General features: G+C 42.2%; 2 protein-coding genes and 1 pseudogene across 2 annotated transcripts in view; all 3 read right to left on the minus strand.

Annotated features, from left to right (window-relative positions):
• Positions 1 to 1982: 1982 nt before the first annotated feature.
• LOC117490606 (solute carrier family 22 member 4-like) lies at positions 1983 to 23778 on the minus strand. Its single transcript, XM_034140366.1, has 10 exons — positions 23371 to 23778; positions 18861 to 18964; positions 18617 to 18771; positions 17067 to 17238; positions 16067 to 16193; positions 15220 to 15320; positions 14875 to 15089; positions 14029 to 14211; positions 10652 to 10787; positions 1983 to 2106 (listed from the first exon to the last, which is right to left on the minus strand). Exons 1-10 carry the CDS (start codon positions 23776 to 23778, stop codon positions 2028 to 2030), a joined length of 1680 nt encoding a protein of 559 aa, XP_033996257.1. The 3' UTR covers positions 1983 to 2027.
• A 5954-nt stretch (positions 23779 to 29732) lies between these two features.
• On the minus strand, positions 29733 to 51339 carry LOC117490637 (annotated as a pseudogene).
• A 14418-nt stretch (positions 51340 to 65757) lies between these two features.
• LOC117490672 (solute carrier family 22 member 5-like) overlaps positions 65758 to 72089 on the minus strand; it is an 8833-nt gene continuing 2501 nt past the window's right edge. Inside the window, exons 5-11 of the mRNA XM_034140447.1 lie at positions 71997 to 72089; positions 71725 to 71857; positions 71396 to 71490; positions 70437 to 70651; positions 67140 to 67322; positions 66820 to 66955; positions 65758 to 66422 (exon numbers count right to left, since the gene is read on the minus strand). The exon at positions 71997 to 72089 is cut by the window's right edge and continues 79 nt beyond it. Of these exons, the coding sequence (XP_033996338.1) occupies positions 66353 to 66422; positions 66820 to 66955; positions 67140 to 67322; positions 70437 to 70651; positions 71396 to 71490; positions 71725 to 71857; positions 71997 to 72089 (925 nt within the window). The 3' untranslated portion in view covers positions 65758 to 66352. The remainder of the gene's footprint in view (positions 66423 to 66819; positions 66956 to 67139; positions 67323 to 70436; positions 70652 to 71395; positions 71491 to 71724; positions 71858 to 71996) is intronic.

The raw sequence follows: 72089 nt of genomic DNA on the forward strand, positions 1-72089 counted from the left end.
GCTAAACTAGAGAGAGCGTCGCTGGCAACGGGGCTACAACTACAACAAGATGGACATATTTGACCGTGATTTAATTGTAATACACGTTTCAAAATGATGCCGAAGTAACAACATACTGATACCGGTTAGTAAAAACCATGAATTAATGCTTTGTCAAGTCTGCAGACAGACGGCAGGGGAAAAACCTTTTAAAATGCTTGTTTTCTAAATGGAGATTGGCTAAGCTAACGCAGTATATGCTCCGACCGTCCACACTCACAACAACGGCCTATACAGACATAAATAAAGCAGCGACTGTATTCACCATGACACAGGCAGTCTGTGGTTTGTACTTGTTTAACTTTTGTCTAGTTTCTGAACATATATGAGGAGCTGTGAGCTCTGAGTGCTAACAGCTAACGGCTGTGTTGTTTTTCTGGGGTCCTCTGAAGATCACGTCACGGCTCCGCCTACACTGCGTTACTATAGATACTGCCCCAGTTCCTAAACTGTAATGGAAATGCGCCATAAAGTGAGCCAGTCCTAACGAGGCCCAGCCATACCGAGCGGGGCCGAGCGAGGCCGTGTAGTGGAAACGCGCCATAATTGCTCGTTTCCACTACACGGCCTCGCTCGGCCTCGCTCGACCCCTAGTGTCAAGTTCTTCTGGGTTTTGGCCTGTTTTCAGTGTTATGCCCAAACTTGAGAGGCTGGAGGGCAACAGAGGACGCTTGGACAACTCGGATTCTTTCTTTTTGTCTTTATTTTCTGCTCAGCAGTTATTTTTATATGACACTTTTCGTCAGAATCTCATCAGCTTTGCATCAGGTTGAAAACCTTCAAACAGTGAGGACAAACAAATGTTAGCACACATGCAAACAAAATCACAAACATTTGTATGCCTCATTGCATCATTTCTAATAATAATAATCCAGTAACATTCTATTTTCAGGGTATTATAATTCAAATGATAAATTGTGAGTTATTCTACAAAACATCATTAAAGGTAGGGTAGGTAAGTTTGAGAAACCGGCTCGAGATCGCTAGAATTTGAAAATTCACAACCGGAGAAAATCTGCCACTTCCTTATAGAGCCCCTCCTCCAACACACACGAACGCGCACATGACCAATGAGGGCACGAGATAAGTTTGTGCCCCGATGGAAGGCTGACAGGCAGGTAGGCCATCCAGTTATTTTAGCCGGGCCGGCTAAAATGATTAGTCGTACTTTTTACAGTATTACGGCTTCCACAGATGACATTTTATGGATTTTTTGTCAAAGCACTGAAGATATTCATTGCTATCGGGATGTTAAGAGCATTCCATGGAATATAACAAAAAGTGTATCTCGAGCCGGTTTCTCAAACTTACCTACCCCACCTTTAAGCGTTACTTTTATAAAACAGCCTCTGGTGATGCACTGATAAAAGTATGATTGTACTTTCTAGCAATTTGTGTATGTTATTGTACATCATTTTAAATGGAAATGGAAATGTGAAAACACATTTTTTGGGGAAACTGTAAGAATAAATACCAGCAGTCACAAAATAGGCTCTCCGGTGTTAAACATGTGTGTCCACTGGATTTTTGCTGATAAACAAGAGGAGATGTCATATAATTAAAGACTAATGCATTATATTTGAGTTGGCATCAATCTACCTGAATGAATGAGATGACTACACATGTTTCATGACTGCAACATCTGTGCTAAAACATGCATTATCTTTATGTCTCATTGAATCTTGTTATGATGGATTCCCATGCAGTGATCTGATACTTAACCATTTATAAAGGCTATTTGAAGAGAATGCTTTCACAACCACAACAAAGCTCCTCAATCTTAATGCAGTCTTCAATTTCCTGTGTCAAAATGTTAAATTTATAAAAATGGCTTGACATCGTGCTTCACAATAAGTTAGGTGGACATTTCATACAATAATATATCAAACAGAATTACACACAATAAATGATAAAAGTAACTTTATTTAAAACAACATCTTATTGAGCAATCATGTGAGTATAAAGAAAAATACAAATACAAATCACAACTATAACCTGGATTCTTTATTCTGATAATCAGTCGCGCTCTCTCCATTTTCATCTTCCTTTGCTTTCTTCCGTCTTCCCCTGTTTAAACATTAACAGAAGATTTAGCAACAGTTTAACAGCAGTGCTATTAAAGGTCATGTTGGACTTTACATTTCTCCTGACACTACAAACAGTCTTGTGCTGCATGTGAAAGAGCACAAAGCTTTCAAACGTGCAACATGCATCATATACTGTAACATAAAAATATAAATAACGGCAATATAGTAACCAATTTCGACGTCCATTTGCTCTTCATTGAAGATAAAAGCAATCACAAAAAATACTTGAACGTGTCATTGCCTCACAACTAAAATCCCCCCTCAGCTCCAATGACCACTTTGAGCCATTTCAATCCGGTTTCCGATCAAAACACAGCACCGAAACAGCTCTTCTCAAAATCACAAACGACCTCCTCCTCTCCTCTGACTCCGGCAACCTGAACATCCTTGTTACGTCCCCACTAAGGTCTAGGGGACCTGGAGACAACACACAACAACCAATAAAATGAGAGTCAGCGTAAAGGTTTGACAAAAGGTTTATTCTTGTAAACCTTTTAAACTGAACAGAACCTTACAGAAATACTCTGTGTGTGAGGAGGAGGAGGAGTCAACGGATTGTGCCAAACAAAAGAAACAAGCATAACAAAACCAGGCCTATCTCTACGTCTATCCTTTGAAACCAAAACTCAAACAAAAACCCTCACTACCTAAACTACTCAGAATTGGACAAAAACAGAATACAGGGGTGGCAACAATCCGCTAACCTAGTGTGTCTTAACATTAGTTATCTACGTGATGAGAAGTGTACAGGGTACCCCAGACTTACCTAACTACTCCACCTCTCAACACACACACTTTCAACAAAGATTATACAAAATAAAGAGAAATGTTTTCTCTACAAGGCAGTCAATTGCAGGCTCCTCCAGCAGCAATCTACCCAGAGTGAGAGAGCGAGAAGACTTCCTGGGTGCCTCCTTTATGGTCGGCCCTGGCTGCTGATAGGCCAGCTGAGGGTGAGAGGATCCAATCAGCCATCAGACTCTGGTGCACAGGCAGGTCCTCATCAACTGCTGATTAGCTGTGCAGAAGACAGGGAGAAGAGAAAAACAGGAGGGAAGGAGAATCACACAAGTACAGCCTGCCTGGCACGTAACACCCCCACACATATAAATCCAAACAGTATGTTTGGACCTGACAATAAACATAGCAAATCATTTCCTGGTTATCAGGAAGATGAGACAAATAATTGGGCAAATCAGCCAATACCTCAGTATTGCCCCCTGTGGTGTTGCACTGCGCATCACCAACTCATCCTCATTTGAGCTCACCCTTGAAACTGAAGCCATAGGAGAGACGGTTGTCTCCACCTGGTGAGCTTTGGAAGATTCATTTTGGTCATCCCTGGTGCAGTACTTCTTCAGCATGTTGATATGACACACTCTCGTAGGACGTCTGCGGTCAGGTGTTTGAATGACGTAATTTGTTTCACCGAGCTTCTTATCTACAACATAAGGACCAGAACATTTAGTAGACAGAGCAGAACCAGGTACAGGCAGTAGAACCAACACCTTGTCACCTGGCTGAAACAAGCGCTCTACCGCCTTCTGGTCGTAGCGTTTCTTCATCTTCCCTTGAGTAGAGGTCAGAGCTTCCCTAGCCAAGGAGCAAGCACGATGTAGACGATCCCTTAGTTTGGCGACATACTCCGGAATACTGCAAACTTTTTTCGTTGGCATGATCAAATGCTCTTTAAGAACTCTTAAAGGACCTCTGACCTCATGTCCAAACACTAGCTCAGCAGGACTAAAACCTAGAGACTCCTGAACAGCTTCACGGGCAGCAAATAACACAAAAGGAACACCGTCATCCCAATCTTTTTGAGACTCGTGGCAATGTTTTCTTAACATGCATTTCATAGTCTGGTGAAACCTCTCTAATGCCCCCTGACTTTCAGGATGATATGGGCTGGATGTCACATGCTTGATACCTAAAGTGTCAAGTACCCGGGCAAACACTTTAGACATGAAGTTGGTACCTTGGTCTGTTTGAACTACCTTCGGTAGACCAAACATGGAGAAAAACTTCAGAAGTGCCTTGGTGATGACCGGGGCAGTGATCTTCCGTAGTGGGATGGCTTCTGGAAACCTAGTGGAGGCACACATGACAGTTAAGAGAAACTGGTTTCCAGTTTTAGTTTTTGGCAAGGGTCCCACACAATCCACAATCACCCTTTCGAATGGCTCTCCCATTACCGGAATGGGAATGAGGGGAGCAGGGTGAATCACCTGATTCGGTTTACCAGCCATTTGGCACTCATGACATGTTCGACAATAAAGAACTACATCAGACTTGAGTCCTGGCCAAAAGAAGTGTTTTAAAACTCTCCCATACGTTTTTGTCACCCCCATGTGACCTGACCACGGATGATCATGAGCCAAGGACATCACCTGAGAACGATAGGCTGTTGGCACGACAACCTGATAAATTGCAAAGGAGTCTGACTCCTCACAGGCATCACTAATCCAGCGACGCTTTAATAGGCCATCTTCCATAATGTAGGCCATCTTATTTGACCTGGCCTCTTCCTGACTGATAACAGAAGAGAGACATTTAGAAAGTGTTTCATCACTTATCTGTGCTGCCATGAATTCTTCCCGAGAGGCAGGCAGGTGTACAAGCCCTGAGCTGTTACTGGGTGATCCAGCACCAGCAGACCGGGCCTCCTCTGGCAGTCGGTCCGACACAGTCATGGCATCAAGAAACTGCCCTGTAGCAAGAAAAGAATCAGACAAGTCCTCTCCATATTTCTTTGACTGGGCTCTTGTAACCACACAAGCAGGAAAGATTTCGGGAGGTACTTCAGCTGATTTCCCTGTGTCTAAACTTAGATCAGGAGAATCTATGACCTCAGGTACTGGTTTAACTTTTCCCCCAGCCAAGTCATTACTGAGGATAAAATCAACACCTTTGATGGGCAAGGCAGGGAGGACAGCTACTTTAAAGAATCCTTTGACAAGCGATGAGTGAATATAAACATTGTGCAAAGGAGCCGCAACCAGTGTCATGCCTACCCCTTGAACAACAGCACTTGATCCACATGATGATCTGGAGGTTAAAGGTAAGATGCCTTCTCTAATAATAGACTGAGAACCTCCTGTGTCCCTTAGTACCTGTACTGGCAGCTGGTCTTTAGGATCCCCTGTTAAAGAAACAAAGCCCTTTGAAATAAAGGGTTTGAAACAGGGATCAGGTACATCATCTTCCTGGGACATTCCTATGTCTGATAGGGACACTCCTTTAATGAGTCCCATGCCTTTTGGCGTTTGAAAGCGTTGCGAAAATTGCTGTTTACGCTTTAAGAAATGACACCCTGAAATAAGGTGTCCTGTTTTATGGCAGTAGTTACACTCACGGGGCCCCCGTGGAGGTGACGGTGGTCCTCTAGACCTTTCAAAAGTTGTGGTGCCACGATCAGGTCTTCCGATTTGTGATACTGTAGTGTTATCTGGGCGCAAGGGAGAAGAAAACACAGTCTTGTGAGTGAGCATAAATTCATCCGCTAAGACAGCTGCCTTAGCCAGTGAAGTGACCTTCTGTTCATTTAAGAATATCACCATTCTTTCAGGCAAAGAATTCTTAAAATCTTCCAAGAGAAGTAACTGACGAAGAGACTCAAAATGATCCTTCACTTCATTAGCTGCACACCATTTATCAAAGAGAATGCCCTTCTCCCGTGCAAACTCAACAAATGTCTGCGTAGCAGACTTTTTATGGTTTCTGAACTTTTGTCTGTAAGCCTCCGGCACAAGCTCATAAGCACGCAAGATTGACTCTTTAAGCACTTCGTACTGCAAGCTTTCTTCCAAAGAAAGTGAAGATACCACTTCCTGAGCTTTTCCTACTAATTTGCACTGAAGTAGGATTGGCCACATGTCTTTAGGCCAGACTAGTGCGGTAGCAATTCTCTCAAAAGCACAAAAATATGAGTCAACTTCCGACTCTTTAAAAGTTGGCACCAAAGCAATATTTTTACTAACATCAAAACTTCTGGTATGGACTGCATGCGAAGGTATTGACCTCTCAAATCTCTGCTCTGAAGAGATTCTCAGGGAATCAACTTCAAGCCGCTTTAACGTGATTTCAGCTTCTATCTCTAACTTGCGAATCTGCAGTTTGAAATCATAGTCCGCTCTACGCACCATTTCCTTCTCCTGGGCCTCCAGCTGAAGACGGGCAAGACGAACCTTCAGTTTGGCACTACTACTTGCACCAAAGCTACCCGGAGAGAAAGCCTCAAACCTAGGAAGCGTTGCAGGAGGAGCTCCAGGTTTAACCTTGTCAATTCTAGGTGTAGCTAATACAGCACGACCCTTCTGTTCTATAAAGGAAGCACCAACTACACGTTCACCATCATCATCAATAGACACATCAGCCGTAGTCTGTGTTGACATGCCTGGGATTACAAGAATTTTTAACTCCTCTAGTTTTTGCAGGATTTCATCTCTTAGATCTTTTTTTACTCTATACTTGTCTACTGAAATGTTAAAGTGAGCTGCAACACATAACATGTCATCTTTGCGACAGGAATACAACTTATCAACACTTGGACTTTCAATAAAATCCTGTAAGTCAAAACCCATTTTTTCAGCAACTTTACAACAGCCACAATGACTTCAATATTATTGGTTATCTTTAGCTCAGGAAAATTTAAATCCCGGATGAGCCCCCATTTGTGTTACGTCCCCACTAAGGTCTAGGGGACCTGGAGACAATAACACACAACAACCAATAAAATGAGAGTCAGCGTAAAGGTTTGACAAAAGGTTTATTCTTGTAAACCTTTTAAACTGAACAGAACCTTACAGAAATACTCTGTGTGTGAGGAGGAGGAGGAGGAGTCAAAGGATTGTGCCAAACAAAAGAAACAAGCATAACAAAACCAGGCCTATCTCTACGTCTATCCTTTGAAACCAAAACTCAAACAAAAACCCTCACTACCTAAACTACTCAGAATTGGACAAAAACAGAATACAGGGGTGGCAACAATCCGCTAACCTAGTGTGTCTTAACATTAGTTATCTACGTGATGAGAAGTGTACAGGGTACCCCAGACTTACCTAACTACTCCACCTCTCAACACACACACTTTCAACAAAGATTATACAAAATAAAGAGAAATGTTTTCTCTACAAGGCAGTCAATTGCAGGCTCCTCCAGCAGCAATCTACCCAGAGTGAGAGAGCGAGAAGACTTCCTGGGTGCCTCCTTTATGGTCGGCCCTGGCTGCTGATAGGCCAGCTGAGGGTGAGAGGATCCAATCAGCCATCAGACTCTGGTGCACAGGCAGGTCCTCATCAACTGCTGATTAGCTGTGCAGAAGACAGGGAGAAGAGAAAAACAGGAGGGAAGGAGAATCACACAAGTACAGCCTGCCTGGCACGTAACAATCCTCATCCTCCTCGACCTCACCGCAGCATTCGACACCATCAACCACACCATCCTGCTGTCCCTCCTCGAATCATCACTCAACATCACCGACACTGCACTCTCCTGGCTGAAATCCTACCTCACCGACAGACATCAGTTTATCAACATCAATAACTGCACCTTCTCCACTGCTCCTCTGTCCCAAGGCGTCCCCCAGGGATCGGTGCTTGGCCCCCTCCTCTTCATCCTCTACATGCTCCCCCTTGGCAAAATCATTCGTCGCCACAACCTTCAATTTCACTGCTATACCGATGACATCCAACTTTATATCTCAACAAAAAACATCATCCCCACAACACACTCCACTCTCACCAACTGTCTCTCAGAAATAAAAGCATGGATCCAAACAAGCTATCTCCAACTGAACAGTGCCAAATCAGACATCATCATCATCGGCCCCCCATCCCGTACCAAAACCATCCAGAATGTCAACTTTACCATTGACAGCAACACTCTATCCCCCCCCCCCCCCCCCCTCACAACCGCAACCTCGGAGTCATCTTCGACAGTCAGCTCAAATTCAATCACCACATCAATCACATCACCAGGACTGCCTTTTTCCACCTCAAAAACATTACCTGTCTCCGCCCATCACTCTCCTCCTCTGCTGCTGAAACCCTGATTCATGCATTCATCACATCACGACTCGACTACTGCAATAGCATCCTCTACGGCAGTGGTTCTCAACTGGTCAGGCCTCGGGACCCACTTTTTCCTTTGTCAATAAATCGCGACCCGAAATTTGAACCACTCAAATCTATTCAACAACAAATCGTGCTGTAATATATACGCTTTTCAGCGTACAATATTAATTAAGTGAAGTACAGTGCATATATCCCTTATATCCCTTCACAGAACTAAAGTATGCTTTTAAAGAAGGTTTAATGAGATGATGGAATCAAAGCTGAACTGTATAACATAAAAAGGCAGACATGCTGAAAACCCAACCCCAGAAGGGGCTCTGGGGGAGATTTTTAGAAATACTAACATATAAACTACACATGCTGGTACACTCTGAGAAGAAAATAAATAAATCTATTACTACCCGACATATTAATAATATTTTATGCCATTGTTTGTTTTTCACTTTGTTCTGACAGCTGAACTTGTCTGTGTGAATTACTTTAAATTGTGGGTAGGGTAGATAGCCCCCATTGTTCTGTGAGCTGTCAATCATCAAACCGGGGGTCATATTTCATTATGTGTTCATTTGTATCTGAAGTTGTACCCATGGATGTATAAAGAATAGTTGACTTCCGGCAACAATCTTGATTCTGATTGGCCAGAAGACTCGAAAAAACATCAGCAAAGATGTTTTATTGAGAAGATGATCACTACGTGACAGAAATTTTCAAAACCGTTTAAGGTCTCCGGTACTTCCAGTCCAAGCCTACTGCATGCACAGCGTTAGAAAATCGGACTTTCAAAATAAAAATGTGAAATTTTCCCCAAGACAAAAAATAAATAAAAATAGTTTAATAATTTTTTTTTTTCAATTTTTTTTTTCTTCACTCACACATCTGCGACCCACTCGAAACGGGTTCGCGACCCACCAGTTGCTCTACGGCATACCATCCAACCTGATCAATAAACTCCAACATATCCAGAACTCTGCTGCCCGCCTCCTCACCCACACCCGCTCCCGAGACCACATCACTCCCGTCCTCCAGAACCTCCACTGGCTCCCCGTCCGACAAAGAATCGACTTCAAAGTCCTCCTCATTACTCACAAAGCCCTCAACAACCAGGATAGCCGTGGGAACATGTTTCAAATGGGGGGTGCTGTGGGGATGACACCAGGGCCGGTTCTGACCAATGTGCTGCCCTAGGCAAGATTTTAGCTGGCAATGAAAAACCTCTACAAAAGACCAATACACTACAAAAAGAGAAACGTATTGACATGGTGGACAACTTATATAAAAAGGCTTAAAATGTATTTAGTATTATATCAACATGTTTTAATTAGGGGGTAGTCGTCACATCCTCGGGGGGTCCGGGGGTGCCCCCCCGCGAAGATTTTTGTTAACATTTTAAAGTAAAATGCTTCAATCTGGTGAACTTTGAGCACCCAATTACTAGAGACTGATCTAGGGGGTACAACTCTAAACACCCATATGAAAAAGATCGGTTTTCATTTTATTAATCAAATAAGTATATGAACATAACCAACAACCTACCATAGCCAATAACAAATAAATGTTCAAACTTATTTTATTTTTGTGGTTCATTTATATCTTATTTTACCTATTAACATTTATTTATTCATACATATTTTTTATTCTCTCCAATTTTAAACGATATGTTTGGTTACCGTCCTATAGTATACATTGGAATGATTTCAAACCTGTTGTTATTTATCCTAATAATTATAAAGGTGTGCCTTGGAAATATTTGTTTACATAAATTGTGATCAAAACGTTTGAGACCCACTGAGATAACTAAGACTAAAGTGAACTATCTAAACACTCAGAGTCCTTTACCTCACTGAGCCTCTCAGTCTGACAGGAGAGAGAACTCTCCCTCCACATTATTGTAGAATCTCTCTCTCTCTCTCTCTCTCTCTATTATATTTGTATTTAATCTTGTGGAAGTGCAGATCCCCTGTCCTCCACCAGGGGGTGCTGCAGCACCCCTACTTCCCACGGCCCTGCCCCCCCTACCTCACAGACCTGCTGCACCACCACACCCCCTCCTGCTGCCTCCGCTCATCAGAAGCCAACTGCACTGACCTCACCACCTTCAAAAAACTTACAAAAACTCACCTCTTCAATTTCGCTTTTAATGTGTGATTGTTTTTGTATTGCTTGATTTTAATTTGACTTTAACTATATATATGTATTTGTTGTTCTTTTCTTTTCACTATATCTGTAAAGCGTCTTTGAGCACCTGTAAAATAAATCTATTATTATTATTATTATTATTATTATGAATCAGTGAGAGTGGTATAAAGAGTTTCCCCTTAACTATGATGATACAGAATCTTAATGTGATCAAGAGGACTTGGAACTACATCTGTAGTAGAGACGTGTATAAAGAAACACTGTGACGAGTAGACATGCAGTATGTGAGTAGTGCAACTTGCTGTCGTGTATGCTCACCCGCATATCGGCTGCATTTGTGCCATGGTTTCTGGTAAAGGCTTTCCAAAAGTTTCTGGCAGCAGGAAACACAAGAGGGCCCCACAAAGGGCAAACCCACCCATCAATATATATGGTAATGCCTTGTTGTATTGTCCTGCAAAAAAGCAGAAAATACCACAATAAAGGCAAGGAATGACTCATTAAACAAATATAATTATTTGTACGACTGTGTGTATTGTAATTTAGATGAAAAAAACAACAACGGTTCTATGCTTTCTGAACAATTATTTTTGAGAGAAAAACTTGTTTCAGCACATTTTCAGCAAACTAAAGCTTGAAGTAAAGAGAAGAGACCCAGGGCGTTCTTAATGCAGTAGGGCTTCAATTAAAGATGTCGATTTTTAAACCTTTTTTTTTATGAAATGTTAAAAAAGTGAACAATAGTGATTCACAGTGCGTCATAGGCTACAAAAATGCCTTCGGTTTGCTTATTCTGTCTGATTAAATCCTTAAAGCTAGAGAAAAACATATTTGACTTTTCTTTACTTTTAATTAAAAAAGTAAGTATACCGTATACCTTAAAGGTAGGGTACTGTAGGTAAGTTTGAGAAACCGGCTCGAGATACACTTTTTGTTATATTCCATGGAATGCTCTTAACATCCCGATAGCAATGAATATCTTAAAGCTCCCATGTCATGCTTTTCCGGTTATTACCCGTCCCCTTGTGTGTTATGAAGGTTTTTATGCATGTAAACGGTGTGCAGAGTCAAAACCCTCAAAGTACACCCTGTAGCGAGTAAAACTCTAACACAGAAAATACCTCCCCAAAATGCCTCGTTGGAGATACGTCACTGCCCATTTGAGTCTTCCATTTAGTTCCGGGTACCGCCTGATGTCATGCGGTACCCGGAACGAAATGGACCAATCCCGAAGAGCTATGGCCACACCAGCAGCGTCGTGTTCCTCCTCCAGAGGTTCGAAGAACCGGCATTTCACAGACGAAAGCTTCCAAAACATTGCCCAGTTTGAGGCCGGATATGCACAGCTTGTTTGGACCGTTTGGAGCAGGGGAAGATCTGGGTATACAACCTGTAAGTTTGCATTGTTATTTGTGTATTTATCAAACAAGACTGTTTAAATGTGTAAACTGTGTTGGACTGCTAAGCCATTGACACAGTGCTAACTAAGTTGCTAGAGTTTCCATATATCAACTCTAATATCAGCAGATGGCCTTGCATACATGTATCTCATAGCAGGAGAATGTCTGCATTCACACACAAAATACCTATTGACAGTATACTCCGGGTGATTTGCCGGTCAGTCGCGAAACGTAATTACATTATAGCTGGCGTAGCGATCTAACACACGGAGCTAGAGCTAGTTTCGGTCAGAAAAACATTTTTGTGATGCTACGTTGCTAGCGTTTAAATATATCAACTACAATGTCAGCAGATGGCCTTACATGTTTGTCATGGCAGGAGAATGTCTGCAGTCACACACACGGAATACTCATACAGTATACTGTACTGTGATTTACCGTACATTGTGACCGTACATATACTGCATGTAGCTAACGAGGCTAGCTGTATGCTAGCGCAAAACAATGTATTCATGCAAGTTACATTGTATGACCGAACGTAGCAGAATACCCGTATACGATTGCAATTATAAACACGTTATTGCTAGCCTAATATGAACCACTAGCTTTTGTTCATAGTAGTTTTATTACACTGCATTATAGTTGCCTTTCCTCCAAGCTAACGTTCATATCGTGTTAGCTACCAAGGTAAACAAAGCTAGGTTAGCATATTAGCAGGCAAGCTGTTCATTACACAACTACTACTAACGAATCTAAAACAACTAAGTTTCTCTAATATTTTGTGATTTGCATTTGATTTCGTCCAGCCAGATCCTGGCGGACAATCCATGACGGGGAAGGGATTCTACTACTACTGAGGGTGCTAAAAGGCACCGCACCGACTGTGCGCAGGCAAGATGCGAGGAGGAGGAATGGATGATATACCGTGTATATATGTATATTTATGTTCATTTTGTACATTTCTAAAAATAAAGTTTAATGGAAATACTTAGTAGGCCTATCCTTTCTTCCCTGAATTCATATATAGCAAACCATGATTTGATTTCTCATCAAACAGTAGTAGTTTATAACGGGTAAAAATAACTTACTCTTTGTTATGAGAGTAGCTCGTAGGCCACAACGGAAAGACAAGGAGACATACACGAGTTTACAAAACCACGGCACATTTATTGTAGTAAATGCAGAGACAGGTGGTCGAGGGGAGAGGGTCGCTCAGTTCGTCCTTCTGCAGCCGCTTTGGAGAGAGACTCCGGGCCGCTGGGATTAATAGCACCGGCTACGGAGGTGTCCGTGATCGCGCTGATTACCCTCTTCAGCTCCACCCCACCGTAAGACAAAGGCCCTGAGGCCGTCACACTCTTCTATAACAACAGTTAAAAATATATATGTATATAAAATATACCGCTGTACCGACGCCATGATAAGACTGATGTTACGCTGAGAGCAGCCGGGAAAAGCACTGACATGGGCGCAGCCTCTCTGGTGGTTGACTAATCAGAACGAGTGGCCGAGCTGACCAATCGGAGCACACTAGGCTCACAGGGAGGGGGGGGCAAGAGCTCCAACGAGTCGTTTAGTGGAGAAAGTGAATACTGCTGAATACACATGCTTGACAGAGATGCTGTATGCGAAACCAATGTGAGTTTGGAAAATTGCACAGTATAAATCTATTTTAGTATACCTCAACAATGTAATTATGATCAGTGGAAATGGCCATGACATGGGCCCTTTAAGTGCTTTGACAAAAAATCCATAAAAAAATGTCATCTGTGGAAGCCGTAATACTGTAAAAAGTATGACCAATCATTTTAGCCGGCCCGGCTAAAATAACTGGATGGCCTACCTGCCTGTCAGCCTTCCATCTGTGCACAAACTTATCTCGTGCCCTCATTGGTCATGTGCGCGTTCGTGTGTGTTGGAGGAGGGGCTCTATAAGGAAGTGGCAGATTTTCTCCGGTTGTGTTATTTCAAATTCTAGCGATCTCGAGCCGGTTTCTCAAACTTACCTACCCTACCTTTAAGCTTCAGATGTTCAACTTACGCTTTCTATATGTCATAAAAAATGTCAAATTTGAGAAGATTGAACCATCAAATATTTGGCTTTTTGCTTCAAAAAGGCAGAATCAATTGTTTGAATATCGATTCATTCTTAGTGGCTGGACAAATCAACTCTTCAACTGTACAACAGCTGCAGCTCTACACTACAGAAATAAGAAAATAATAATAAACTGAATTGATCAGAAAGACATGCCCTCACACTTGCTAAATGCTCAAAATATAAAACGTATTACTTACCCAGGTAAATGATAAAAGGGGAGACGATGCTTCCAATGCGAGCTGCCATGGAACAGCAGCCCATCGCTGTGCTTCTGATGACGGTGGGGAAGAGCTCCGATGAGAACGTGTACACCACACAAAATGCAGATGTCATGCCAAATCTGCCCAAAATCTCCAACAACACAGGCACAATCTCTGAATCTATAAGGCAATAAGAAGAAGAGGCATATGAAATATACGATACATCCAACACATCTAAAGCCAATTAAATGAGCCTTGTTTTTCCTTCTGACTTGTGAAAATTATATATTTTAATTGTTTTACTATAGTCCAGAGGTGTGGACTTGAGTCACATGACTTGGACTAGAGTCAGACTCGAGTCACCAATTTGATGACTTTGGACTCGACTTGACAAAATCACAAAACACTTGCGACTCGACTTGGACTTGAACACCAATGACTTGGTCCCACCTCTGCTATAGTCCAATACTTTTATCACCAGCAAAACTAATGAAATTCCTAAAAGTCTAAGCTGTACAATTTGGATCTATTTGGATCCTAACAGTGTACGCTGCTTGTGATTCGTCCTTGGAATGTCGCCACACAAATCCAATTTATAACACTTTAAATGCAAGGGTTGATCATTATTTTATCTCAATTGGCGAAAATGACTTAACACGTTTATATAAATACACATTGTAATAGAAGATGGTATTTTTCTTTTATATATATATTTAAAATCACAACTGTTGTCAACCAGAACTATGTACATGTTGTTGTTCATGTTATGCTGCCAAGATTTAGCATTCCGTCCATTAAGTGTGACAGAACAGTTTTATTGATCTATAGAAAGCAAAGTATTACCTGTTGGGATGATGTGAACACAGAGGATCATCACGCCTCCGAAGAAGAGTGTAGAAGATTGGCACAAGTGCCTGGAGCAGTATTGGAGCAGTAACAAGGCTATTATGTAAGCCGGCAATTGTACTAAGCCAGACAGGAAGCAGTTTAAAAAAGGGTCGCCGTTCAGGTTTGAAGTGTTAAGGACTAACGCATAGTAGCCAATGGTGACAACAATCCTGCAGAGACATTCAAGACAACAAATTGAGTACACATAGGATGGGAGACACACATTTGGGATGGATCTGTAATATTTACATTGTTTTGTAGAGTGATTTTTTTTAGTTAAAGAGAAGATTGTAGACGTACCACAGCATTGAGCACAGCACTGTAATGGAGAACATATTGCAGCTGCTCACAATAACTGAAAAGTTGTATCTCTTGTCTTTCCTAGACATTGCATCGTCAATCTTGGAAAAAGAAGAAAATACATTTGCAACAATTAAAAACATCAAATCCTAAACTGTGAAAATAGCCCTGCACTCATGTAACACACATTTGACACTGGCAGTTTTTAAAATAAAAAAGTTGGATGTTAGAATCAGTCAAATGTACTGTAGTTGAGTAAAAAGTACAGAATTCAGAATACAGAATAGTATATTGAGTTGATACTTGACTACAATTGCCTTAGTGAAATTGCTGACCTGAAATGCAATACTCTCAAGACATGGACTTAAAATCACACTGTACATTTTACATTTATATCCAATGTAATATTTAATATTCCATTCCTTACATACTTATATATGTATATATATATACATACATATATAAGTATGTATATATATATATGTATTTATATATATATATATATATATATATATATATATATATATATATATATATATATATAGTATCCTGCTTTATATTTATATGTATATATTCTACTTTTTAATGCTATTTTATTGCTATTGAGATGACATTTTGGAATGTTTATTTCTTTTAATTTTTATTGTACAATGCCATGTATTTTTATGCTGCTGCAACACAAACATTTCCCAACTTGGGATCAATAAAGTACTTCTTATCTTATCTTACAACAGGAAGACTATGCTATGTAAAAAACACAATAAGTAAACTCTTTTTACTTTTACTAACATTCTGAGTCAGGAATGGTTTATTTGTATAACTTGTTAAAAATAAACTAGCAGCTTACCTCAGCTTGTGTGAAAATGGCCTTTGGAGGCTCTACATTGTTGCTCTTAGCAGCTCCTATCAGTATGGCCTCCGCCTCCTCCACTCTGCCCCGAGACAGCAGCCAGCGAGGAGACTCTGGGACTAACCTGTAGAACAGGGAAACAACAATATCAGCACATTTACATACATAGTTACCATTTGGACTAAATGCAAAACATTTTGACAATGTTTACCTATAAGATTAAAGCATATGGAGATAGCCATTATATTAGCTATTAGAGAAAAGAAAGCCTTGTTTACCTATAAGATTAAAACATATGGAGATAGCCATTATATTAGCTATAAGAGAAAAGAAAGCCTTAGTGATGAATAACTAGTTGGTTTAGCAAATACACATCTGGTCGATCACCACTGTATCTCACAGGAACATGCTACTTTCTTAAAGTTTCTACTTACAAGTTCCTTTCAATATAAATGTGTTCTCACCATGCAAGCAACGTACGGTTTCTGTATGAGAGAGCAAGCTTTAATACAATACATAGAAATTACTTACTAGGGATTGCCATGAGTTTATACTGTTTAACAGCACTTTTTTTGCTACATATACACACTTATTTATTGATAAATACAATGATAAATTGACCCTGTTCTCTACCAACGTTTCAATGTTTTGAATGGGACGCAGTGTTGCTACTGCTATCTATGAACATCTGAACAGTTTGCAGGAGATATGCTCCTGTTTATATGCTTTGTTGACGAACGCTTACACAAGCTGATCGTGTCTGTTGATCCGAAGTAACACATATGAGAGCAAATAAGATGTATTAGGTCAGTTCAGTTACATTTCATGGCTGATCCGCAAAGTGCAGAAAAGATAGCTTCAACCACAGACTGGCAAAAAGCTCTTAGACTTTTATTTAATTCAGAGCCACAGTTGAAGGTCAGTGTTCTACAGACACTACACATTCTGAAAGTGTTGGATGCAGACCTGATGTTAAATGTCCCTCCCTAATTCTTACCACCATATAGGGACGTAGATCAGTCCAGAGGCAGCCATGGGAATCAGCAGCATCCGCCAATCACGGATGAAGTAGGCTACAGCTGGCATTGCCAGGTAACCCATGGCTGAGCTCATAAACACACCCATGGAGCAGAAGATCACTCTGGACTTTGGGCTTAGTATTTCAGTTCCTGTACCAAAATAAATGAGAGAATATCAATAAAAACCTGAGACTGGAGTTTCTGAGTGATTTTGCCGGTCAGTTCTGTTGGGGGACTTTATGTGAGATCAATAGCCAATCAGAATCAGAATCACTACATTGATCTGTGTTTTGAAAGATTGCATTACACACTTGAATACACCACAGTTTTTATCACAAACTTGTGTTTTACTCTACCAGGTTAGAGAGAACAACATGACATCTACAAACTTCTCAAGCAGTATTAACAGGGGCGGCGCCAGGGGGTAGCTTGGAGTTGCTATAGCAACTCCAACAATTGGCCTAGCAACAGCTTAGCAACCCCATTGTTTTGTTATGAAAATGCATCTATATATATTTATACATATTCTCGCGAGATCTATCAGGGGTTGTTGTAAGTTAAAGCGTGAACTGTTACTTGGCTAATGTTGTTATAATTCTCAGTGTGTGAACACAGATCGAAAATGGAAAGATTTCTTACAAGTCAGCGTAAACGACCGCCATCTCCAACGGAGCCGGTCCAGCCGGACAACCCTGTGTGTGTGTGTGTGTGTGTGTGTGTGTGTGTGTGTGTGTGTGTGTGTGTGTGTGTGTGTGTGTGTGTGGGTGTGTGTGTGTGTGTGTGTGTGTGTGTCAGTCTGTTTGCGGTGTGGTGATGAGGTTAAATGCCACAGCATGCCAGTTGAAACAGTGAACGATCGCTATTGTGCACTTGTACGCTTAGGGTGTAATGGTATTATACACAAATATTGTAGGAGCACAGAAACAGTGTTCAAATTCTGCTTTTACAAACTTATTTTGGTTGTGCTTACCTTGCAAAGTAATGTTATAAGTGTCAAAGGAATGTTTTAATGTAAATATTAATGATAATATTGTAGCGTGTCCAAGTTAATAGTTATTTCAGTTATCAGATGTGCACAGTTTAGTACATTTGTAAAGTTATTTAGGCAATGTTGTTGGTGGGAGATAGGGAGAGACCGCCCCTTCCAGGTGTGTGTGTGCGTTTTCCGGTGTGTGTGGAGGGAGTACGAGACGGTAGGAGTTGTGTTCGAGTGTGGGGAAAAGTCATAATGAGTGTTATACTATTGATTGGCTCTGTAAGGCGTGGCTGTGGCCGTCAATACCATAAAATAAAGAGAACATTTTCGACATTGAAGGCTCGTGATCTGTGATCTTGAATAGCGGTGAACGCGACAATATGAACAGGCTCGTGCTTGTCCCACTGGTATTGTTTGTTTATTTATTTTGAAAATTAACTAGCAACACCGTGCTGTCATATAGCAACTGCTAAGCTACTGCAGCAAAAGAATCCTGGCGCCGCCCATGAGTATCAAATATAACATGTTCCAAATCCTGACTTGAAAACATACCTAGCACAAATGCAATGGTATAGTTGGAGAAGCCGCCAGCACCAACAAAGAAGAAAATGAAGCAGAAGATCTCCCAGTTTGGAGAGAATATCTGTGCAGTGATCGCCACTGTCTGAAGAATCATCATGAGAAAGAGGGCTGGCCTCCTTCCATACCTGTGAATGAAATACAGTTTAGTGAGTTAGTAACTGTAATTCTAATATTATAATTGATTGTTAAAGTATTCAGACTATGAAGTACCAACCTGTCAGACATCTGGCCTGAGATAAATGCTCCCACTAGCACACCGATGTAATTGATCGAGGTAGACAGTGGAAGTTTGTACTTATTGTCACACACCAAGTCCCACTGCAAAAACAACACGTTTTCTTTAGGGCATAGCTGTGTGAAAATGAATCACCTCTATTTCATATGCGTCCCATTTTTATGATAACTAAGACACAGTTTAATCACAGTTATAAAGCTGTACAATAACCAAATGTATATCATATAACAGTAGTAATATTCAAAGCCTAGTAGAAGAAGTAGCTGATGCAAAATATCAAACACATATAAATGTTATTATGAGTAATAGTGGCCGCAACAACACACAACAGGTCACTTTTGTGTGAGCATCATTATAAGCAGCAGTCGTAGTAATCACATTGTTGTAAACTTTAATTATAATAATTATTCTTCTTTTGTTGATTCTAGCAACTTTTAGCTTCCTGAAAACTAGACACTTTGATGAAACCGGAACACAAAAATTACACTTCAGAGCTTTGAATTGATGTCAGACACTGAAGATTAATTGAAAGTTACGGCTGTAGACTTGACAAAAACACTTTCTGAGACACCATATTGACACAGCCTCTGCCAAAACCAACTCTGACGTTCTCCCATGTCACTGACATGTTAACCACTTCTAAAAACATAATCAATATTATACTTCATGACTGCCCTGTTATCGTCTGAAGAAGTGATTATTTTATGGTCATGTCTAGGCCACAGCTGTGGTTAAATGCCAAGTACAAAGAAAGGGCCTTCCTTATCACACCGGTAACTCTCCCAAGGCTGTTTGCCTGTGTTTGGACAGAGAATTCAGAGGAGAGCAAAAAGCTAAAACGATTAGAACATAAACTAAATGGCCATATGAATAATTCCCTATCAGACCAACACACTCTCACTCCCTAAGCGTCCAGGAGCGACGCTTGGTCAGGGTCCCGTGGCGTCCAGTTGTGACGCGCCGAGGCTCCTTCAGCTTCATAAACGGACACAAAGGGCTTTCAACTGATTGCAATGTATTCCCATCAGCGGCGGTATTTGACGCTTAGGGAAGCACGGCATTCGTTTGTGTCGGAGGCTGTTAAAGGCAATGTGAGCGTGCATTCCCATTGGATAACGGAGAATTGTACACCCAGAAGTAAGTATTCCCCTTACTGTCGATTGATTTGACAGTGATATCTCCACTACTCATCAACTCAAAAACATTATCCTTGTTAATTAAACGACATTGATAGGTTTTTAGTGTGTGTACAATGCTTTTGTCACGTTTTCCCCTTCAATTCTGAGAAACAAGTCGTTTTCTATGAGTTTTGGATGGCCGAAGACATTACATTACCCACAATCCTCTGTAGCAACCATAGACTGTATACAAAAATTAAATAATACATTATTCCGAGTGTGCTTGCTTTTCTCTTTGAAAGTCATCACATAACGGCATTGTAATACACGTTTCGGCTGCATTAAATATGACATATCTGCCGTAGTTAACTCTATTTATAGAGCCCTGATGACAAGACTTCTAGACAAAAGGAACTGCCGAAAAAACTGAAAACTTGACGTGGATCTTAAATATATAAGCAATTAAACAACATCTTACATTTCTTTTCACACAATACGTCTCCTTGCAGTATCAACACTAATTCGGCTGACTTTTATATTTGATCCAATTGGTAGATAGGCTGTATTTACGCCATAACGGTGCACAGCTGATAGAAAGGGACACCTACTGGTTAAAGCACGTTATTGCATTTTATAATTTTATTATTAGATATTAATAGGAGGATGTGCAAAACAGACAAACTAATAAGGCTTTATTTAAACATTAAAGAATACTTTAGGTTAAGGTCTTCTTTTGAATAAGAAAAAAGCTTTGGGGGTATAGAAGATGAATATGGAGGGATGAAACCCTCTTTGATGGTCACACATGCAGAGCACACAGCACACACAGTGAAATTTGTATCTACAGATAAATATTAAGCCTGACAAAGTACTTAACGTCTAATATATTGCTTTCCTGCAATGTTAACTATGTTTAAGCACTTATTTTAACTGATATTATACATATGTATTATACTCTTATAAGATGTATGTAGATAGTATAAGAAATGTGCAGAATATGACAATGTAATAGTGGAGGTACACACATATTGATAGATGTCTTGTAATGCACTGTTGAGGAACCTGCGACCCAAGTTTTTCATTCATTGCATAACTACACCGTAGTTGTGTATAATATGATATGTCAATAAACCTTAGAAAATCTTGAAATCTTGAAAGGGATGTGCAAAATAGTCATTATATACAGTCTTTAATGTCAATAAACCTTAGAAAATCTTGAAATCTTGAATGGGATGTGCAAAATAGTCATTATATACAGTCTTTAATTAACTATTAGCAGTGGCGTTTTTATATGTACAAAAGTGGTGGGGCACAAAAAACTTAGATATCTATATATAAGCTTCTGCAGTGACGTGCAGTGAGGTTCATGGCTGGTGAGGCACTGGCACTGACTCTTCAGGTTTACAAATATTATATTTTGACCTAAACCAAAATACAATATTATTTTCAAAAGCTTTTTTTGTCTGATGCTTCGATTAATTTTAAACAGACAGTTCAACAAAAGGATACCCAAAAAATGTAATTTTATCATTTAAATATTGAATTGTTCTCTTAGTAAGATCCCATTTTCAAAAAATTGCGGTCTTACCTTGACTTGAAGATGAAGTCCATTTGCCTATCCTTCTGGACAAAAATTTCTATAACTTTTTTGTAAAAGTCCTCCTTATCTTCTTGTAGTTTCAAAAGTCTATCATAAATCTAATCGATAGATTTATGATAAAAAAATTATAAAAGTAGGGTAGACATGTGGATGTTATCCGGCTGAACAAAACGTGCATTTATCTAACAGGTACGTTTCCCACAGATCTTATTTCGAGCTATTTTCTAAAATCCTATGGAGAAACCTCATTGCTTTTTTGCAGCTTACTTCCTGGTTTTAGGACGCGTCACTGCAGCTCTCTCGTCTCCTCTTCACACACCACACTTTTCGCGGCACACGTACTTACAGCTCTGAATGATGTGAGATGACGTATGGTGGGGATGGCAGCTCTGTGCCCCTATGGTCTTTTTTTTTGCCACACACATTACATTGAAAAATACTCTGAGCATGCGCAGTGTAGTTTTTACAGTCACCGTTCACTTTGACAGTGAGAGGGTGGGGCATGATCAGGTTTTGTCCCACATGGCTCAAAACGGCACTGTAGACACTAATTAGAAGAACACAGACTAAAACAGCAATGTACAGACGAATCAGATGATTAAACATGACCTTAAAATATATTTTATATTTTTTTTTATTTCTTTTTTTGCATCTCTTTGCATTTTTTGTAATCATTATGTGTAATACTTTCTGCTGACACTAGGTGGGGCTGTGCCCCTGCCCCTAATGACCAGTCGCCACTGACTATTAGTAGAGAATAACGACGAGTAAAGAATATACTTTATAGGGATCCTATTAATATCTAATAATACAATTATAAAATGCAATAACGTGCTTTAACCAGTAGGTGTCCCTTTCTATCAGCTGTGCACCGTTATGGCGTAAATACAGCCTATCTACCAATTGGATCAAATATAAAAGTCAGCCGAATTAGTGTTGATACTGCAAGGAGACGTATTGTGTGAAAAGAAATGTAAGATGTTGTTTAATTGCTTATATATTTAAGATCCACGTCAAGTTTTCAGTTTTGGCGGCAGTTCCTGTTTGTCTAGAAGTCTTGTCATCAGGGCACTATAAATAGAGTTAACTACGGCAGATATGTAATATTTAATGCAGCCGAAACGTGTATTACAATGCCGTTATGTGATGACTTTCAAAGAGAAAAGCAAGCACACTCGGAATAATGTATTATTTCATTTTTTTATACAGTCTATGGTTGCTACAGAGGATTGTGGGTAATGTAATGTCTTCGGCCATCCAAAACTCATAGAAAACGACTTGTTTCTCAGAATTGAAGGGGAAAACGTGACAAAAGCATTGTACACACACTAAAACCTATCAATGTCGTTTAATTAACAAGGATAATCTGGTGTTTTTGAGTTGATGAGTAGTGGAGATATCACTGTCAAATCAATCGACAGTAAGGGGAATACTTACTTCCGGGTGTTCAATTCTCCGTTATCCAATGGGAATGGACGCTCACATTGCCTTTAACAGCCTCCGACACAAACGAATGCCGTGCTTCCCTAAGCGTCAAATACTGCCGCCGATGGGAATACATTGCAATCAGTTGAAAGCCCTTTGCGTCCGTTTATAAAGCTGAAGGAGCCTCGGCGCGTCACAACTGGATGCCACGGGACCCTAACCAAGCGTCGCTCCTGGACGCTTAGGGAGTGAGAGTGTGTTGAAAACAAATGATATGACCATGTCTCTGTGGAAACCACGAAAATATGCTCAAATTGAAAATAATTGATGACTTATTATGACTCACCTCTGTGACAATGGTTGACTGGTAGATTTCTTTGCTGTATGTCCACCCATCCAGACACTTCTCCAGAGGAATTTCACTCACATTTACATCCACATTTGGGATGATATTATTCTGAGAGTAGTTTCTGACAATGTCCAGGTTAAGTCTTGAGCAAGAGCTGCTCTTTGAGATGCCATCAACCATTTCCAAAGGGATCGTCTCATTTCTCCACACCTCGCTGATACTGTAGTTATCAGGAATAAAGCACTTGTGTGGAGGGGTATCACCTACAAATACGATATAGGCGCCAATAAATCCATTCGGCAGGATGCTGAAGGCCATTGCTAAGAAAATCCTTAGCTGAAAGGGTCCCCAAGATCCAAGAAAAGACGTGATTGTGTCATAATCTCTAATTTCCGAGCTGTCCATTACTTCATTAGTCATTGGCATTTAAAAAGGAAAAAGGTAAGCAGACACTGAGTGAATACTGATAGATGCAAGAGAGTGTGCTCTACTGCACACACTTTCTACATATGAGCAATTAAGCTGAGTTCAGGCTTTTTATGGCAGTGTGACCTGAGCTGCAGTTACACAGTTACACACTAATCTGGGTTTGGTTTAACAACGTGTTATTGCAGCCTTGCATATTTCACCATATCACACGTTTCTGAAACCATGTGAACTTCTTCCACTTGTATAAACACAACGCCTTTTATAAACAATAATGCATAACCTTAATGGATAAATGGTTGAAATAAGTAAAAGGTTCTACATCGTAGGGTTTCTAAATTTGTTGTGCTAGAAAATCATTTCAAATATAAGTAAGTTTAATTTGGATGTATTCTATCAAACTCAAGTAATAAGAACATTTGAGTAATATTATAAAATATAATGTTACGAAAAGAATCCTTGACAGGGGAGTTAATCATTGCCAAACAGAGGTTAACCTGTTAAGCCCTGAGCCTGTTTTTCAGGTCTCAGGCTCGAAAATGACATTCCCAGAACAAATGACCATATCTTCCCTTCTAAAAGGGTTAAATTAATAATCTTTTTTCTCAAAGTAATGATAAACCTGTGAGTTGGATGTAGAAAAGTCAGAATCAATATAGATGTTTATTATTTTAAAGAAAATTCAGATTGAACATAGTAAAAAACTGTAAATTATAGTGTCCGTCCAAAAATTATTTTTTACTTATAGTGAAAACTCAACACACTCTCACTCCCTAAGCGTCCAGGAGCGACGCTTGGTCAGGGTCCCGTGGCGTCCAGTTGTAACACGCCGTAGCAACCATAGACTGTATACAAAAATTAAATAATACATTATTCCGAGTGTGCTTGCTTTTCTTTTTGAAAGTCATCACATAACGGCATTGTAATACACGTTTCGGCTGCATTCAATATGACATATCTGCCGTAGTTAACTCTATTTATAGTGCCCTGATGACAAGACTTCTAGACAAACAGGAACTGCCGCCAAAACTGAAAACTTGACGTGGATCTTAAATATATAAGCAATTAAACAACATCTTACATTTCTTTTCACACAATACGTCTCCTTGCAGTATCAACACTAATTCGGCTGACTTTTATATTTGATCCAATTGGTAGATAGGCTGTATTTACGCCATAACGGTGCACAGCTGATAGAAAGGGACACCTACTGGTTAAAGCACGTTATAGCATTTTATAATTTCATTATTAGATATTAATAGGAGGATGTGCAAAACAGACAAACTAATAAGGCTTTATTTAAACATTAAAGAATACTTTAGGTTAAGGTCTTCTTTTGAATAAGAAAAAAGCTTTGGGGGTATAGAAGATGAATATGGAGGGATGAAACCCTCTTTGATGGTCACACATGCAGAGCACACAGCACACACAGTGACATTTGTATCTACAGATAAATATTAAGCCTGACAAAGTACTTAACGTCTAATATATTGCTTTCCTGCCATGTTAACTATGTTTAAGCACTTATTTTTAACTGATATTATACATATGTATTATACTCTTATAAGATGTATGTAGATAGTATAAGAAATGTGCAGAATATGACAATGTAATGGTGGAGGTACACACACATATTGATAGATGTCTTGTAATGCACTGTTGAGGAACCTGCGACCCAAGTTTTTCATTCATTGCATAACTACACCGTAGTTGTGTATAATATGATATGTCAATAAACCTTAGAAAATCTTGAAATCTTGAAAGGGATGTGCAAAATAGTCATTATATACAGTCTTTAATGTCAATAAACCTTAGAAAATCTTGAAATCTTGAAAGGGATGTGCAAAATAGTCATTATATACAGTCTTTAATGTCAATAAACCTTAGAAAATCTTGAAATCTTGAATGGGATGTGCAAAATAGTCATTATATACAGTCTTTAATTAAGACTATATTAATAGTAAAATAATAAGTACTTAACATTTTATCAACTACCTATCCTCTTTGTGAAACAGACAAACATATGGATCTCTTACTGTAAATAACAACGAGTAAAGAATATACTTTATAGGGATCCTATTAATATCTAATAATAAAATAATAAAATGCAATAACGTGCTTTAACCAGTAGGTATCCCTTTCTATCAGCTGTGCACCGTTATGGCGTAAATACAGCCTATCTACCAATTGGATCAAATATAAAAGTCAGCCGTATTGTGTGAAAAGAAATGTAAGATGTTGTTTAATTGCTTATATATTTAAGATCCACGTCAAGTTTTCAGTTTTGGCGGCAGTTCCTGTTTGTCTAGAAGTCTTGTCATCAGGGCTCTATAAATAGAGTTAACTACGGCAGATATGTCATATTTAATGCAGCCGAAACGTGTATTACAATGCCGTTATGTGATGACTTTCAAAGAGAAAAGCAAGCACACTCGGAATAATGTATTATTTAATTGTTTTATACAGTCTATGGTTGCTACAGAGGATTGTGGGTAAAGTAATGTCTTCGGCTATCCAAAACTCATAGAAAACGAGTTGTTTCTCAGAATTGAAGGGGAAAACGTGACAAAAGCATTGTACACACACTAAAACCTATCAATGTCGTTTAATTAACAAGGATAATCTGGTGTTTTTGAGTTGATGAGTAGTGGAGATATCACTGTCAAATCAATCGACAGTAAGGGGAATACTTACTTCCGGGTGTACAATTCAAAACACAAACGAATGCCGTGCTTCCCTAAGCGTCAAATACCGCCGCCGATGGGAATACATTGCAATCAGTTGAAAGCTCTTTGCGTCCGTTTATGAAGCTGAAGGAGCCTCGGCGCGTCACAACTGGACGCCACGGGACCCTGACCAAGCGTCGCTCCTGGACGCTTAGGGAGTGAGAGTGTGTTGTGAAAACTACCCTTGGATGATGGGTTAGTAGACTAAAAGCTTTAGGAATCCAAAGTACAACATATAATAAGTACCCTGTATCAAGATTGATGCAAAAGTGACATTTGACCTTTCTAGAGAGATTTAGCACAAAAAAAACACTTCTGGGGTCATTTGGGTGGATTTTCCATATCTCTGGCCCCCCTTGGTCGATTTTAATGGTTGACACCTCTTTCTGACCGTTAGAGCCAATAGAATCGAAGGGGGATTTCCCCACACACACACATGGTAAAAAAAAGGTGGGGGCTTCGCGCATGCAGTTTTGCATCAGAGCGAACCTATACTCTAGCTCTAACATCTGGAAACGGAAAAGCAGTTTTATTGCTTATGGATTATCAGAAATCATTTCAAAGGCACACAGACACATTGGATTAACCTATGGATTAACTTCAGCAGCGTTTTTATCGTTTTAATGCCATTGAAGACCACTTTTGACCAGACTACGACACAGGTAAGCCATGTTAGCGTTTTTAGCTACCTAGCGCCACATGTTTTGATGTCTGTTTTTGTTTATAAAGTCGCGAGTTCGTATCATAGAGTGATAATGTATGTACCCATCGATTCTGTGTCATCTCACGATGTGAATCGATGTGTTGGATGTGCAGAAAAGATCAATAATAAGGTTTTATGAGTGATTTTCGGTGCAGTAATCTGTTAGCATTTTTCGCTCGTTGCTAATTCAGAGGCTCAGCGTTAGCATTGTGGGGTTTTTTTTGAAAAAAAAATACAAATGATCAGTAAGATGAGTTTCTTCCCATTACATGGATATAAAACATTCATAGTCTATTAACCTGTTCCACTCTGAGCCTGTTTTTCAGGTCTCAGGCTCGAAAATGACATTCCCAGAACAAATGACCATATCTTCCCTTCTAAAAGGGTTAAATTAATAATCTTTTCTCAAAGTAATGATAAACCTGTGAGTTGGATGTAGAAGTGTCAGAATCAATATAAATGTTTTTTATTTTAAAGAAAATTCAGATTTTACATAGTAAAAAACTGTAAATTATAGTGTCCGTCCAAAAATTATTTTTTACAGATAGTGAAAACTACCCTTGGATGATGGGTTAGTAGACTAAAAGCTTTAGGAATCCAAAGTACAACATATAATAAGTACCCTGTATCAAGATTGATGCAAAACAAGTGAAATTTGACCTTTTTAGAGAGATTTAGCCAAAAACTGGGCCATCTGGGGTCATTTGGGTGGATTTGACCTATCTCTGGCCCCCCTTGCTCGATCTGGTTGGTTGACATACCCTTGTGACCGTTAGAGCCAATAGAATCGAAGGAGGATACCTACATAGACACACATTGTAAAGAAAAAATGTTGCCGCTTCGCGTGTGGAAAGCGAAACTAAACTGGAGGAATGTCTCCTTCTGGAGTTTGGAAACTAAAACGCAGTTGTATTGCTTATGGATTATCAGAAATAATTTCAAAGAAGGCACAGACACATAGGATGAACCTATGGATTAACTGCAGCATCGTTTTTTTATCGTTTTAATGCCATTGAAGACCACTTTTGACCAAGGTAAGCCATATTTATATGTTTAGCTTCTTGGCTCCACATGTGATGATGTACGCTTTCGTTGATAGCGTCGCGAATGTTTATCACTGAGTGTTGAGGTGGGCACCGTTAGATTCAGTGTCTCCAGGACACCAAAAAATAGTGTTTGGTTGTGCATCTAGGATAAGTAATAAGGGAGTTCTGAGTGAGTTTATGTGTCTTTGTCGGTCCCGTTTTTTCGATCGAGGCTAATTCAGAGGCTGAGTGCTAGCATTGTGGGGTTTTTTTGAAAAAAAAAATTAAAAAGATCAGTTAGCTGAGTTTCTTCCCGTTACATGGATATAACACATTCATAGTTTTATTCAATATTAAGATTCCTTAGACGTTGTTTCCTGCAAATGACGCGTTTATCCGCCCGGTACCGGGGGGAAGGCGTGAAACAGGTTAAATGAACATGCCCTCAGACACTGTTTCCTGCAAGATGTTGCGGGAGGGCCCCGGTACCGGGGTCTCTTGGGCTTAACAGGTTAAAGTCACTGCCGAATAGGACATTATTTAATGGCACAACCATAAAGATCAGTGTTAGTTTGCATGTCAACTCCTAAAGGTATAAAATGTTTCCTTTTCCAAAGTATTCAGAACACCTTCCTGCTGGGAATCAATCCTCTACTATTTTTGTCAGTGCATGGTAGACTCGGACATATAACGTCTTTTTAATTTGATATATTTGGACACTTGTCCCAGTTTACATAAAGGTAAATTGTATTATAATTGATAAATAAGTTTGGTAATACATGTTGATTTTTGAGCTGTAGAGGTTGTATTTTGTTCCTTTTGGACAGAGCGAGGCTTGCTGTTTCTAGCTGCCTTTTATTATGTATCATTCGGGCATGTGAGAGTGCTTTTGTTCCCATATGTTCCCAGTGTTTCAACCACAGCATGCTCCAAACCTATTTTTCACTGAAAGCAACAACGTGAACACATTGAGAAACAAACATTTAAGATAATTATTTATGTTTAAATAAAAAACAACTGATAATGGCATGGTGGTTTCAAATGTTTATATTCTAATCTCAAGTATTGTGTAACACAGACTCACATACCAATCAAACATATACTTCAATTTCATACATACATTTTAGAACCTAAACTTTTCTCTTGGAATTTTGCCAAAACATTTTTTTCGAATTAGCAAGCATCAACTGAGTACAAAAATAAACTGTTTGAAAACAAAACAGGAGAAAACAGGATGAAAAAAAAACTCTTGCCAGTGGACTTTTGGATCTGTCAGATTTCCGTCATGCATGATAAATGTATTACTGTCACTTTCTGTTTCTTTCTTTCTTTAAGGGAAACTAGGTCATTGAGAACATCTACGGAGCCTGCAAGAAAAGCAGTTAAGCAACACAGCTACCACAAATATAGGGTATTAAAATATATACAAAAAACATCTTAAAACCAAATGTACATTTTTTAAGAAAACCATAGCCTGCTATAAAAAAAAAAAATAATACAAATAATAATAATAAAGTTGATTCAAAAATAAATATGTAATAGTAACATGAAAAACACAGGATTTTAAGTGGAATGAACTTACCCCTGACATTCCTGCATCTGCTCCACTGTTTCTGGAAGATCTCTGTTGAGGGTCTCCGGAAGGAAAAGGTTCACAACAGATGAGGCAATTGTGAGACTTCCCATGAGGATATAAGGAAGAGCCTTATTATAACTACCTGAAAATAAAAAAGGAGCAAAATTCTTCATTATAAAAAGACACCATTTTACTTGAATATAAATAAAACTTCAATAAATGTGTACATGTCGTTGATGTTATCCAAAGCAGATGTTCTTTTGGACTCATAAAGAATGTCAATGCAGTGATGTCTTATATACATTGTGAGATAATATACTCATCTTCTCACCTAAATATATGACATAAGGAGCTGTGATGCTGCCGATGTCACGATCTGTCTGTGTTGTGTTTTGTCTTGTCTAGATCTGTCTTTGGTTTCCTGTTTTATTTTGAAAAGTGTTCACCCCCCGTCTTGCCTGTTGCTTCCTGTCTGTGTGTTCCCTCTTACCTGATTACCTGATTGTGTTCACCTGGTGCCCCTGTGTTTTCTCCTCCCTCCTCACCTGTGTCTTGTTTGTTTCATTAGTCCTGTGTGCATTTAGGTTCTGTTTTTTCTGTTAGTCTTTGTGAGATCCTTGTTTGTTGTTGACTGTGTTCACGGGGGAGAGCTCTGTATGTTACTTGTAGCCTTGAAATAAAGGTATTTTCTGTTAAATCTGCATTTGGGTCCTGCCTGCTGACTGTCGATACGCCTCCAGTAGAGAAGAGAGGCAGTCTATCATCTCTACGGCACGCCAAGAAGTAACCTTGAGGCCCTTGTTAAGGGAGTTACTACCCGAGTGGGTGGAGGACTTTTTCGATAGCTTTGAGGTCAAACCGGTTTCCCGGCCTGCTAGCCACTGGCATGCTAGCCCCTGGCATGCTAGCCCCCTGCCTGCCACAGTTCCCAACAAGGCTCCTTTCAAGGACCCTTTCACTGGGTCTCGTCTGGCCTTTGGAGGACCTCTGAGCCTCCACAAGGCTTCAAGGCAGCATGGAAGGAAACGCAAGGCCAGGATTCCAGCCCGTGCCCCAGCAGCCATGGTCCCGGCCCCAGCAGCCATGGTCCCAGCCCCAGAAGCCATGGTTCAGGCCCTGGTTCCGGCCCCAGCAGCCATGGTCCCTCCTCTAGTCCCTACTCAATTCCCTTCTCAAGTCCCCTCTCAAGTCCCCTCTCAAGACCCCTCTCAAGTCCCCTCTCAAGTCCCATCTCCAGTCCCTACTCCAGTCCCTTCTCTAGTCCCTACTCAAGTCCCAACTCAAGTCCCTACTCTAGTCCCTTCTCTAGTCTCTTCTCAAGTCCCTTCTCAAGTCCCTTCTCAAGTCCCTTCTCAAGTCCCTTCTCAAGTCCCTTCTCAAGTCCTTACTCAAGTCCCTTTCCAAGTCCCTTCTCTAATCCCCTCTCTAGTTCCTTCTCAAGTCCCTTCTCTAATCCCCTCTTTAGTCCCTTCTCAAGTCCCCTCTCAAGTCCCTTCTCAAATCCCTTCTCATTTCCCTTCTCTAGTCCCTTCTCAAGTCCCAACTCATGTCCCAACTCCATGCTTTGTTCCGTTGGGGGTTCTGCTGGGGGTCCTGCCAACTCCATGTCCTGTGCCGTTGGGGGTCCAGCCGACACCTGTTTCGTCGGGGGTCCTGCCAACTCCATGGCCTGTGCCGTTGGGGGTCCAGCCGAGACCTGTTTCGTCGGGGGTCCTGCCAACTCCATGTCCTGTGCCGTTGGGGTCCAGCCGACACCTGTTTCCCCGGGGGTCCTGCCAACTCCATGTCCTGTGCCGTTGGGGGTCCAGCCGACACTTGTTTCGTCGGGGGTCCTTCCAACTCCATGTCCTGTGCCGTTGGGGGTCCAGCCGACACCTGTTTCGTCGGGGGTCCTGCCAACTCCATGTCCTGTGCCGTTGGGGGTCCAGCCGACACCTGTTCTGCCGGGGGTCCTGCCAACCCCTTGTCTTGTCCCTTTGGGGGTCCCGCCGACTACTGTTCTGCCGGGGGTCCTGCCAACCCCATGTTCTGTTCCGTTGGGGGTCCTGCCAACTCTGTGTCCTGACCCGTTGGGGGTCCCGCCGACACCTGTCCCGCCGGGGGTCCCGCCGACACCTGTTCCGTCGGAGGTCCAGCCAGCTCCGAATCATGTGCAGTCAGAGGTCCCGCTGCCACCAGATCCTGACTCGCCGGGGGTCCCGCCTACACCATGTCCAGTTCTGTTGGGGGTCCCGCTGACACCTGTTCCGCCGACACTGTGTCCTGTTCCCATCAACACCAGCCCTTGTTCCGTCTGGGGTCCAGTCGACACCAGCCATTGCTGCGTCCGGGGTCCCACTGATACCAGCCCATGTTCTGTCTAGGGTCCCGTCTATGCCTGTCCCATCAGGGGTTCCCTCTACAACTGTCCTGACGGCTCCGGTTCCTGTCCGGCCGACACCGGTTCCTGTCCCACCGGGGGTCCCGCCATCTCCAGCTCCCAGAGCTCCCGATCCCTGTACTCCTGCTCCGGTAATCCAGCTGACCCCGGAGGGGCCCCATCGCGGCCTCCTTGCCCGTCCTCCGGAGCTTTGCCGGCGCTGCCTTCCTGCCCATCCTCTGGCAGTGTCCCGCCTCCGTCCTGCCCGTCATCCGGAGCTGTCCCGGCACTGCCTTCCTGCCCGTCCTCCGGAGCTGTCCCGCCTCCGGAGCTGTCCCGGCCCTGCCTTCCTGCCCGTCCTCCGGAGCTGTCCCGTCGCCGCCTTCTTGCCCGTCCTTGTGCCCGGCCCCCTGAGTTTCCCAGCCGATGCCTTCGCCCTTGAGCCCGGCCCCCTGACTTTCCCAGCCGATGCCTTCGCCCTCGAGCCCGGCCCCCAAATGTACCCCGTCGAGGCCTTCACCCCTGTCTTCGGCCCCCTGAGTTTCCCCGCTGCGGACTTCCCTGCCCTTTTGCCTTACCCCCGGGCCGTCCGCCCGAGTCCCCCTTCTCGGCTTCTGCTTTGCCCCCGGGCTATCTTTAGCTTTTGAGTTTCCAGCTTTCGCTGCGTCTCTCATTTAATTGTATGGAAAGCCCACAGTGCCATAATTTGCCTGTTTTTTGTTAGGTGCAGAGAGTAAGGTAAGTTCTGGCCAGAGTTACTACTGTAACTACGGTCCTAGGCCATGCAACTACAGCATGGTTACTGCTGTAACCATGGCCTATGGTTCTTGCGGGCTGTTCTATTCCTTAGAAGCTAATTAGCTTCATTCTCAGCGACTGCAGTAGCGCTATATTGTTGTATTTACCGCTCCTAGTGCTAGTCTCCTAGCACTAGGATGGGTAGATGCGGAGAACAATCTTCACTGTGTGTGCTGTGTGCTCCGCATGTGTGGCCATTCACCGGCCACGGTTACTTTTGCCATAGTTACTACTGTAGCTACGGTTCTAAGCCGTTTAAGTATTGGCCATAGTTACTACTGTAACTACGGGTCTACGCCTTGTAAATACTGGCCATAGTTACTACTGTAACTACGGTTCTAAGCCGCGTAAGTACTGGCCATAGTTACTACTGTAACTACGGTTCTAAGCCGCGTAAGTACTGGCCATAGTTACTACTGTAACTACGGGTCTACGCCGTGTAAATACTGGCCATAATTACTACTGTAACTACGGTTCTAAGCCGCGTAAGTACTGGCCATAGTTACTACTGTAACTACGGTTCTAAGCCGCGTAAGTACTGGCCATAGTTACTACTGTAACTACGGTTCTAAGCCGCGTAGGTACTGGCCATGGTTACTACTGTAACTACGGTTCTACGCCGCGTAAATACTGGCCATAGTTACTACTGTAACTACGGGTCTAAGCCGTGTAAGTACTGGCCATAGTTACTACTGTAACTACGGTTCTAAGCCGTGCAAGTACTGTCCATAGTTACTACTGTAACTACGGTTCTAGGCCGTGTAGGCTGGCCATGGTTACTACTGTAACTACAGCTCTGTGCTGTTCTCTTCTTTGGAAGCTAGTTATCTGGTCTTAAACATTGTGTTTTTTGACTTTATTTCGCTTGATTGTTAGCAGCAGCCGCTTGACTAGCACCTTGCATGGACCGTTTAGCTTCATTATTTAACTCAGCTGGTGAAGGCAGTGCTCTCGCTCCCGCTCCCGGTAACGTTGCCCTGTAACGTATCACTCTGGCTATTAGCAGCGGCCACTTGGCTAACATCTGGCGTGTTCGGCGTGCTGCTTGATTCCTAGCAGCAGCTGCCTGGCTAAACTGCCCTGTTAAGCTTCTTCGTTTAATCTAGCTAGGTGTAGGCAGTGCTCTCGCTCCCGCTCCCTCTGCTAGTAACATGGGTGTAGGTCATTCACATCCCCCTCTGTGTTCGGCGAGTAGGAGCATTGCTCTACTCTTTCCGTTCAGCAGGTAGCCGGTGAAGGCTGTGTTACCGCACCCGCTCCCGGTTACGCTGCATCTGGCATTTGTCTCTGACTCAACCAGTGAAGGCAGTGTTCTCGCCCCCGCTCCTGGTAGACGTGTACTTGATTCTAGCAGCAGCCGCCCGGCTAAACTGTCCTGTTGAACTTCTTATTTAATCCAGCTAGGTGAAGGCAGTGCTCTCGCTCCCGCTCCCTCTGCTGGTAGCTCCGTGCTTCGTTTACTCGGCTAGGTGAAGGCAGTGCTCTCGCTCCCCGCTCCCTCTGCTAGTAGCCTTGCACTTTCATTTACTCAGCTAGGTGAAGGCAGTGCTCTCGCTCCCCGCTCCCTCTGCTAGTAACGTGGGCGTAGGACATTACATCCCTCTTTGTATTCGGCGAGTAGGAGCATTGCTCTACTCTTTCGGTTCAGCAGGTAGCTGGTGAAGGCGGTGTTCCCGCACCCGCTCCCGGTTACGCTGCATCTGGCATTCGTCTCGAACTTAACCAGTGAAGGCAGTGTTCTCGCCCCCGCTCCTGGTAGACGCTAGACTGCCTTGTTTATTAATCCAGCTAGGCGAAGGCAGCGCTCTCGCTCCCGCTCCCTCTGCCGGTAACGTGGGTGTAATTACATCCCTCTTTCTGTTTGGCGAGTAGCAGCACCGCTCTACTCTTTCCGTTAAACAGGTAGCTGGTGCAGGCTGTGTTCCCGCACCCGCTCCCGGCTACGCTGCATCTGGCTACCCACAGAATGGCTCATTCATGTGGGCTGTCCCCTAAGGTGGATCGGTTAGCTGCCATCATGGAGCAGACAAAGCCGCTCCTGTTGGCCCTTCAGCCAGGGGCCGGTGTGGGGGCTACTAGCTTGCCGCCTGGCCCGCCTTCGGTTGCCACACCTCTGCTTGAGGATGCCATGTCGCTAGCGGCTCCGGCTGAACCTCTTCTTGAAAGGGGGGGGGCAGGGGCCCGCTCACCCCCGAAGAGGCTCCCCACTCCTCTGCTCAGAGCTCTTTGCAGGGCACGGAGGACGGCTCCATGGCGGCCATTATTCGTGCGGCCCTGGTACGCTTGCAGCTTCAGGCTCCGCAGGCCGACCCAGGCTAGCGCCTTCTTCAGGCATAACCCTGCCCCCTTTCATTCCCACTGTTCCTCCTTTAGAGGAGTACCTGAGGGAGCTCCATGCATGCTAGAGAAACCCCAGGGCCCTCTCCCACTCTGCTGCCATGCAGGATCCGGCGAGGGTGGGGCTGGGTCGCTTGCCATCCATTGAGCCTGCCATCACCTCCCCGATTCTGGCCCCGGATGCCAGGCGCCCTCGGCCTCAGTGCAGGGTCACAAACGAGCTGCTCTGTAAGGCCTACGACACAGCGGCACGGGAACTCCCTCTCCCATCTGATACTGGCTGTCTCTACCTCTCTGCAGCAGGCTCCGGCTGAGCCTTCTTTGCTGGGCCTCAGTGATGCATCACTGCAAGCCTTTGCTCTAATGCTAGGGAATTGGGACGAGTCATGTCCTTATGGTGCAGACTCGTCGCCAGGTTTGGCCTGCTTAGTCACCACTGTCGGAGACATGTCCTCCGGGGTGTGCCAGTCGAGTCAGGGGAGCTGTTTGGGGCAGCTGCCCTGTAGGCACTGGAGCGTGCTGCCCAAGCTAGGCAGACCAGGCAGCAGCTCTCGGGTCTTTTATAGGCCTGTGCCCACTCCCAGCAGGCCCAGGGGCCCCTCTAGCAGCCGCACTCAGCCACCAGCTTACAGTGGTGGTCTGCGCAGGTCCCAGCGGCCCACTCATCTGTTGTGCCCCCGGCTGCCGGCCTTCTAGGCGGCCTCGTGCCTCAGAGCCTTACCGGCCTCCCCCCAGCAGCAGCTCAGCTACTGGGCTGTCTGTACTTCCGGCCCTTGGGTGGTTTTCACCTTAACCCAGGGGTACGAACCGCAGTTCCGGCCCCTAGCCTTCGGCCGGGCCAAAATGACAGTCGTCAGCGATCCGGCAGATGCCCTAGCTCTAGCCAAGAGTTGTCCGTCCTTCTGCCCAAAGAGGCAATCGAGCCAGTAGACCCTCTGCTTAGCCCAGGGGGTTCTACTCTGCGTACTTTCTCGTGGCCAAGAAAGTCGGCGGAATTCACCTGCTCTTGGACCTCAGAGGAATCGACATATTCCTGGAGGTGCTGCCATTCCATATGCTGACCGCAGCACATGCACAGTGGGAGTGGTTTGCAACCGTGGACTTTAGGGATGCCTACTTCCTCGTGGGCCGGGCAAGAGGGTGCCTGATATTCAGTTCCTCCGGCCCTTGGGCAGACTGACGGCTGCCTCAGCCGTTGGGCCCTTAGGCCCGCTGTCGTTGTGCCCCATGCAGATGTGGCTGATCAGCCTTCTCTTGGAGGCCAAGTGGCACAGGCACAGGAAAGTCAGAGCGTTGCAGCGTTGTCTCCACTCTCTGTCACGCCGGAGGGGCAGGGTCTATCTCCTGATGGGCGTGCCCATGGGCGCCATCCCATCCTGCCAGGAGACCGTCACCATAGGTGCATGTCTCTTAGGGTGGGGTGCAGTGCGGCAGGGCAGGACCGCTCAGGGTCAGTGGTCTGCCCAGGAGGGTGCACGCCATGTCAGCGTGCTAGAGCTTCGGGCTGTGCAGCTTGCACTCACGTACTTTCTACCCCAACTGAGGGGCAAGAATATGCATGTTCCTTGGGACAGCAGGTACACTGTTGCCCAGACGGCAGTCCCTTCTAGATAGTGGACGTTCTCACTCCACTCTGAATTTATGTGGCTGCTATTTCTGCCCGACATGTTCGGGTCGACGGCACCACGGCGGGGTGCCTCAGGTCGGTGTCCCTCTTCCTGAAGAGGGGCTTTACGGCAGCGTCCCCCTAGCACCCCGAGGGCTCCGGCTTGGGACCTGCCCCTGCTGCGGATGCCCTATCATCTCCTCCCTTCGAGCCCCTGGCTTTGGTGGCTGCCCACGAAGGCAGCATTTCTGCTTGCCATGGCCTCAGGGAGGCAAGTTGGGGAGTTACATGTCCTCTCCATAAACGATACATGCCCGAGGTGGGACTCTCAGGTGTTGCCCTTGGCATTCCTGCCCAGGGTGCTTCCACAAACCCACTTCAATCAGCCTGCCCAGCTGGCACGCTTTGACATTCGGGAGAACGGCACGTCGAAGTGGCTGTGCCCTGTGGGTGCCAGAAGGGCGAATATCGAGGCTACTGCCTGTATACGGCAGTCGGAGCAACTCTTGTTTTTGCCATAGCGGCACTAAAGGAGGTGTGCCCTCTACCAGTGGCTATCCCACTGGGTTGTCGATACCATCTCACATGCCTACGGGGCCAGTGGCCGCCCCTTGCCATCTGGGCTGAGATACCACTCTGCAAGGAGCATCTCAACATCTTGGGCTGCCCTGAGAGGGGCGCCCCTGGAGACCATCTGCGCCGCGGCGTCGCGGGCGTCTTCTGGCACATTCTCCAGTTATCGGGTTAATGTCGCCACTCCCCATTCTTTGGGCGTGGTCCTTTTGCCGAGCTCCGCTGCTTCCAGTAGTGAGCCAGGGCTTGGATTCTTCATGACATGGTTGGTATAAGTCATCCAGTGCTAAAAGCACCGCCTCTGGCGGTCAGTAGGGACGAAATAGAACGATAGTTACGGCTGTAACTACGATTCTATGAGTCCCGGATGACCGCCAGAGTTTCCTGTCACTCAGAACTCTTGTGTGCTCGCGAGAAGATTCTGGGAACAGATCCTCTGACGACACCGGCTGTTATAGCCGGTGTCACGTGGGTCACAGGTGACTTTGTTGTTATTGGTACTCGAGCTGCGCATGCGCACGATGGACATATCCAGTGCTAAAAGCACCGCCTCTGGCGGTCATCCGGGACTCATAGAACCGTAGTTACAGCCGTAACTATCGTTTCTGTTAGTCTTTGTGAGATCCTTGTTTGTTGTTGACTGTGTTCACGGGGGAGAGCTTGAAATAAAGGTATTTTCTGTTAAATCTGCATTTGGGTCCTGCCTGCTTCGCTCAACCCTGACAGCCGATGCGTGCCGCAGAGGAGCACATCCCCATGCCCACGTTCCTGAGTACAGTAGGGTAAACCTCAGCGGTGTAAAAGTAGATGATGCTGAAGGCCATGGTGAAGCCAAACTTTCCAGTCATTTCCAGTGCCAGAGCAACATATTGAAGATCTGAGGAGGAGAAAGAGAGGATGTTGGAAGTGAGTTATGAATGAATTTTCTAATTTCTATATTTTTTAAATACATGACATATTAAAAAAGGGGTCACATGAAATCATCAAGTTTCTCCCAAGCAGAGCGAACAGAAGTCTTATGCATTAAAGAAATATAAATGATCTCATTTGGGAATAACTAGCTAAACACTGTGCAATTTGACCTCAGTTCAGATGTTTATTGTCCCTTCTGGGAAAGAGGGACAATAAAGGGCCTGAATACTGTCTTTTCTGGTATCTTATCAGCACCGATTCTTTATTTGAACCTTCTTGAACCCATAGGTCAGTTTGGTGATTGTGCAAGGGTCAATTTGCTAAGCCTATAGGAAACTGGGTCTGTTTAATATGTAGCTTCACTTTATCTGGTGAAACACAAACATGATAAAATCATTCTTTACTGCACTGTAGCACACTCTAAGCACTAAAATACTTAACTAATGAATATTAAAAACATGACAGAAAGTACATTTCAGATGTTTCTTTGCTTGTCTCAAGGGAACATCAGTAACACAGCAACTTTCTCCAGATGTGACTTATGTATTAATCCAGAGTGCACTATTCTAGGTGCTTAGAGAATAATTAACATGTGATAAAACTGCAAACTGCACATTTCTGAGTTCATGACAGTGGTGTCGCCTAAAGCCCCGAATGTTTTTTCTGTAGCCCCGGACAATTCTCCCTCAATAATATAATCAGGGGTGCACATAACTGGTACGCAGGTACGGCAAAAATCTGAATTGCATAGCGTCACTTGTGTTGAGAGATGTATCCATAGATCTCTTCATTTTGCTCTCAAAGTGCACCAGATTGATGCATTTAACTTCAATATAAAAAAAAAAAATCTTCCTGGGGGAGCATGCCCCCGGACCCCCCTAGAGGATGTTAGGTCCACCCCCCACTTGTAAAAAATAGCACTTTACCCCTGCTTACACCTATATGCCGTGAGCTGATTATCGAGGGTGTACTGTGTATGTGCGTGTGGGGAGTGTTGCAGTAGAAAATTCCACTGTAGCGCCCGGTACCTTAATGGGAAACCCTACATGTTTGAGCACACTATGAAATGTCAAGATACCCCACAGCACCCCCAAAAGAAAGTCTCTGGCGCCGCCACTGTGGGCTAAGCCCCGAATGTTTCCAGGTCCAGGAAACGCCCCTGGTTCATGACATAATCTTGCACAACCAGCCCCCTCTTATATAAACCTATACCCTGTGTTGCACGTTGAACATGATCTCCTCTTAGGAAACGATGACATTTATGACTGAACAAAGGTCGCAGTGATGTAGATTTCAATAAGATTATAACATTTGTGTAGCATTGCTGTCCTGTTTGAATCTTTTGAAGTATTTAAAAATATAAGTTTTATGGGCTCAGAAGAAGAACAATCCTGCTTTAACTTTGTGATGATGCAGTTTCAAGCTAATCCAACAGGGGTTTAAATTGTTGATTTAGCTTAAGAGGTGGGAGAATGCTCTAAACACATAATGCGCCACCTAACAAGCAGCTTCTATTAGAGTCAACTCACCCAAAGTACAAATGATTTCATACAGCAATCTATGTATGTATTACTCTATATTTATAATTTGTTCTCCTTTTGTTTTTGTACATTTTTAATAGATCAACAGGGACATGTGTTTCTCGTACTCTGGATAGTCAACATACCACACTTTAAAAAAAGAAAAACCGATACATAGTGTGTTGCTGTTTACCCAGAGTAACGAAGACACTATGTCTGAAAAGAAGTTTTTGAAGTTTTACTTTTTTAAATGCTCTAAGGTCCACAAGCAAATTCTACTCAATTACAGTAATATGGTATGCAGCAGAGCTTTCCAGGGAATAATGAGCAAATTAACACATATGTATGTAATTTAGGTGAAAAAAACTATTAAATATGTGTACCCCTTCCTACTTTGCACTAGCTGTTGCAGCACAATTTCCTTACAGAGATAAATTCAGTTCTATCTTATTTTAGATTTTATGCTGACAGACAGGCAATTCTAATGTGTGATAAGACGTGTCAAAGTGATATTTTATGTCACTTTGACTTTTTAACACACTACATGCATAATCCCATAATTAGATAGCAGTAGTAATTCTTTTACCGTTATGTAATTGAAGAATGATTAAAAACAACTAACACTTACCACAGAATGAGACACATCAAAGTTATGCATCTGATTTTCTTGGATTTTAGGATGTCAAGCATGGTGTATTTCTTAAATTGTGCCGATGCCTGTGACGGAAAGAATTGCAACGAGAGTCAGGGGCGGATCTACCGGGTGGCATGGGGTGGCAACTGCCACCCTAAAAATAGCCTTGCCACCCCAGCTGCCACCCCAGTTGGCATCTTTCTTTTGAAAGAAAAGTTGTGGCTCATCGGACATTTATGAGAGAAAATCTCTAATGTCCGAGTGCAAGTGAGTGCAGCAAGATGCGAGTCTTGTAACCCCTCCCCCGGCCCTGGCGCGAGCTTGGAAATATGATTGGTGGCGATTTCATTTCATTTGAACGGGGGGACGGCGCAAAACGAGAAGCATTCGGACTCAAGTAGACAGAAGGAATTAGGTATTTGCGGTCTGCAATGACAGAGAAGAGACTGTCAAGTTTGGCTGTACTCAGCATTGAATCAAAACGCACTAAAGCTTTAGATCTTAATAAGTTTGTGAGGCGTGTTGCTGAACAAGATGGTAATCGCCGCATTCAGCTGTTATAGGCATGCCAACTTGATGCTCTGCTCACGGATGACTCGATGAGCATAACAAACTGTTAAGATGATGACCTGGCTTGTATGTGTGCATATATTTTTTTTCTTTGTTTCAACAGTTTCAAGTCCTGAGAAAGTCAAATAAGACGGTGTGTAAAACTACACTGTCCAGCCAAAAAAAAGTAACCACTTTGATTTAACTAGGCCAGTAGGTAAGGACTTTCCACTGGATAATAACTGCAGCGATGTGTATGTTTTAGCTGAATACACGTTTCATATTCGAAGGAGGGTGAGCAAGCATCTTGAGGAACATTCATCATTAACTCCTCCAAAAAATATAGATTATTCAATAATAAATGAATATGTGAATCATAACAGTGATTGACAGCTGATAGGAATAATATGATTGTTAATACACTTAATATCATATTAATTCAGACAAACATCGATGAGACAGTTAATGTACTTATTGCAGCAGTCTTCATAGATTTGGTACCCCTGCTGGTCTAAGAGTGAGACAAACTCATTCAGTTAAAATTCATTAAATTACATCTGCCACCTTTATATATTTATATGTAAGACTTTACTGATGTGCCACAATAATGTCACCTATGTTATTGAGTTCAAATATTAATATTGTGGCTTTCCAAGTTAACATTGATTGATATGACTGCGATTAAATCAGCATACTGTATACTTCTGCCAGGGGATGCCACCCCTCAAAATCTCCTGCCACCCCATGAATATTTGTCTAGATCCGCCCCTGGAGAGAGTTAATGTGGTTACATTATACAGACTTGAACAAAAACGGGGAAAACAGGATAAAAAAAAAACTCTTGCCAGTGGACTTTTGGATCTGTCAGATTTCCGATTATTACTGTCATGCAAGATAAATGTATTTCTTTTTTTCTTTAAGGGAAATTAGGTCATTGAGAGCATCTACGGAGCCTGCAGATCCTGTCTGACCTCACGTTGAATGGGCAGGTTCTTCCTTCCTTCATCTTCTAAATATTTCCTTTTTTTCAGCCCATTACACAACCTGCTGTTAAGGTTCGGCAAAAGGTAGGACCCAAAAGCATATTAAAAGGGAAGCGGGTTTCAAAACAAAAGTGAGCTTTAATAAAAAAGCTGATGAACGTAAATAACATGGCATGAAATACATAGGTAACACGAGGAAGATACAATACCAAAAGCGATCGTGACCAACATGGAGGGAGACAGGAAAAACAAACAATGCCCCGGCCCGGGGGCAAGGCAGAGTCCAAAAAGGGGCAAAGGCCACAGCGGGCGAACTCAGGGGCCCGGGCATGAGAGCGAAGGCAGTGGCTGGAAGAGTCAGGAGGCCGGGCTCGAGGGCGAAGACCACGGCTGGGGAACTCAAGGGGCCGGGCTCGAGGGCGAAGGCAGCGGCTGGAAGAGTCAGGGGGCCGGGCTCGAGGGCGAAGACCGCGGCTGGGGAACTCAGGAGGCCGGGATCGAGGGCGAAGACCGCGGCACTCAAGGGGCCGGGCTCGAGGGCGAACAAGAAGGCGGCGACGGGACAGCTCCGGAGGACGGGCAGGAAGGCGCTGACGGGACAGCTCCGGAGGCCGGGCAGGAAGGAAGGTGCTGACGGGACAACTCCGGAGGACGGGCAGGAAGGCCATGACGGGACAGCTCCGGAGGACGGGCAGGAAGGCCATGACGGGACAGCTCCGGAGGACGGGCAGGAAGGCGCTGACGGGACAGCTCCGGAGGCCGGGCAGGAAGGCGCTGACGGGACAGCTCCGGAGGCCGGGCAGGAAGGCGCTGACGGGACAACTCCGGAGGACGGGCAGGACCCAGTATCGGCCGGACAGGAACCGGAGCCGACGGGACAGGCGTAGACGGGATCCTGAACATGACATGGGCTGGTGTCAATGGGACCCCGGATGGAGCAAGGGCTGGTGTCGACTGGACCCCCAACGGAACAGGACACAGAGTTGGCAGGACCCCCGGTGGAACAGGTGTCGGCGGGACCTCCAACAGGACAGGACACAGAGTTGGCAGGACCCCCGGCGGGACAGGACACAGAGTTGGCGGGACCCCCAACAGAACAGAACATGGAGCTGGCAGGACCCCCGGCGGGACAGGTGTCTGCGGGACCCCCAACAGGACAGGATATGGTGTAGGCAGGAAATCTGCCGGAGCAGGTGTCGGCGGGACCCCCAACAGGACAGGATCTGGTGTTGGCAGGAATCCCGGCGGAGCAGTAGTCGGCGGGGCCCCCAACGGGACAGGACATGGGGTTGGCAGGACCCACAGCGGAACAGGTGTCGGCAGGACCCCCAACGATACTGGACGTGGAGTTGGCAGGACCCTCAGCGGAACCCCCAACGGCACAGGACATAGGGTTGGCAAGACCCCCGGCAGGAGAGTAGTCGGTGGGACCCCCAATGGGACAGGACATGGAGTTGGCAAGACCCCCGGCAGGAGAGTAGTCGGCGGGACCTCCAACAGCACAGGACATAGGGTTGGCAGGACCCCCGGCAGAAGAGTAGTCGGCGGGACCCCCAACGGGACAGGACATAGGATTGGCAAGACCCCCGGCAGAAGAGTAGTCGGCGGGACCCCCAATGGGACAGGACATGGAGTTGGCAAGACCCCCGGCAGGAGAGTAGTCGGCGGGACCTCCAACAGCACTGGACATAGGGTTGGCAGGACCCCCGGCAGAAGAGTAGTCGGCGGGACCCCCAACGGGACAGGACATAGGATTGGCAAGACCCCCGGCAGAAGAGTAGTCGGCGGGACCTCCAACGGCACAGGACATAGGGTTGGCAGGACCCCCGGCAGAAGAGTAGTCGGCGGGACCCCCAATGGGACAGGACATGGAGTTGGCAAGACCCCCAGCAGGAGAGTAGTCGGCGGGACCTCCAACGGCACAGGACATAGGGTTGGCAGGACCCCCGGCAGAAGAGTAGTCGGCGGGACCTCCAACGGGACAGGACATAGGGTTGGCAAGACCCCCGGCAGAAGAGTAGTCGGCGGGACCTCCAACGGCACAGGACATAGGGTTGGCAGGACCCCCGGCAGAAGAGTAGTCGGTGGGACCTCCAACGGGACAGGACATAGGGTTGGCAAGACCCCCGGCAGAAGAGTAGTCGGCGGGACCTCCAACGGCACAGGACATAGGGTTGGCAGGACCCCCGGCAGAAGAGTAGTCGGCGGGACCTCCAACGGGACAGGACATAGGGTTGGCAAGACCCCCGGCAGAAGAGTAGTCGGCGGGACCTCCAACGGCACAGGACATAGGGTTGGCAGGACCCCCGGCAGAAGAGTAGTCGGCGGGACCTCCAACGGTACAGGACATGGGGTAGGCGTCGGCCATAGAGCCAACAGGACACGGGGGTCTGGCGTCGGCCGGAGAGCCAACAGGAGACGAGGAGCTGGAGTGGGCCGAACCACTGACAAAACACGGGGGGCTGGAGTGGGCCGAACCACTGACAAAACACGGGGAGCTGGAGTGGGCCGGGGAGCCAGTACTGGAGCCGAAACTGGAGTCGGGACCATGGCTGCTGGGACCGGAACAGAGGCCTGGACCATGGCTGTATGGGCCGGTTCTGGAGCCGGAACCATGGCTGTTGGGACCAGAACTGGGGCTGGAACCATGGCTGCTGGGGCCAGAACTGGGGCCGGAACCATGGCTGCTGGGGCCGGAACCATGGCCGCTGGGGCCAGAACTGGGGCCGGAACCATGGCTGCTGGGGCCAGAACTGGGGCTGGAACCATGGCTGTATGGGCCGGTTCTGGAGCCGGAACCATGGCTGTGTGGGCCGGTACTAGAGCAGGCACCATGGCTGCTGGGCACGGAACCATGGCTGTGTGGGATGGTACTGGAGCACGGTACCATGACTGTGTGGACCGGCACTGGAACACGGAAACATGACTGTAAGGTCCGGTTCTGGAGCAGTGACCATGGCTGCTGGGCACGGAACAGAAGCCTGGACCCTGGCTGTGTGAGCCAGGTAATGGAGCACGGAAGCATGGCTGTGTGGGCCGGTACTGGATTACGAGCTGGCTTCCTGACCTTGCGTTTCTTTGAGGTCTTTTGGAGGCTCCGTGGACCTCCAAACGCCAGGCGGGATCCCAAAAAAGGGTCAGAGAATGGAGACTGGCACTCAGGGCTACGCGAAAAAACTCTGAGCCATTCAGGCAACGAGCTCCTCAGCCATGGCATGTTAGACACCTCCATTTGTGCCTTCTTGAGGATAGCCTCTTTGTCCCTTCTTGACGAGGTTCCACTCCACTCGGCATAATAACATTGAAGGGAAAAGTCTAGATCGAACAGATCTAACTCAAAATCTTCAATATCCGCTGGGTCCATATTTGGTCGGTTCATTCTGTTAAGGTTCGGCAAAAGGTAGGACCCAAAAGCAGATTAAAAGGGAAGCGGGTTTCAAAACAAAAGTGAGCTTTAATAAAAAAGCTGATGAACGTAAATAACATGGCATGAAATACATAGGTAACACGAGGAAGATACAATACCAAAAGCGATCGTGACCAACATGGAGGGAGACAGGAAAAACAAACAATGAACCGACAAGGCACACAGGGAAAGACAAGACTAAATACAGAGAGGGGTAATCACAAGACAAGACACAGCTGAGGTAAGGGAGGCAGAAACACAAGGGCAACAGGTGAACACAATCAGACAATCAGACACACCAGGGAAACTAACGACAGGAAGGCAAACACAGGAAGAAGGAACAGAGAAGACACAAGGGCCCTTTCTCATGTCTTCAAATGTTCCTCCTCGACTCCCCTTCTCGACTCCTATCCTCGAGACTTAGTCCCGCCCACAGGAGATGCGAGCGGAGGAGCCGAGGAGGGGAACCGAGGAGAGAGGAGGGGAAGCAGCAGGCGGTTAGAGAAATGAGAACTCCTCTCCTCTGAGCGGTCATTTTAAAGAGACGTCCATTAATGATGACAGGAGGCACAGCAGCCCTCTGTCTGATGGACAGATGTGTTCATGACGACTTATATATTTACTTTTAATTCATTCACAGTGCGGTATAATGAGACAATAACAGGCTACAGATGCGGACATACACACAGACACACACACACACACACACACACACACACACACATATATGTATATATTTATATAAATATATACAATTTCAGAATCAAACAGAGCACTCTCATAATAACGTAACACTATCAGAGACTGGATATATCCCCCCCCCCTCTCTGGTCGCTACAATGAGGGAAATAAATGACGGGCCAAAAGTTTTATTTACGAGTATTACAAGTAAGCAGAGGACACCAAACCAACTGATTGAGACCTGTCTGTCCGCTGCATCTACGCACACACTGTACCACACACACCTACACCACACACACGCACCTACAGCTCCTAAAGCATATAATCAGGCTACAGCCGTTGTGTATTTTATTATGTGAAGCACTAAATGGTTTTAGAAAAATATCGACTTTGTTTGTAGATATCTACTAAACTAAAGCAAATAAAGAGAGTAGGCCTGTTATACTGAGTGATATATATTATACACACTGCTCTGCTTTCTGCACGGACCTCACAGCTGTTCTCACTGTAAACATCGCGTCGCGATGAAAGCAGTTAATAAAATAATATCCAGGGGATGCATGCAGAGCTGTCATTGGCTGAGATAAGTCCGGCCGTGCGTCTCGACTCTTTGAAACATCACTGTTGCCGGAAATGCATCCACGAAGGAGCCGTGGAGGACTGTGGAGGACCCATCAGTGTATCCTCGGTTATAGCTCCTCCAGAGAGCCTCCTCGACGCTCGATGCTCGGTCCTCGATGTGCATTTCGAGAAATGAGATGTCCTTCAACATGGCGCGCTAAAATTCATTTCCGGGTCACTCCCGGAGGACCGAGGAGTCGAGGAGTCGAGGATGGGACATTTGATGACATGAGAAAGGGCCAAGGAGGAAAACATTTCAAAACAAAGGTGGAAAATGAAAACATAAATACAAAACCGTGACACCTGCAATCAAAAGAAAGACCAAGAAAAGCAGTTAAGCAACACAGCTACCACAAATATAGGGTATTCAAATATATACAAAAAACATCTTAAAACCAAATGTACATTTTTTAAGAAAACCATAGCCTGCTATAAAAAAATAAAATAATAATAATACAAATAATAATAATAAAGTTGATTAAAAAATAAATATGTAATGGTAACATGAAAAACACAGGATTTTAAGTGGAATGAACTTACCCCTGACATTCCTGCATCTGCTCCACTGTTTCTGGAAGATCTCTGTTGAGGAAAAGGTTCACAACAGATGAGGCAATTGTGAGACTTCCCATGAGGATATAAGGAAGAGCCTTATTATAACTACCTGAAAATAAAAAAGGAGCAAAATTCTTCATTATAAAAAGACACCATTTTACTTGAATATAAATAAAACTTCAATAAATGTGTACATGTCGCCGATGTTATCCAAAGCAGATGTTCTTTTGGACTCATAAAGAATGTCAATGCAGTGATGTCTTATATAATCCTCCTCCGATGACGAGGAACGACGACAGAAGTGCTCTTCTCGGACACTTCTTTAGAAGCACAGTTGAAACGACATATGCAGGGACTTCAGTCGTAGCTGATAAAAAAACAGTTCATGAAGGGGTTGCTGCTCAGGTTGGAGGTGTTCAGGGACAATCCGAAATACCCAATGTTTATTGCCATCCTGAAAAAAACAAATGATCAGAAAACACATAACATGCAGGGTTAGATTGTACATTTTATGTCACTTTGACTTTTTAACACACTACATGCATATTCCCATAATTAGATAGCAGTAGTAATTGTTTTACCGTTATGTAATTGAAGAATGATTCAAAACAACTAACACTTACCACATAATGAGACACATCAAAGTTATGCATCTGATTTTCTTGGATTTTAGGATGTCAAGCATGGTGTATTTCTTAAATTGTGCCGATGCCTGTGACGGAAAGAATTGCAACGAGAGAGTTAATGTGGTTACATTACATTATACTGACTTGAACAAAGACTATATTAAACATGTTAATAGTCCATTTAAATTATTTGTATTCTTTCAGGGTATAGGGATTACCTATCCAACATTGTTTTAGTGATAACTGTTGTTTTTATTTTAATCATTACTAACTAAGGTGCCAGGGTCAAGAAATCAATGAATAACGTATTAGTAACTTGACAGAGGGATGTCACTCATTTTTTGTCATTTTGAAACAGCTTAGGCTAGGCAGAAGCAGACATAACAACAGCTAGCATTTATAAAGTGGCAGAGGAACACATGTGACCACACTTTATTTACTGTCTCCATGTGTAAAAAGACAAATGTTGGGGGCAAACGGACATTATCATTAAACATGTCACAAACATTCAGTCGTATTTTTTACAGACAATATGTGAACTGTACCTCAGATTCTTTAAAGATTACAGCTGGGGCTTCAATCTTATTTTTCCGTGCAGCCTCTCTCACTATGGCCTCCGCCTCCTCCACTCTTCCCTGGGTGATCAGCCATCGAGGAGACTCTGGGATGAACCTGCACAATCGATACAGATTCAACATTACATTTCTAAATATATATTTGAATTATCACATCATGTTGTTAAACCAGGAGTTTGACTATTGGCAGATTGTCAGTATATGACTTTATAAATGAGAACTATGAGTGACGTACCACCACAGAGGGATGTAGACAACAGCAGTTGAGGACAGAACTGCCAGAAGGGTCCTCCATTCTCTGATGCCGTATGCAATCCAGGGTAGTGTCATGTACCCAATGCAATAGAAGAGGAAGGCTCCGAGAGTTGTGAAGAGTATTCGCATTGTTTTACTCAAAACCTCCGTTCCTGCCCGAGATAAAATCAAAGTTGTTGAGCGAATAAAAAGAGACACTTAATGATCTATTCATGCACAAGGCACAATCATTTCTACATAAAAGATCAAACATAGGAGGAGGATCATTTTACGATTCTTACCTAGCACAAACGCAGAAATATAGAGGGAAATCTGGGAGGCTCCGACAAAGTTGAACATGACGCAGAACATCTGCCATGAATGAGAGAAGGACTGAAGCATGACTGCCACACTCTGGGCCACGAGAGAGATGAAAACCACCTTCTTCCTCCCAAACCTGGAAGAAAAATAATGTTATATCATTAACAGTGATTCACAGAGAGAAGCATTTATACAATATGATGATAGTGATATCTTTGTGATTGCTTTGTCGCTTTTTAAACAAAAGCCTAGCAATAGCTGTGCTAGCAAAAAGTAGATACAAACTTAAAACTGATGTATGTTGGCAGTAGTAGCCAGTCAATACATTTTGCTAGAAAAGTATGATTCATTATTCAAGTTCACATTATCTTGGTTATTTTCTTTCCTTCTCTTAAACCTGGTGGACACATGCAACACTGTTCTATGTCCTGCACAGTTGAAAAATGCAATGTGAATTTAAACATATCAAGTTACAAATCTGCACTTAACCCTTGTTAATGTTTCATTTGAAAACCACTGTGTTGGAGTACGGGACAAAAGCAATAATCTTTCCTGTGCAACTTTTACTGTATATATCCAAGATTCATTTGAATGCATCTGAGCTGCATTAAAATGTCACTTTTTGCAACTAAGTTCATGACCTTGTTACTTCTGATCAGGTACAACTTAGTTCAATACAACAACAAAACTGTGACTTCAGTCCAAGAATACAATTGTGTTATTTGGATTATTAAATGTTTTGTAAAACACTTGCAGTTAAGCAAGTTACATGGTTATTTCATTATGTAATGCCATTACAACACACTGTGCTTTTGACCTCTCACCACTCTCACTCATGCTTTGGTGTTAACAGAAAGTATTTAACAGGAGGAGTGTGGCAAAGGGAGCTATAATAAAATCTTTATCTTACTTTTGTCTTTAAAATTACTAAATGTGACGCAATGATCAAAAAGCTCAAAAACCTTAGAGGCCCTCACCCCTCTTTTACAACCATTGGGGGGGTCAGTTTTCACAGCTGCAAAAAGGCTAAACAGAGTGCTGCTGTGTCTCCAGGGCCTTGTGGTTTTCCACACTCAAAAGGAACACAACCCTAATGTCACGACTAACATCAAATACTCAATCACAATTCTTAATTTAATCAAAGGACGTGCTTGTGAGGTGAAATTATTTCAAATTCTTCCTTAAGCTGATGAAGTTCAGCAGACTTGACAGTCTGTTGACATATAACGACATCTACGACCATAATAAAACAAATTTGCCCTCTAGGTCGGCTTGTAGTATTTCATTTAGTACATTACTACTGATTAAATATATGTCTGCTATTCTAGACCAAGATACTTCTATCTCAGTGACAGCAAATCCTCTTTTGTAGGAGATCAACCTGAACAGTAGATGGGGCTGTTGTCATCAAAAAGCAACACTCATTACAGTGTGAAAACCTCACTTAACTTAATAGTTCATTTTGTATTTTTTCAAGCACTCACTAACATTACAGTACATAAATAATAAGAACCCCTCAGATATAATCGTCCAAGTAAATGATCAAAATGGTGTAAATTTACATGAACAATTAAATAAAAACGTTAGGGGAAAGCTACTGATAAATAAGGACGACATACCTGTCAGAAACATGGCCTGAGATCAGGGATCCAAAGAGGTATCCCACAAAGAGCGTTGAGGATGCAAAGGGAACTTTCCATTGATCATCACAGACGAGGTCCCACTGTAAAAAAAACAATATATATTTCAAACACAAAAACAAAGCAAAGAAAACTTCAAATATCATATTAATGACACTCTGTAAACACACACAAGCACATTCATACTGACCTCTGTGACAATGTTGGATTGGTAGATGTCTTTGCTGTAGTTCCATCCATCTAAACATCCCTCCTGCGCCAAGTCGGTGAGATTCACATCCCTTCCAGGAATAAGTCCTTCAGCTGACATATTTCTCACCATGTCCAGACTGTACCTACTGCACTGGCTCTTCACCTCCTCGCCATTTACTAACGTAAAAGGGATGATGGCATTTGTCCACTCTTCAGTTAAGTTAAACTCTGGAATGAGGCAGTGATGATTCGGAGTTGCCCCGATAAACACCATGTTAAGTCCGTTGAATCCAGTTGAGACAAAAACTGTGTTGAGAAGGAAGAATGTGGTCCAGAAAAAAGGACCAGTCTGTCCCAGGAATGCAGTGTCTTCATCATAGTCACCCATTTTCTATATACAAAATATAAAAATACTTCCCTTCTCGTGAGAGAGGAAGCAATCCGGGAAATTCTTCAGTGTATGAGCTGTGGTATCCCTCTTAAAGTCTTGAACTAAGTACCAGAGTGTTTGAGCTCTCAGTCGAGTGAGCTGGTCCCCCAGTGAGACCGAGTCACAATGGAAATACCTTCTAGTCCCAAGAGAGTTTTAAAACTTCTTTCAAGGGGATAACTTTTTCACCCCTTTCCTTACTGCTGCATCCACTGTCTCTCAGTTTGTGGGAATGGGACTTTATTGGGACACTATTTACGTGAAAATACTGAATGAGAATCCCCTCTCATTGAATTGATTTGATTAACTGAAAGTAAAATGATCAAAAGCTTCAAAGTGGCCAATCTGACCACCCAGCCCTCGCACCACTCTGGTGAAAGTGGTATTTTCTCTAAATAGCATTCCACACTTTTAAATACCCCAAAGAAGTACACGTGCCTGTACTCTAAATGTTGCTAAGTAGCATTAGGAGTCCAGTTGGGACTATTTTCAAGCCACACAGCAGACATGACATAAACATGCCTTTGTGTAAAAGTTCAGTAGAATTATAGCAATCCTGTATGTAGTCTTTGAATTGTACAATACATATATACATTTAACAATTCTTAGTAGACAAGGAAAAAATTATTTACAAAAAATATATCCATAGTTCCAAAGTTTTATAGTACACATAAGTCTGTTACATAAATATGATCATTGTAATCCTATTGTGAACACTGATATTGGCATGTGTATTTCCTTAATTTAGTATTTTGGTGTACTGTACATAACTGTAGTTGTTCCTCCTCAGGCCACAGAGTAACACTATTAAGGCGTGACAATACCGGCAAAAAGAAACTTTTAAAAAATGTAGAAATTGAGGTTTTATTATAATTAACTTTGTTATAAATTCAACACATGTAAGCATTAGGATGTGGCTAATGAGCACATTTAAACAAAAAAAAATATTTTAGAAAACTTGTTATACAAAAAAAAAGGACTGGGAATTTTCATTGTGATATGAGTTTTTTTTACAGTGTCCACTATTGTGTCTTGCAAATTTCATATTGTATATTGTTAAAGGACCATTTTGTATTTCTATTTTTTTTCTTTTTCTAATATCCATCAGTAACACTTATATACACTACACTTTCCAGTTTTTATTCCTTTCTATTATCCCAAAGTTTGAACAGTGTTTTTCAGGATTGATCTCTAGCTGATTTATGCCAACATCCTAAAAATACAATCATTTTAAACCTAGCTTTATCCATTGTACAAATATTTGTTTAGGAAATGTACACACATTAACACATATTTGATAAGATATTGGTTCATTAGATTATTAAATTATCAAATAACTGAGGTAGCTTAAAGGAAATATTAGTGACATTTTACCCTGTTTACCTGTATTTAATGAGCGCATTAGCTTTCAGGAAGCTAATCAGAAATGTTTTAACTGAGCTAAAGGACGCAAATGTTTACTCCCCATTTGCAAGGCCAGGACACTTATACATGACAACATTAGGTAATCATCCTTAATCAGTGAAGACACCTAATGGCTTTCACTAACGACTCTTCAAAAGTCAACAGAAGACATAATCTACTCGCAAAAAGCAAGAAAATAATTGGTTGCCAAAGGTAAACCAAAAGTGAATAGCTCACATGCTACTAATTTTAGTCACTGCATCCAAACCATGTTTTTAAAGTGGATAAGATTAAATGAATTAAGTTATGATAGTCATGTGACAACCCAACAACAGTTTCTATAGGGATAAAAAGCTTACCAATACAGGGGACTGACCTCCGAACTGACCACTACACTGTATAATTGAAAGGAGGGAAATTGGTTGTGCTTATGTCAATTATTCAGGAGATGGAAAATATTTAATTCAGTGCCCGGCCATCAGCATTATACTTTTTTTATACTGATGCAAATTCAATCTAAAATCATGCGGTCTGTTCCCATGCTTGTGCATCAGTGTTTGGTTTGGTTCAGCCATTTAACAGCATAGGGAACAGACTATAATTTACAGTGAGGACTGCAGAAAGAAATGGCGCCAACCTGCCCTCCATTCAGGGCTTCCTCCTGAGTCAGGAAACAAGCAGGAAACACGCACGTCAATCCCACCCTGAACACAACCTGTTCAAATTATTCTGTCTGGCAGGCGATATAGCACTGTCAGTCCAAAGTGTCCGCGATCAATGTCTGTGCACGAACCTGTAACACTAAGAAACCACTCTACCTGTAAATCATATATCTATTTTATAGTTAAAACACAGATAAGTTTTTCTGTTGTTATCTAACCTTAAAAATTGTTGTCATGGTAGGAGTAAAGCAATCAATGACAGAACATCCATTATGTAGATAGATAGATAGAGATAGATAGTACTTTATTGATCCCAAATTGGGAAATTGTTGTAGTTACAGCAGCATAAAAGGCATTTTACAATAAAACAAAATATACAAGAATAGAAAGAAAAATAAAATAAAATATAAAATATAAAATATAAAATATACATGTCGAAATATAAAATATACATGCAGATATTATATATATATATATACAAATATATATATATATTCAAAATATATGGAATATGTCCCAACAAAGTTGGGAAACAAACGTGTGTAATCTTTAACCTGGGGTTTTCACAGCTTGCTCTCAACATAAGGTTGTAACAGTCTTACACAGAGAGAGAAAGATATACAAATGTAAAAGCGTCAGTGGAGTCAAATTAATTGTGGGTGGATTGTGTTACTGTTGGCAAAACAATTTTCCTCAGAATATTTATTGTAACATATAATCAGCTTTTGAGATAATGTTTAACCATGATCAAGATTGTTTCTGGTTATTGTCACACCCTTGACAAACGGGTCTGCTATTCTTGGAAAGCAGAGGGCAGACCTTGAAGTAGTTGTAACAAAGGATTGGACCGTGATTTATATTTGGACTTTAAACCAAATAGATATGCCATTATAGAGAAAAAAGGGTAAAGAGTTGTCTTGACATCTTTAAAACCTTTCAGGAAAGAATGAAAAGATCAGGAATCAAACTAAAGATCAGCACACTTCATTAAAAGCTTCCAGCTATTTTTACTGTGCAACATTTCAATCTAACAGAGATTTAAATGCCAGACAAAGGTATCTGATAGATCAAATGTGAACAGTTACAGTTGCTGGGAGATTAAATATGTGCAGATCTTTTGTCTGGTTCCTGCAGAGTCTTGTGCGGCAAGTACAAAGTGGAAATCATCATTAATTACTCATAGCACAAATATCCGATTTGATATTTGCTCTTTGATACACCTGTATGGGTCAAACTGGAGCTTCTGATTTTGTGTGATTGACCAAATGATCTCATACAAATTCTAATTAGACCAATGCAACATACAATCTTATTATTTATAATTCCAGGGACACATTTAGCAGATTTGATATAAGCAATAAAAATACCCCTCAGGAAAAATATAAGATGACCGCTCAACCTAATATTTTATGGAGTAGGTGCAGACACACACTCAGGTCAATAGGTCATCGTTATAAATTCTGAGACAGAGCTAAACGTTATTATGTTGAAACTGAAAAAAGCTATATTTTGACAAACGTAATCTAAGCTAACATGTTGACATACTGTAGATGAAGATCGTACTTTATGTTTATTTGGCGCAAAGTTGACAGTAGGCTATACAGTAGGCCTGTTTCATTGTGTAACTCTTTTTTTTTAATCCAGGAACTGTATGTGGCCTGTTGTTGCGACCTGGCTCAAAAGGCCACAACAAAGAGGAGACACAACATGTTCACGGGTAGAAAAAGATGTTTATTTAAACAAGTAGTTCAAATTAACCAAATTAATCAAGTGCAAAACTAACATAAGGCATGAAGTGTGAATATCAGTGGTATCAGTCGTGTAAATGCAGGGTGAGGATTGTATGGACATGTATGTGTGAGAGTGTTGAAGTGCACAAAGTGAAACAACTAAGAAAACTCATAACATACTCAACAAAACCGGAGGACTGTACTACGAAGCTGGTTCAACCTAACCTGGATATGTTTGAGTTAGCCGGTTGGCCCAATCCAAAACATACGCGCTCTCGCTAAGCTGCCCTACGACGCTGGTTATCAAGTGGATCGCTCAAGCCAGCCGTGTCCTATCTAGTTAGGTGCGCGTTCACATGAAAGGGGTGGTATTTGGAGCATTCGACCAATCTCAAACATGGACAAGCGTACTGACAGCGAAGCGTCATACTTCCTGAATGAGAAGTGAACTTTAAAGGGGACCTATCATGCAAAATGCACTTTTGTACGTCTTTTATACATGAATATGTGTCCCCGGTGTTCCAGGGAACTCACCAAGTGTCAGAAAACACAACCCTCTCTATTTTCCTCCATACCCAAATCTCTAAAAAAGGGGCTGCAACGGATCTGATAAAAACTGATCCGGATTTGAACACTGTCCTGACGTCAGGACGGTGGCGCTACGGTTATTGGGCCAACTCCACCAATCAGGAGGAGACAGCCACGGCCATTGCCGTTCGAAAGCGCTGGAGACGCTGTATTACATATGCCAGGCCAGTAGATGGTGCTGTTCTCACTGAATCTGCCCTTGCAGAGCAGAGCTAAAATGAAGCGAAATGAGGCATGGCTAAAATGCATGATCTGTTTGGTATTTTGAAAAGAAAAAAGTATAAATATGCCTTATATAGGTATGGTCCTACACTATATTATTCAAATATAGCATGATAGGTCCACTTTAATATTAGTCAAATATGAAGAAGTTAAACTTTAAACATCCATGACTTAAACACTTTATCCAGGATAAAAGCCACATAGTTGCACCTGCAAGGTGAATACAGCTGGTAAAAGAAAAAGCGTTTGAATGCGTACATTAACAGGTTTATGATATCACTGCCCCGTCCAAGACACGAGTGGATCTGACTTTAATTACATTTGACTCGAGTGTTTCGTCAACTTAATGTGTTGCTTAAAATAATACTTCTGCATACATACAGTATGCAACACTGTGAGTGTTGCACGGCCAGATACGGCTCAAGAAGCTGACTCAAATAAGGAAATATATGATACATTATGATGTGATATAACATTTGACGAATTACAAAACAATGCATTCTTTTATTGGCTCATGATAGGCCCCCGATCTCCGTAGGCCCCTGGGCTTCAGCCCAGGTCAGCCCGTGCATTAAGGCGGCCTTGGCAACACTCCCCACACGCACAGACACAGTACACCCGCGACTGTTACAATGAAGGCTCGATAACCAGCTCACGGCATATAGGTGTAAGCAGGGGTAAAGTGCTTTTTTTTTGTACAAGTGGGGGGTGGACCTAACATCCTCTAGGGGGGTCCGGGGGCATGCTCCCGCGGGAAGATCTTTTTTTTTTAATATTGAAGTTAAATGCATCAATCTGGTGCACTTTGAGAGCAAAATGAAGAGATCTATGGATACATCTCTCAACACAAGTGATGCTATGCAATTCAGATTTTTGCCGCGCATGCGTACCTGCGTACTAGGGATGGGAACGATTAATCGAATATTCGAATATTCGAAATTATTCAGGTATTCGAATAATTATTCAGGTGTTCGAATATGAGTTATGAATATTTTTATTAATTTTTTTTTGGGAGGGATGCCTAAGTTGATTACATATTATCAAATGTAATAATTCAATGTATACGACAGTGCCATAGCTAAATGTGTACACTATAATGGCCTGTATCATTTAGTTGTTGTGGCAAGATGTTCAAGAAGCCAGACTCTGGATAATGTCATCCTCTGGTAATGGGTTCAAGAAGGTTCAAATAAAGAATCGGTGCTGATAAGATACCAGAAAAGACAGTATTCAGGCCCTTTATTGTCCCTCTTTCCCAGAAGGGACAATAAACATCTGAACTGAGGTCAAATTGGACAGTGTTTGGCTAGTTATTCCCAACTGAGAGAATTTATATTTCTTTAATGCATAAGACTTCTGTTCGCTCTGCTTGGGAGAAACTTGATGATTTCATGTGACCCCTTTTTTTAATAGATAATGTATTTAAAAATAAAGAAATTAGAAAATTCATTCATAACTCACTTCCAACATCCTCTCTTTCTCCTCCTCAGATCTTCAATATGTTGCTCTGGCACTGGAAATGACTGGAAAGTTTGGCTTCACCATGGCCTTCAGCATCGTCTGACGTCTATATTTACATCGCTGAGGTTTACCCTACTGTACTCAGGAACGTGGGCATGGGGATGTGCTCCTCTGCTGCACGCATCGGCAGCATCACAGCTCCTTATGTCATATATTTAGGTGAGAAGATGAGTATATTATCTCACAATGTATATAAGACATCACTGCATTGACATTCTTTATGAGTCCAAAAGAACATCTGCTTTGGATAGCATCAGTGACATGTATACATTTATTGAGGTTTTATTTATATTCAAGTAAAATGGTGTCTTTTTATAATGAAGAATTTTGCTCCTTTTTTATTTTCAGGTAGTTATAATAAGGCTCTTCCTTATATCCTCATGGGAAGTCTCACAATTGCCTCATCTGTTGTGAACCTTGTCCTTCCGGAGACCCTCAACAGAGATCTTCCAGAAACAGTGGAGCAGATGCAGGAATGTCAGGGGTAAGTTCATTCCACTTAAAATCCTGTGTTTTTCATGTAACTATTACATATTTATTTTTTAATCAACTTTATTATTATTATTTGTATTATTATTATTATTTTTTTTATAGCAGGCTATATGGTTTTCTTAAAAAATGTACATTTGGTTTTAAGATGTTTTTTGTATATTTGAATACCCTATATTTGTGGTAGCTGTGTTGCTTAACTGCTTTTCTTGGTCTTTATTTTGATTGCAGGTTGTGTAATGGGCTGAAAAAGAGGAAATATTTAGAAGATGAAGGAAGGAAGAACCTGCCCATACAACGTGAGGTCAGACCAACCCAGTCTCACATCTAAACGTGTAATAACTACGTTGGTCCACAACTTGGGACGTAGTATTTCTACAAAAACGCCTCTGAAATTGTAGGATCCCTACGTTTTTTTTCACCATTCATTTCCAATGGCTGGCGTCTATGTCACGTGATCTTCAACTTTCTCTCCGCAGAAATAAAAAAACATGGCCGACCTTCGTTTTATTCTCGGTAGAAAATGCCTATTTTAAGGTTAGTTTGGCCATTAAAATGCGTTTTGATGTCATTTGATATGAGTTGTTATTTCAGATTATGTGTGCAGTGGATGTACATGATCTTTAGTTTGCTTGTTATTACGAAGAATACTTCAGGAAATTGTGTAAATACAACGTTTTCATTGTTACCAAGGTGGTTGCTAGGGACGCTGCTATCGATATTATGTCTGTTATGTTGTGTAACTGTTTAATGGTGTTATCTTTATTGCTACCCCCTTCCCCGTCAATTTATAGTGTTGGTCCATAGTGCAAACGTATTAGTTTAACAAAATCCGTGGCATAGATACGTTATTTTCCCCTGTGCAATTCTCCAACCCAGTCTCACATCGCACATCTCACATCACATCGTCATAAACACCGGAAACAGACGTATGCAAGATCCTCAGCTCGGTGATTGAACGGTTTAGCCGCAATGCACGTTGGGAAATTGTGTTTATTATCTGAAAACAGGAAGAACTGCCGCCAAAACTGAAAATGTGACGTGGATCATTACATTACATGTCACTTGTTAGACGCTTTTATCCAAAGCGACTTACATACTCAATACTGTGGGCAATCCCCACAGGAGCAATTTGGGGTGAAGTGTCTTGCCCAGGGACACAACGACATGCTGACTGCAGTGGGGTTTGAACCTGTGCTCCCCTGTTCCGAACACCAACGCACTATTCCACTGCGCCACACGCCTCCCCGATCATAAATATATCAGCAGTTACTGTAAACAACATCTTAGATTTATTTTCACACAATACGTCTCCAAAAAAACGAAAATCTTGAAATCTTGAATGGGATGTGCAAAATAGTCATTATATAGTCTTTAATTAACTATTAGTAGAGAATAACGACGAGTAAAGAATATACTTTATAGGGATCCTATTAATATCTAATAATAAAATTATAAAATGCAATAACGTGCTTTAACCAGTAGGTGTCCCTTTCTATCAGCTGTGCACCGTTATGGCGTAAATACAGCCTATCTACCAATTGGATCAAATATAAAAGTCAGCCAAATTAGTGTTGATACTGCAAGGAGACGTATTGTGTGAAAAGAAATGTAAGATGTTGTTTAATTGCTTATATATTTAAGATCCACGTCAAGTTTTCAGTTTTGGCGGCAGTTCCTGTTTGTCTAGAAGTCTTGTCATCAGGGCTCTCTAAATAGAGTTAACTACGGCAGATATGTCATATTTAATGCAGCCGAAACGTGTATTACAATGCTGTTATGTGATGACTTTCAAAGAGAAAAGCAAGCACACTCGGAATAATGTATTATTTAATTTTTGTATACAGTCTATGGTTGCTACAGAGGATTGTGGGTAATGTTAGTCAAACTTCCGGGTTCCTCCATGGGACCTTATTTCGGAAAAAGTATGCATTGAAGTCAATGGAGAGAGAAAGATTATCTTTCGATCCCGTTTGAATTGTGCCACGAATTACACATATGATGTTTGTCAATCTTAAATAATAATTTCTATTTAAAAAAAGTCACAGTTTGTCGTAAAACTGTTGAAATATAAGACTATGAAATGTGTGTGTATGTACAGCTCTCAACATGCCCAGACTTGTGTGATGAGAGAAGAAAAGAGAGTAAAAAGGCTTGGAAAAGCAACAGAATATTTGAACTGCAAACCTTTGAACTAACTTGATGGTGAATGATCTGTCGCCATGCCAACAGCATTTGAAGAAATCTCAAAACTGTCCCGTAGATGTCTTCACGGCTGGACTGTTAGCACACATGTGAAGTTTGAGCACTTTTTGAACATTTTCATAGGGGTTATGCTGCGTTCACACCGGACGCGATGAGAATATTCGCTTCGCTCTAATCGCTCCTATCGCATCGCTCTAAACGCTGGAGTTTCACCGCGGCTGCCAGCTGTGTTTACTCACATCATTCAAACAAGACGCGCTGGCTCGTAGAGATGGCAAATCCGGATCATTTTACGGACTCAGGGTCTTCTGAGTCAGTCATTGAAGAGATCCGGATCATACGAGTCATTTGAGTCATATGAGTCAGCATGACCAAGACCGTAGAAATCCTATTGGTGAAACCGAAAAGTTGTTGCATTTCACGAGCATATTATTATTCCATATATTTTGAATATACATATATATATTTGTATATATATATATATATATATAATATCTGCATGTATATTTTCTATTTCGACATGTATATTTTATATTTTATTTTATTTTTATTTCTATTCTTGCATATTTTGTAGTTTTGTTTTATTGTAAAATGCCTTATGCTGCTGTAACAACAACAATTTCCCAATTTGGGATCAATAAAGTACTATCTATCTATCTATTAAACTGACGTTATATTAACCTCCGCTACACAGTGTATTTTGCTTTAATAAAAAATGTTGATCACAAAAAAAAGGGTTATTTTGCGATTTGGCAAATCTGAGTCTGCGAGTCCGCACTGCTGTGTGTTGCACACACAGTGAGTCAGGATTTGCGAATCCGAGTCTGCTGTGGACTCGTGCATGACGGACGAGTCTGCTGGATCTCTGGATCTGCTGCTATATGGTTACGGCTCCGAGTCCGCACGAGTCTGATCCGCTGTGTGTTGCAGCGAGTCAGGATTTGCGAATCTGCGAATCTGCGAATCCGAGTCTGCTGTGTGGACTCGTGCATGACGACGAGTCTGCTGGATCTCTGGATCTGCTGCTATACGGTTACGGCTCCGAGTCCGCACGAGTCTGATCCGCTGTGTGTTGCAGGGAGTCAGGATTTGCGAATCTGCGAATCTGCGAGTCTGCGAGTCTGCTGTTGGAGCCGTCGGCTCCTCTGAGTCCCCACGAGTCTGCAGGAAGTTTCACTGATCCGCGTCCCCTCCCCTGAGCCAAACGATCACTTCTGGCAGCTATCCTGTGACTGTATACTTGCTAAAGGGTAGGTAGATGGACTTGGGGTACGTTGTAATGTGATTTTACATGTTACTCACTTAAAACAGCGCTGAGCTCGTTTAAAAACTGAACTCTGGCAGGACCTGAATTAGGAGCGTATACATTGATAAAAACCAGATTAAAAAGCTCAAAGTTAGCTCTCACCACCAACAGTCTGCCCTTTATTCTTTCCTCCACTGTGTGGGACTTGGGGATAAAATCTTTAGCAAACAGGACTGCCACTCCTGCACTGGTGCTGCTAAGACCACTTAAAACCACCTCCCCATCCCACTCCCTCCTCCAGTCTGTCCCGTTTAAAGTGTCGCTGTGCGTTTCTTGTAGCATTGCTACATTGACCTTTTTTATTTTTAAAAGCTCATAAACACAAGCCCTCTTCCCCACATCCCTAGCTCCATTGACATTTAAAGTGCAGACTTTAAAATCACTCATTAAAAAGGATGTGAGGAGAGACACACCGCTTAAAAACAACACGTATGTAAAACCCAGCATACTAAGTGCCGTACATGTTATTTTCCTCTTCATTTAAAATCTCTTTCTGTATCTTCATTTTCAGGACCTTCAAACGAAAACATTCCCTTTCAGTGAAGAGATGCATCTGAGCTTTTACAGACTGTACAAACAAGCTCTTGTCTGTAAAAAACTCTTCTATTTTTACTCGTCTCTTGTTTTTAGTTTTTCTAAGAAAGTCTTTAATTTGCTCCACTTTAAAAAATGGACTTTCCAATTGTGAGTCGGTGAGAGGCTGGCTGGCCTCAGCACAGTCCTCTTCATCCTCATCTTCTTCATCCTCCATCAAATCTTCCTCACTTTCCTCCTCCTCTGCCTCCTTCACCTCCTTTTCCTCCACCACCATTTCCTCCTCTCTCTCCCCCTCCTCTTTCTCCCCCTCCTCACTCACTGCCACTTTCTTGGCCTGAGAGCTATTCTCTTTCTCTTTTTGTTTTCTTTTTTTTGTAGAAACTTGAGCTTCCATGTTTTTTTTTAATGCAGCAGATGCAGAGAGTTCTGCCGTTTCCACTCTTTTTTTAGGGACGACCTTTTGTCCCACATCAACACAAAGGTCGCTTTTTTTATTATTTTCCCCCATTAATCTTTTTTTCCCCAGAATTTTCCTCAACCTGCTCCGGGGGCTTTGAGGGACTCTCAGCCCGCTCTGGGGGCTTTGAGGAACCCTCACCCTGCTTTGGGGGCTTTGAGGGACTCTCAGCCCGCTTTGGGGGCTTTGAGGAACCCTCACCCTGCTCCGGGGCCGCTCAGTGGGGTTTCCCGCTGCAGTCATTACATCAGGAGTCTCTTCTGGAGTTTTCTCCTGTTTTTCATTTTTTTCCTCCTCACCCTGTTTTTCATTTTTTTCCTCCTCCCCCTGTTTTTTATTTTTCCCCGGACACGCTCTGGCCAAATGCCCCTCCTCCCCGCATCCGAAGCACTTGGCAGTCCCCGAGTTTACAAACAAAACATAATTAAAATCATCCATTCTCAGATTTAGCACCAGATTGAGTTCCTCGTCTCTTTTATTGAGGATCATGAGGACACTTCTCCTGTGAGACACAACATGTTTTAGCAGTGGAGATCTGCAGCCCGAGGACAGCTTCCTGATGGAGGACACTATCTTCCCGTGCTTAGACAGCTCTCTCACCAGGAAGTCATCTCGTATGAACGGCGGGATATTTGAGATTGTTACCCTTGTAGCAGGAGTGGTTAGTGGAGACACGGAAATGAACGTGTCGTTAACAACGATCCCGGTCTCCACCACCTTGTTCGCTTTCTCTTCGGTGTCCACAAATATCACCACCCCGCCGTTCATCCGAGCCGCAGATCTGATGCTGCTGTGCCCCACTAAGGCCCCCACAGCCAGGCTGCACTCCTCCACCGAGCACGGTGTCATCGGAGAAATTTTAAAACCATGTTTGCGGCTCAGCCGGGCATAATCCATGCCGCAGCTGCGTCACAAACACACACACACAAACAAACAAACACCACACACGCCCAAACCACTAGAAAACACCAACAATAAAACGTTTAAACCATGTACACAATACACACAACTTACAACATAAAACAATAAATATGTTAGTAGAAAAACGTGTGAAAAAGTTAGTAACTCACTCACACCAACGCTCCTCCGACCGTTTTCCTCACCACACCCACTAGAGAGGAGAGAGAGAGAGAGAGAGTAGAGAGAGAGAGAGAGAGAGAGAGAGAAAGAGGAAGAGAGGAGAGAGAGAGAAGATGGAGAGATGGAGAGGAAGATGAGAGAGGGATGAAGAGGAGTATTGAGAGGGAAGATATGAGGAAGAGGAAGATGGAGAGAGAGATATTGAGGAAGATATTTGAAGAGGAAGATGGAGAAGGAGATATGAGATATTGAGGAAGAGGAAGATATTGAGGAAGATATTGAGGAAGAGGAGATATTGAGGAAGATATGCGGATAGGAATGGGAAGATCTAGACGCAGAGAAGGAGAGAGAGAGGCGAGAAGAGAATTGAACAGAGAGAGAGAGAGAGAGAGAGTAGGCGAGAGATGAGAGAGAGAGAGAGAGATGAGAGAGAGAGAATGAATGAAATGAACAGTTAGAACTGACTCTTGATCGCCCTCTCTCTCTTCTCTTGAACGGCATATGATGACACCCCATAATTGACGTAGAGCTGTTGAGGGCACGACCATTAACCATTATCTGAAGTCTGCTGCTCTGAGCATGTCAGTTGGAGTGATGACATCATCGTGTTCCATTACACAGGTGTTTATGGTTGAGCTAACGAGCTCTGTAGAGATCAAAGGTTGGAATGAATGAGGTTTCTGAGAGAAAGTATGAATGAACAGTTAGCAGTTGAAGTCGCATGAAGATTTGTTGAAGTCTGAAGAATGTCTCCATTGACTTCAATGGTTAAAAATGTGATGAATTATGGGATGTATCTCTGGAATTATGAAAGTTATGAATGATAAAAGTAATAGCCTGCGATTCCCGACCGAGTTGAACGTTTTGATGTTTGAACGGAGTTTCTGCGATGTTGAATGTGGGAGGAGAAGAGGGCCAAAATAAGTCGGCGGAATAATACAAATGTTGTCCGTAGCATAACATATAGTTGGAATGCTGTATCAGCATTCCTACTAAATTACAATGGGCTTTAATGGAGGCATGTTGAAAGTTTTTGTCACTTCATGCCCTCAAGAGGCATTTTGTTTAATTATTTTTTGCTTAATTATTTGTCATTTTTCAAGCTACGAGATGTCTTCCTACGTTTGTCATGAAAAATGATGTCTCAGGAATGTAGGGTTTGGGAATTATGGCAGTTTTAAAAAAATATATGAAGGCAAATGTCAAGATTTCCTCCACTCTAGCTGTGACATCACGCACTCTAGTTAATGTTAAAATCTGAAGAAAGCCTCTTTACCAAGGTCTGAACAATGTTTAATATCTCTAAAAGTAAGAATCAGATTTAAAAGTTGTGTTACACGAATAATGTCAGAAAGATGGGTAACATTTTAAAGTTGGAATGAGGTTTCTGAATGAAAGTATGAATGAACAGTTAGCAGTTGAAGTCGCATGAAGATTTGTTGAAGTCTGAAGAATTTCTGCATTGACTTCAATAGTTAAAAATGTGATGTATTACGGGATGTATCTCTGGAATTATGAAAGTTATGAATGATAAAAGTAATAGCCATCGATTCCCGACCGAGCTGAACGTTTTTGATGTTTGAACGGAGTTTCTGCGATGTTCAATGCGGGAAGAGAAGAGGTGCAAAATTCCGGCGGAATAATAAATAATTTTGTGCGTAGAACAACAGATAGTTGGAATGCTGTTAACAGCATTCCCACTAAACGACCGGTTTGCCCTCTCCAAAGCTGTGAGCTAGCCACGCCCCTGTACTAGGCCAATGCTAAGATTAAAAAAGAGAGAGTTTTACAATGTTTCTTAAGCTATCATTTCCTCTTAGGACTTTTGTTACTACCATCATTTATTTATAGTTTTTTTTACCTGTGCTAGTTAACTTATCTTTTTTACTGCTACTTATTTCTTCCATGGTTGTTGAGTCATTGGTTTTTATTTGACGTGTTTTAGTCTCTTATATTTAATGTTGCCTACGTATTTATTTTCTTGCCTTCCGTGCACCATCCCTTTGCTGTTGTAACAACATCTTTCCTGCTGAGGAACAAACAATGTTCAATACCCTAGACATAGCTGTCAAGGAAACAATCATGTATAAACTATAAACAAGATACCCTTATAGTACTTATAATGAAAAGATCGCAATGTAGATCAAGTCAATCAAGTCAGGAAGTTCTCCCAGCAACATTGTTATTCTTTTTTGAGTTTTTTATTGCATTTACAGGTTATATATTCCAAAGGTTAAACAAAGATATTGATAACAGATCCAATAGCTTTTTGACAAAGCAGTATGGTGTCAAAACAAACATGCCAACCGTGTAAAATTTGTCTAGTGAAAATGTTGTGCTTTTCAATGATGTTCAAAAAGAAAATAGTGCAGTGTTTTAATATTAAAGCTCTGTTTTGATATTTGTAATTGTACTTAGCTTGCAAAGAGCGCACGCACAATTTAATTTGTTCCAAAATTATTAAGGCCATATTTGTATCAGTGCTCCATAATGCTAATAATCATTGTAAAAAAATGTCTGTGCTGACCAGCCATATGAAGTATTATGATACTTGACCTTATGCATCATGATAAAAGGCTTCATAGCCTTCTATCATTTTGTAATAAAGCAATCTGAATATTTGTGAGCGCTTGTAAATGTGATAAAAGCCTTCAAACTATTAAAATTATGTTCGTAAGGCATTATAGACATACAGTAAGTGTAAACAACAGTGTTATCAGAACCTATACAGTAGTATAATATTTATGAATAACTCATTCATGTTTGACAATCAGAGTCTACTTTCCAAATGCACCACAGGTTTCAAATGTTCTTTTCTTGTGATGCATGGGCACTTCATGCTGTAGTGATGAAAGACAACAAAGATAAAACAATAATTAGCTTTTCAAAAGGAACAAAAAATAAAAAAAATAGACTGATGACACCATCATAACATTGACATGGATAATGACAATGAGAGACGCTGGGTTTTGGTGGTTATATTAAAGGTACCATGAGATTTTTTGTTGAAGTTTTCTTTGTTCTAATTCATTGCTATAACTGAATACATATATTCAAACACTGCTTTCTTGGTATGAATGTGTCAACAAGGACAGTTTAAGTATTGAGAGTGTTTTGCACGTTTCTTTAAATCTAATAAGTTAATACTTTTTCAGCTACAGTAAGTGTGTCTAATACTCAGTGTAATTTCTGTGTTTTATAATGTTGATGAAGAAATAGTTAATGCAAGATACCAACCTTTCTCTCTTTTGTATTTGCTGAATAGTTTGAGGTAGAGGTTTTCCAAAACTTTCCGGCAGGAAAAGAGTTGCAAAGGCGGAAACAACAGCCAGAGTCCCCAGTATGATATAAGGCAGGTGCTCAAAATATTCCCCTGTATAAGGAGAAGGCAAAATCAGGAAGAGGAAGATCCGGGGTCCTACACATGTGCTCTGTAAACATTTACAGGATGTGAAATCAGAGCATCCAAACTATTAAAATGGCAGCTTATCTTCACAAATTCAATATGTTAAGATAGGATCAAAAAAATATCTACTCTTGAAGACGAGTTTACTCACTCAGCTGTAACAAAAAAGGAGCAAGGCAGCTTCCTATTCTGGAAACAGTAATGCAAACGCCTTCCGCTGTGTTCCTGAGCACTGTTGGGTAAAGCTCTGCAGTGTAGACGTACATCAGGGATGTACCGTTGGTGATAACAAGTTTACCCAGCATCTCCAGAGCGACAGCCAGCTCTGATAAAGCTGAAACGTAAGAAATGGATTAACAACAGAATGTGAGTGTTTTTTTATCAAATGTTCTCCAAAGCTTTATTTAAGTCCTCCTCTTTCTCTTAGCAATTAGCAATTATCTCTCTCTCTCTCTCTCTCTCTCTCTCTCTCTCTCTCTCTCTCTCTCTCTCTCTCTCTCTCTCTCTCTCTATATATATATATATATATATATATATATATAAAATTAACACCAAACCAAAATGTACACATGTGCTCGTAATATCAATAATTATGGTTTTAAGTTCTAAGTGATGGCACGAGAAGTAAGTGGGAGGGAAGTGACCCCTAAGTCACTTTCTTAATTTGGCATCATTGCTGGTTTGATCCCACTCTGAAGAAAACCTCTCAATGAGGAAAAAGAAGGACAGCCGGGTCCAGATGTATGTCTCCCCCTCTCATCATGTAATGTAAAAATCACTGGCTGGTAAAATCGACGAGCTAACAGCGTTAGCCTGGAGACAGATGTAATATTTGGAGTGCAGTTTACTTTGATAATGAGAACATGGCTGTACCAGGATATATCTAATGAGAACATTTCCATCGAGCTTCACCACATCTTCACCATGAGCCTGAGTGATCAGAGGGTCTCTGTGCTGTGGAGGACGCTCTACCTTGTTCCTGTGCTTAAGACGCTGCGTCCCAGTGGCTACTCTCATTGCACTTTTTTACTCTTACTTCCTATGTTTGTATAAATAGTTATTGACTTCAGTCCAATATGGTGCACCTGTAATAAAACCATCCCGGTATCACGGCAAGACGTGAACATGAGACGATTTAGCATGAGACGTGAAGATGTCACGATTTCGTCCCTTCAAACGTGACAGTTACACGGTATTGTTAACATGGCCCAGCCAGTGGAGAAATACCCGGAAATGCCAAGCAAATCCTCTACCCCGACGGTCGGTTGTTATTGTCAATATTAATATAATAATGATTTATTTTTTAATAGTCACACTCGATTTTGCCGATTTTCTTGTTGCCCCAGCTGGTCGACACCTCTTTTAGCAGAAACAAAGGCTACATTAATGTATTAAATCGATGTTAATCCATGTGTGTCGTTGTAAAATTAACGGACGTGACGTTGTGCGATTGCGTTGCCAGGCAACAGCTTGCATTCATGTTAATTTACAAACTCTTCAACTAGAACCGTAGTTATATTTAAAAACATTTTAGAAGACCTCACGAAATACTTTAATGTAAATTAAAATGTAAATGTGAAGGAATGTGTGTGTATAACTAAATACATCCGTCATAAACATCCGGAATCCGGAAACAGACGTAGGCAAGATCCTCAGCTCGGTGATTGTATGGTTTAGCTACAATGCACGTTGGGATATGGTGTTTATGCGATGTGTAATCCGAAAACATTTTTTTTAAATAAAATAATACTTTTTTCCTGGAGTGCTTGCTTTTCTCTTTGAAAGTCATCACATAACAGCATTGTAATACACACTAAATATTACATATCTGCCGTAGTTCTCTATTTATAGAGCCCTGATGAGAAGACTTCTAGACAAACAGCTGATAGAAAGGGACACCTAGTGGTTAAAGCACATTATTGAATTTTATTATTTGTATTATTAGATATTAATAGGAGGATGTGCAAAACAGACAAACTAATAAGGCTTTATTTAAACATTAAAGAATACTTTAGGTTAAGGTCTTCTTTTGAATAAGAAAAAAGCTTTGGGGGTATCTACAGATAAATATTAAGCCTGACAAAGTACTTAACGTCTAATATATTGCTTTCCTGCAATGTTAACTATGTTGAAGCACTTATTTTAACTGATATTATACATATGTATTATACTCTTATAAGATGTATGTAGATAGTATAAGAAATGTGCAGAATATGACAATGTAATAGTGGAGGTACACACATATTGATAGATGTCTTGTAATGCACTGTTGAGGAACCTGCGACCCAAGTTTTTCATTCATTGCATAACTACACCGTAGTTGTGTATAATATGATATGTCAATAAACCTTAGAAAATCTTGAAATCTTGAAAGGGATGTGCAAAATTGTCATTATATACAGTCTAATAATATAAATAATAAAATGCAATAACGTGCTTTAACCACTAGGTGTCCCTTTCTATCAGCTGTGCACCGTTATGGTGTAAATACAGCCTATCTACCAATTGGATCAAATATAAAAGTCAGCCGAATTAGTGTTGATACTGCAAGGAGACGTATTGTGTGAAAAGAAATGTAAGATGTTGTTTAATTGCTGATATATTTATGATCGGCAGGCAGTTCTTCCTGTTTGTCTAGAAGTCTTCTCATCAGTATATCTCTCATAAATAGAGAACTACGGCAGATATGTAATATTTAATGCAGCCGAACCGTGTATTACAATGCCGTTATGTGATGACTTTCAAAGAGAAAAGCAAGCACACTCGGAATAAAGTATTTTTAAATTCGGATTTCACATCGCATAAACACCATATCCCAACGTGCATTGCGGCTAAACCATCCAATCACCGAGCTGAGGATCTTGCCTACGTCTGTTTCCGGATTCCGGATGTTTATGACGGATGTATTTTGTTAGACACACACATTCCTTCACATTTAAATTTTAATTTACATTAAAGTATTTTGTGAGGCCTTCTAAAACTACGGTTCTAGTTGAAGAGTTTGTAAATTAACATGAACGCAAGCTGTTGCCTGGCAACGCAATCACACAACGTCACGTCCGTTAATTTTACAACGACACACATGGATTAACATTGATTTAATACATTAATGTAGCCTTTGTTTCTGCTAAAAGAGGTGTCGACCAGCTGGGGCAACAAGAAAATCGGCAAAATCGAGTGTGACTATTAAAAAATAAATCATTATTATATTAATATTGACAATAACAACCGACCGTCGGGGTAGAGGATTTGCTTGGCATTTCCGGGTATTTCTCCACTGGCTGGGCCATGTTAACAATAACTGTCACGTTTGAAGGGACGAAATCGTGACATCTTCACGTCTCCCAGCATGGTAAATCGTCACATACCGGGTTGAATAAAACATAATTTCCCCCCGGAATAAATTAAGCATTCTGATGATTAATTGAACCAGGTAGTGACTGCTTACTTTCAGGCACCAGTTGAATGAGATACAGTGACACTCCACCAAGGAGTAAGGTAAAGATGACAGAGAGTCGGCGTGGGAAGTATTTCAGTGCCAGCCAGCTACAAATGTTGGCTGGTACCTCTACAGCTGCTGAGAGGAAGCAGCTGATGTAGGGGTTAGCATGAAGCCGGGATGTGTTCAGGGACAGGCCATAGTACCCAATACTCAAAGTGAACCTGGACATACACAGACCAAAGAGATGTTTGTTATTAGGTTATGAATATATTGAAAATGTATGATCCAATATGGTTATAGAGAGCTTTGTCAAATGGGGCAACTTCAATCATTAAAGCTCAATATGATCAAAACCAATGAGCAGGTTGTGGAAAAAGAACACCATTGTAGGAAGTTGTAGCCATGACAGTAGACATTGCTACAAATAGATGTTGCAGCTAATGGTATGAGTTTATGTTGTGATTTTCTAGTCTACCAACCACTAAAAAGGACTTAACCCCACATAGCATCATTCTTCCATTTGCACACACAATACAACACAAAAACTAATGGCAAGAGCTGAAATGCCAGATGCCAACCTACTCATCAGGACCGTTTAAGGGCCAAGTGCTTTGGAGGAGCCGAGGAGTTGTACCTGCATTCCAACTGTGGGTATGAATTTAAATCTCATTATCTTTCTTAATCAGACATAAATCTGTAAGAATCATCTGCTAAACTACTTTAATAGGTATGCCGGTGTGATCTAAAATTCAATATGATGGCATGGGAGTTGTAATAAAGAACACTACTCATCACAGTAATGTGATAACTTCTTCTGCTAATGCATTGCCTATCGAGTACATTCTGCTGTCTTTCCCCAATTGCTTCTCTTTACCAAGGAGCTTCACTTGGAGGTTTGGGACCAACTACTAGGAGTTACAAGTTCAGTAAAAAGGACATGAACCCTGTTCAGAGTGGATACTCACCACACCAGGCAGAGAATGACAGTCGTGCTTCTGACGCGTTGTGTCATCACCAGGCTGATAACATTGAGGTGTTCCTGAGGGTGCATGTCATCATCCTGCAAGATAATACAAAAATATAATAATATCAGTTTTACCAGCAGCTAGTTATGTTTTAGCTAGTCTGTAACCTACCACTTTGGTGAAGAAGTAAAAATGTCGAACTGTAGGAAAAATAGCTATGAAATTTGAAAAAGGACTGCTCTTTACAGAATAAACAGTACTATTAAAGTTGGCCTTAAGCATATCAATTGGCTCCTGTGTCTTCACAATTCTATTCAAGTCAGACTCACATGTGCACTGTAATCTTTAAAGATGACCGTTGGAGCCTCAACTCTGTTTGTCTTAGCCGCCTTTCTCACTATGGCCTCGGCCTCCTCCACTCTTCCCTGAGAGAGCAACCAGCGAGGAGACTCCGGGATGAACCTTCCTCAGAATTAAAGAGAGAAAGAAAAGTTAACCAGAGGGTTTAAAATATAAAACAAAAATGAAGATGAGTGCAAGTTAGAATATTTCAGGGAAATAGCCAAATTGTTGTTATCCTCTCCTTATAAGTACAACTTACCACCAGAGAGGGATGTAGAGCATGCCAGGTAGAGAGATAGCTAACAAGAGAGATTTCCAGTCCCTTAAAAAAAAAGCTATGAGAGGCAGAATC

This window comes from Trematomus bernacchii, unplaced genomic scaffold (genome assembly GCF_902827165.1).
Source record: "Trematomus bernacchii unplaced genomic scaffold, fTreBer1.1, whole genome shotgun sequence".
In the NCBI taxonomy this organism is placed as follows: domain Eukaryota; kingdom Metazoa; phylum Chordata; class Actinopteri; order Perciformes; family Nototheniidae; genus Trematomus; species Trematomus bernacchii.

Bases quoted from the DNA above. Each gene is read 5' to 3' on its own strand.
- LOC117490606 (XM_034140366.1), bottom strand. From the start codon at position 23,778: ATGGACAGCTCGGAAATTAGAGATTATGACACAATCACGTCTTTTCTT. The intron at 18,965-23,370 runs GTGAGTCATAAT...TTGTTTTTGCAG, and splicing joins AGTCAACCATTGTCACAGAG to TGGGACTTGGTGTGTGACAA. The intron at 15,090-15,219 runs GTACGTCTACAA...ATGTCTCTGCAG, and splicing joins GTGCTGTGCTCAATGCTGTG to GATTGTTGTCACCATTGGCT.